The following is a 72,089-nucleotide window of genomic DNA, read 5'->3' on the forward strand; positions in this document are numbered from 1 at the left end:
TAGCACTTATGGTTTGTAAATGGCACACAGAATTATGTTGCACGAAGCACAATTTCACATCATTCTGGGTCCATTTGTGTGAAAACAAGGTCCAATCAGGCTGAAACGTTACAAGAAGGTAGAATCTATTAAGTTGTAAGTGATCCGAACGTTTCATGATGACAGCACTTTCCTAAGGGGGTCAAACCATGTCCCAAAGGTCACCGGATCTGGTGTCAATTTAAAGAAGTAGTCCAGTTACACATTTGTGGGCTTATAACTTGGCTTCTGAATGTCCTAGAGAGGTTAGGTTTGTTTTAGTGTACTCCAATCAACAGCCCCTACAACCACAAAAAGGAATGGAGTCATTAGCACTTATGGTTTGTAAATGGCACCCAGAATTATTTTGCACGAAGCACAATTTCACATCATTCTGGGTTCATTTGTGTGAAAACAAGGTCCAGTCAGGCTGAAACGTTACTGGAAGCTAGAATCTATTGAGTTGTAAGTGATCTGAACGTTTCATGATGATAGCGCTTTCCTAAGAGGGTCAAACCATGTCCCAAAGGTCACCGGATCTGGTGTCAATTTAAAGAAGTAGTCCAGTTACACATTTGTGGGCTTATAACTTGGCTTCTGAATGTCCTAGAGAGATCAGGTTTATTTTAGTGTACTCCAATCAACAGCCCCTACAACCACAAAAAGGAATGGAGTCATTAGCACTTATGGTTCTTAAATGGCACCCAGAATTATGCTGCACTAAGCACAATTTCACATGATTCTGGGTCAATTTGTGTGAAAACAAGGTCCAATCCGGCTGAAACGCTACAAGAAGGTAGAATCTATTGAGTTGTAAGTGATCTGAACGTTTCAAGATGATCGCACATTCCTATAGGGGGTCAAACCATGTCCCAAAGGTCACCGGGCCAAGTGTCACTTTAAAGAAGTAGTCCAGTTACATCTTTGTGTGTGGGCTTATAACTTGGCTTCTGAATGTCCTAGAGAGATCAGGTTTGTTTTAGAGTACTCCAGTTAACAGCCCCCATTACCCCAAAGAGGAATGGAGTCATTAGCACTTATGGTTTGTAAATGGCACCCAGAATTATGTTGCACGAAGCACAATTTCACATCATTCTGGGTTCATTTGTGTGGAAACAAGGTCCAATCAGGCTGAAACGTTACAGGAAGGTAGAATCTATTGAGTTGTAAGTGATCTGAACGTTTCATGATGAAAGCACTTTACTAAGGGGGTCAAACCATGTCCCAAAGGTCACCGGATCTGGTGTCAATTTAAAGAAGTAGTCCAGTTACACATTTGTGGGCTTATAACTTGGCTTCTGAATGTCCTAGAGAGATCAGGTTTGTTTTAGTGTACTCCAATCAACAGCCCCTACAACCACAAAAAGGAATGGAGTCATTAGCAATTAAGGTTTGTAAATGACACCCAGAATTATGTTGCAGGATGAACAATTTCACATCATTCTGGGTCCATTTGTGTGAAAACAAGGTCCAATCAGGCTGAAACGCTACAAGAAGGTAGAATCTATTGAGTTGTAAGTGATCTGAACGTTTCAAGATGATCGCTCATTCCTATAGGGGGTAAAACCATGTCCCAAAGGTCACCGGGCCTGGTGTCACTTTAAAGAAGTAGTCCAGTTACACCTTTGTGGGCTTATAACTTGGCTTCTGAATGTCCTAGAGAGGTTAGGTTTGTTTTAGTGTTCTCCAATCAACAGCCCCTACAACCACAAAAAGGAATGGAGTCATTAGCACTTATGGTTTGTAAATGGCACCCAGAATTATGTTGCACGAAGCACAATTTCACATCATTCTGGGTTCATTTGTGTGAAAACAAGGTCCAATCAGGCTGAAACGTTACAGGAAGGTAGAATCTATTGAGTTGTAAGTGATCTGAATGTTTCATGATGATAGCACTTTCCTAAGGGGGTCAAACCCTGTCCCAAAGGTCACCGGATCTGGTGTCAATTTAAAGTAGTAGTCCAGTTACACATTTGTGGGCTTATAACTTGACTTCTGAATGTCCTAGAGAGATCAGGTTTGTTTTAATGTACTCCAATCAACAGCCCCTACAACCACAAAAAGGAATGGAGTCATTAGCACCTATGGTTTGTAAATGGCACCCAGAATTATGTTGCACGAAGCACAATTTCACATCATTCTGGGTCCATTTGTGTGAAAACAAGGTCCAATCAGGCTGAAACGCTACAAGAAGGTAGAATCTATTGAGTTGTAAGTGATCTGAAGGTTTCAAGATGATCGCACATTCTTATAGGGGGTAAAACCATGTCCCAAAGGTCACCGGGCCTGGTGTCACTTTAAAGAAGTTGTCCAGTTACACCTTTGTGGGCTTATAACTTGGCTTCTGAATGTCCTAGAGAGATCAGGTTTGTTTTAGTGTACTCCAATCAACAGCCCCTACAACCACAAAAAGGAATGGAGTCATTAGCACTTATGGTTTGTAAATGGCACCCAGAATTATGTTGCACGAAGCACAATTTCACATCATTCTGGGTTCATTTGTGTGAAAACAAGGTCCAATCAGGCTGAAACGTTACAGGAAAGTAGAATCTATTGAGTTGTAAGTGATATGAAAGTTTCATGATGATAGCACTTTCCTAAGGGGGTCAAACCATGTCCCAAAGGTCACCGGATCTGGTGTCAATTTAAAGAAGTAGTCCAGTTACACATTTGTGGGCTTATAACTTGGCTTCTGAATGTTCTAGAGAGATCAGGTTTATTTTAGTGTACTCCAATCAACAGCCCCTACAACCACAAAAAGGAATGGAGTCATTAGCACTTATGGTTTTTAAATGGCACCCAGAATTATGTTGCACAAAGCACAATTTCACATCATTCTGGGTCCATTTGTGTGAAAACAAGGTCCAATCAGGCTGAAACGTTACAGGAAGGTAGAATCTATTGAGTTGTAAGTGATCTGAATGTTTCATGATGATAGCACTTTCCTAAGGGGGTCAAACCATGTCCCAAAGGTCACCGGATCTGGTGTCAATTTAAAGTAGTAGTCCAGTTACACATTTGTGGGCTTATAACTTGACTTCTGAATGTCCTAGAGAGATCAGGTTTTTTTTAATGTACTCCAATCAACAGCCCCTACAACCACAAAAAGGAATGGAGTCATTAGCACTTATGGTTTGTAAAGGGCACCCAGAATTATGTTGCACGAAGCACAATTTCACATCATTCTGGGTTCATTTGTGTGAAAACAAGGTCCAATCAGGCTGAAACGCTACAAGAAGGTAGAATCTATTGAGTTGTAAGTGATCTGAAGGTTTCAAGATGATCGCACATTCTTATAGGGGGTAAAAACATGTCCCAAAGGTCACCGGGCCTGGTGTCACTTTAAAGAAGTTGTCCAGTTACACCTTTGTGGGCTTATAACTTGGCTTCTGAATGTCCTAGAGAGATCAGGTTTGTTTTAGTGTACTCCAATCAACAGCCCCTACAACCACAAAAAGGAATGGAGTCATTAGCACTTATGGTTTGTAAATGGCACCCAGAATTATGTTGCACGAAGCACAATTTCACATCATTCTGGGTTCATTTGTGTGAAAACAAGGTTCAATCAGGCTGAAACGTTACAGGAAAGTAGAATCTATTGAGTTGTAAGTGATATGAAAGTTTCATGATGATAGCACTTTCCTAAGGGGGTCAAACCATGTCCCAAAGGTCACCGGATCTGGTGTCAATTTAAAGAAGTAGTCCAGTTACACATTTGTGGGCTTATAACTTGGCTTCTGAATGTCCTAGAGAGATCAGGTTTATTTTAGTGTACTCCAATCAACAGCCCCTACAACCACAAAAAGGAATGGAGTCATTAGCACTTATGGTTTGTAAATGGCACCCAGAATTATGTTGCACGAAGCACAATTTCACATCATTCTGGGTTCATTTGTGTGAAAACAAGGTCCAATCAGGCTGAAACGTTACTGGATGCTAGAATCTATTGAGTTGTAAGTGATCTGAACGTTTCATGATGATAGCGCTTTCCTAAGGGGGTCAAACCATGTCCCAAAGGTCACCGGATCTGGTGTCAATTTAAAGAAGTAGTCCAGTTACACATTTGTGGGCTTATAACTTGGCTTCTGAATGTCCTAGAGAGATCAGGTTTATTTTAGTGTACTCCAATCAACAGACCCTACAACCACAAAAAGGAATGGAGTCATTAGCACTTATGATTTGTAAATGGCACCCAGAATTATGCTGCACTAAGCACAATTTCACATGATTCTGGGTCAATTTGTGTGAAAACAAGGTCCAATCCGGCTGAAACGCTACAAGAAGGTAGAATCTATTGAGTTGTAAGTGATCTGAACGTTTCAAGATGATCGCACATTCCTATAGGGGGTCAAACCATGTCCCAAAGGTCACCGGGCCAAGTGTCACTTTAAAGAAGTAGTCCAGTTACATCTTTGTGTGTGGGCTTATAACTTGGCTTCTGAATGTCCTAGAGAGATCAGGTTTGTTTTAGTGTACTCCAATCAACAGCCCCTAGAACCACAAAAAGGAATGGAGACATTAGCACTTATGGTTTTTAAATGGCACCCAGAATTATGTTGCACGAAGCACAATTTCACATCATTCTGGGTTCATTTGTGTGAAAACAAGGTCCAATCAGGCTGAAACGTTACAGGAAGGTAGAATCTATTGTTGTAAGTCATCTGAACGTTTCATGATGATAGCACTTTCCTAAGGGGGTCAAACCATGTCCCAAAGGTCACCGGATCTGGTGTCTAAAGAAGTAGTCCAGTTACAAATTTGTGGGCTTATAACTTGGCTTCTGAATGTCCTAGAGAGATCAGGTTTGTTTTAGTATACTCCAATCAACAGCCCCTACAACCACAAAAAGGAATGGAGTCATTAGACTTATGGTTTTTAAATGGCACCCAGAATTATGTTGCACGAAGCACAATTTCACATCATTCTGGGTTCATTTGTGTGAAAACAAGGTCCAATCAGGCTGAAACGTTACAGGAAGGTAGAATCTATTGCGTTGTAAGTGATCTGAACGTTTCATGATGATAGCACTTTCCTAAGGGGGTCAAACCATGTCCCAAAGGTCACCGGATCTGGTGGCAATTTAAAGAAGTAGTCCAGTTACACATTTGTGGGCTTATAACTTGGCTTCTGAATGTCCTAGAGCGATCAGGTTTGTTTTAGTGTACTCCAATCAACAGCCCCTACAACCACAAAAAGGAATGGAGTCATTAGCACTTATGGTTTGTAAATGGCACACAGAATTATGTTGCACGAAGCACAATTTCACATCATTCTGGGTCCATTTGTGTGAAAACAAGGTCCAATCAGGCTGAAACGTTACAAGAAGGTAGAATCTATTAAGTTGTAAGTGATCCGAACGTTTCATGATGACAGCACTTTCCTAAGGGGGTCAAACCATGTCCCAAAGGTCACCGGATCTGGTGTCAATTTAAAGAAGTAGTCCAGTTACACATTTGTGGGCTTATAACTTGGCTTCTGAATGTCCTAGAGAGGTTAGGTTTGTTTTAGTGTACTCCAATCAACAGCCCCTACAACCACAAAAAGGAATGGAGTCATTAGCACTTATGGTTTGTAAATGGCACCCAGAATTATTTTGCACGAAGCACAATTTCACATCATTCTGGGTTCATTTGTGTGAAAACAAGGTCCAGTCAGGCTGAAACGTTACTGGAAGCTAGAATCTATTGAGTTGTAAGTGATCTGAACGTTTCATGATGATAGCGCTTTCCTAAGAGGGTCAAACCATGTCCCAAAGGTCACCGGATCTGGTGTCAATTTAAAGAAGTAGTCCAGTTACACATTTGTGGGCTTATAACTTGGCTTCTGAATGTCCTAGAGAGATCAGGTTTATTTTAGTGTACTCCAATCAACAGCCCCTACAACCACAAAAAGGAATGGAGTCATTAGCACTTATGGTTCTTAAATGGCACCCAGAATTATGCTGCACTAAGCACAATTTCACATGATTCTGGGTCAATTTGTGTGAAAACAAGGTCCAATCCGGCTGAAACGCTACAAGAAGGTAGAATCTATTGAGTTGTAAGTGATCTGAACGTTTCAAGATGATCGCACATTCCTATAGGGGGTCAAACCATGTCCCAAAGGTCACCGGGCCAAGTGTCACTTTAAAGAAGTAGTCCAGTTACATCTTTGTGTGTGGGCTTATAACTTGGCTTCTGAATGTCCTAGAGAGATCAGGTTTGTTTTAGAGTACTCCAGTTAACAGCCCCCATTACCCCAAAGAGGAATGGAGTCATTAGCACTTATGGTTTGTAAATGGCACCCAGAATTATGTTGCACGAAGCACAATTTCACATCATTCTGGGTTCATTTGTGTGGAAACAAGGTCCAATCAGGCTGAAACGTTACAGGAAGGTAGAATCTATTGAGTTGTAAGTGATCTGAACGTTTCATGATGAAAGCACTTTACTAAGGGGGTCAAACCATGTCCCAAAGGTCACCGGATCTGGTGTCAATTTAAAGAAGTAGTCCAGTTACACATTTGTGGGCTTATAACTTGGCTTCTGAATGTCCTAGAGAGATCAGGTTTGTTTTAGTGTACTCCAATCAACAGCCCCTACAACCACAAAAAGGAATGGAGTCATTAGCAATTAAGGTTTGTAAATGACACCCAGAATTATGTTGCAGGATGAACAATTTCACATCATTCTGGGTCCATTTGTGTGAAAACAAGGTCCAATCAGGCTGAAACGCTACAAGAAGGTAGAATCTATTGAGTTGTAAGTGATCTGAACGTTTCAAGATGATCGCTCATTCCTGTAGGGGGTAAAACCATGTCCCAAAGGTCACCGGGCCTGGTGTCACTTTAAAGAAGTAGTCCAGTTACACCTTTGTGGGCTTATAACTTGGCTTCTGAATGTCCTAGAGAGGTTAGGTTTGTTTTAGTGTTCTCCAATCAACAGCCCCTACAACCACAAAAAGGAATGGAGTCATTAGCACTTATGGTTTGTAAATGGCACCCAGAATTATGTTGCACGAAGCACAATTTCACATCATTCTGGGTTCATTTGTGTGAAAACAAGGTCCAATCAGGCTGAAACGTTACAGGAAGGTAGAATCTATTGAGTTGTAAGTGATCTGAATGTTTCATGATGATAGCACTTTCCTAAGGGGGTCAAACCCTGTCCCAAAGGTCACCGGATCTGGTGTCAATTTAAAGTAGTAGTCCAGTTACACATTTGTGGGCTTATAACTTGACTTCTGAATGTCCTAGAGAGATCAGGTTTGTTTTAATGTACTCCAATCAACAGCCCCTACAACCACAAAAAGGAATGGAGTCATTAGCACTTATGGTTTGTAAATGGCACCCAGAATTATGTTGCACGAAGCACAATTTCACATCATTCTGGGTCCATTTGTGTGAAAACAAGGTCCAATCAGGCTGAAACGCTACAAGAAGGTAGAATCTATTGAGTTGTAAGTGATCTGAAGGTTTCAAGATGATCGCACATTCTTATAGGGGGTAAAACCATGTCCCAAAGGTCACCGGGCCTGGTGTCACTTTAAAGAAGTTGTCCAGTTACACCTTTGTGGGCTTATAACTTGGCTTCTGAATGTCCTAGAGAGATCAGGTTTGTTTTAGTGTACTCCAATCAACAGCCCCTACAACCACAAAAAGGAATGGAGTCATTAGCACTTATGGTTTGTAAATGGCACCCAGAATTATGTTGCACGAAGCACAATTTCACATCATTCTGGGTTCATTTGTGTGAAAACAAGGTCCAATCAGGCTGAAACGTTACAGGAAAGTAGAATCTATTGAGTTGTAAGTGATATGAAAGTTTCATGATGATAGCACTTTCCTAAGGGGGTCAAACCATGTCCCAAAGGTCACCGGATCTGGTGTCAATTTAAAGAAGTAGTCCAGTTACACATTTGTGGGCTTATAACTTGGCTTCTGAATGTTCTAGAGAGATCAGGTTTATTTTAGTGTACTCCAATCAACAGCCCCTACAACCACAAAAAGGAATGGAGTCATTAGCACTTATGGTTTTTAAATGGCACCCAGAATTATGTTGCACAAAGCACAATTTCACATCATTCTGGGTCCATTTGTGTGAAAACAAGGTCCAATCAGGCTGAAACGTTACAGGAAGGTAGAATCTATTGAGTTGTAAGTGATCTGAATGTTTCATGATGATAGCACTTTCCTAAGGGGGTCAAACCATGTCCCAAAGGTCACCGGATCTGGTGTCAATTTAAAGTAGTAGTCCAGTTACACATTTGTGGGCTTATAACTTGACTTCTGAATGTCCTAGAGAGATCAGGTTTTTTTTAATGTACTCCAATCAACAGCCCCTACAACCACAAAAAGGAATGGAGTCATTAGCACTTATGGTTTGTAAAGGGCACCCAGAATTATGTTGCACGAAGCACAATTTCACATCATTCTGGGTTCATTTGTGTGAAAACAAGGTCCAATCAGGCTGAAACGCTACAAGAAGGTAGAATCTATTGAGTTGTAAGTGATCTGAAGGTTTCAAGATGATCGCACATTCTTATAGGGGGTAAAAACATGTCCCAAAGGTCACCGGGCCTGGTGTCACTTTAAAGAAGTTGTCCAGTTACACCTTTGTGGGCTTATAACTTGGCTTCTGAATGTCCTAGAGAGATCAGGTTTGTTTTAGTGTACTCCAATCAACAGCCCCTACAACCACAAAAAGGAATGGAGTCATTAGCACTTATGGTTTGTAAATGGCACCCAGAATTATGTTGCACGAAGCACAATTTCACATCATTCTGGGTTCATTTGTGTGAAAACAAGGTTCAATCAGGCTGAAACGTTACAGGAAAGTAGAATCTATTGAGTTGTAAGTGATATGAAAGTTTCATGATGATAGCACTTTCCTAAGGGGGTCAAACCATGTCCCAAAGGTCACCGGATCTGGTGTCAATTTAAAGAAGTAGTCCAGTTACACATTTGTGGGCTTATAACTTGGCTTCTGAATGTCCTAGAGAGATCAGGTTTATTTTAGTGTACTCCAATCAACAGCCCCTACAACCACAAAAAGGAATGGAGTCATTAGCACTTATGGTTTTTAAATGGCACCCAGAATTATGTTGCACAAAGCACAATTTCACATCATTCTGGGTCCATTTGTGTGAAAACAAGGTCCAATCAGGCTGAAACGTTACAGGAAGGTAGAATCTATTGAGTTGTAAGTGATCTGAACGTTTCATGATGATAGCACTTTCCTAAGGGGGTCAAACCATCTCCCAAAGGTCACTGGATCTGGTGTCAATTTAAAGAAGTAGTCCAGTTACACATTTGTGGGCTTATAACTTGGCTTCTGAATGTCCTAGAGAGATCAGGTTTGTTTTAATGTACTCCAATCAACAGCCCCTACAACCACAAAAATGAATGGAGTCATTAGCACTTATGGTTTGTAAGTGGCACCCAGAATTATGTTGCACGAAGCACAATTTCACATCATTCTGGGTCAATTTGAGTGAAAACAAGGTCCAATCCGGCTGAAACGCTACAAGAAGGTAGAATCTATTGAGTTGTAAGTGATCTGAACGTTTCAAGATGATCACACATTCCTATAGGGGGTCAAACCATGTCCCAAAGGTCACCGGGCCAAGTGTCACTTTAAAGAAGTAGTCCAGTTACACCTTTGTGGGCTTATAACTTGGCTTCTGAATGTCCTAGAGAGGTTAGGTTTGTTTTAGTGTACTCCAATCAACAGCCCCTACAACCACAAAAAGGAATGGAGTCATTAGCACTTATGGTTTGTAAATGGCACCCAGAATTATGTTGCACGAAGCACAATTTCACATCATTCTGGGTTCATTTGTGTGAAAACAAGGTCCAATCAGGCTGAAACGTTACTGGATGCTAGAATCTATTGAGTTGTAAGTGATCTGAACGTTTCATGATGATAGCGCTTTCCTAAGGGGGTCAAACCATGTCCCAAAGGTCACCGGATCTGGTGTCAATTTAAAGAAGTAGTCCAGTTACACATTTGTGGGCTTATAACTTGGCTTCTGAATGTCCTAGAGAGATCAGGGTTATTTTAGTGTACTCCAATCAACAGCCCCTACAACCACAAAAAGGAATGGAGTCATTAGCACTTATGGTTCTTAAATGGCACCCAGAATTATGCTGCACTAAGCACAATTTCACATGATTCTGGGTCAATTTGTGTGAAAACAAGGTCCAATCCGGCTGAAACGCTACAAGAAGGTAGAATCTATTGAGTTGTAAGTGATCTGAACGTTTCAAGATGATCGCACATTCCTATAGGGGGTCAAACCATGTCCCAAAGGTCACCGGGCCAAGTGTCACTTTAAAGAAGTAGTCCAGTTACATCTTTGTGTGTGGGCTTATAACTTGGCTTCTGAATGTCCTAGAGAGATCAGGTTTGTTTTAGTGTACTCCAATCAACAGCCCCTAGAACCACAAAAAGGAATGGAGACATTAGCACTTATGGTTTTTAAATGGCACCCAGAATTATGTTGCGCGAAGCACAATTTCACATCATTCTGGGTTCATTTGTGTGAAAATAAGGTCCAATCAGGCTGAAACATTACAGGAAGGTAGAATATATTGTTGTGAGTGATCTGAACGTTTCATGATGATAGCACTTTCCTAAGGGGGTCAAACCATGTCCCAAAGGTCACCGGATCTGGTGTCTAAAGAAGTAGTCCAGTTACAAATTTGTGGGCTTATAACTTGGCTTCTGAATGTCCTAGAGAGATCAGGTTTGTTTTAGTATACTCCAATCAACAGCCCCTACAACCACAAAAAGGAATGGAGTCATTAGACTTATGGTTTTTAAATGGCACCCAGAATTATGTTGCACGAAGCACAATTTCACTTCATTCTGGGTTCATTTGTGTGAAAACAAGGTCCAATCAGGCTGAAACGTTACAGGAAGGTAGAATCTATTGCGTTGTAAGTGATCTGAACGTTTCATGATGATTGCACTTTCCTAAGGGGGTCAAACCTTGTCCCAAAGGTCACCGGATCTGGTGTAAATTTAAAGAAGTAGTCCAGTTACACATTTGTGGGCTTATAACTTGGCTTCTGAATGTCCTAGAGCGATCAGGTTTGTTTTAGTGTACTCCAATCAACAGCCCCTACAACCACAAAAAGGAATGGAGTCATTAGCACTTATGGTTTGTAAATGGCACACAGAATTATGTTGCACGAAGCACAATTTCACATCATTCTGGGTCCATTTGTGTGAAAACAAGGTCCAATCAGGCTGAAACGTTACAAGAAGGTAGAATCTATTGAGTTGTAAGTGATCCGAACGTTTCATGATGATAGCACTTTCCTAAGGGGGTCAAACCATGTCCCAAAGGTCACCGGATCTGGTGTCAATTTAAAGAAGTAGTCCAGTTACACATTTGTGGGCTTATAACTTGGCTTCTGAATGTCCTAGAGAGGTTAGGTTTGTTTTAGTGTACTCCAATCAACAGCCCCTACAACCACAAAAAGGAATGGAGTCATTAGCACTTATGGTTTGTAAATGGCACCCAGAATTATTTTGCACGAAGCACAATTTCACATCATTCTGGGTTCATTTGTGTGAAAACAAGGTCCAGTCAGGCTGAAACGTTACTGGAAGCTAGAATCTATTGAGTTGTAAGTGATCTGAACGTTTCATGATGATAGCGCTTTCCTAAGAGGGTCAAACCATGTCCCAAAGGTCACCGGATCTGGTGTCAATTTAAAGAAGTAGTCCAGTTACACATTTGTGGGCTTATAACTTGGCTTCTGAATGTCCTAGAGAGATCAGGTTTATTTTAGTGTACTCCAATCAACAGCCCCTACAACCACAAAAAGGAATGGAGTCATTAGCACTTATGGTTCTTAAATGGCACCCAGAATTATGCTGCACTAAGCACAATTTCACATGATTCTGGGTCAATTTGTGTGAAAACAAGGTCCAATCCGGCTGAAACGCTACAAGAAGGTAGAATCTATTGAGTTGTAAGTGATCTGAACGTTTCAAGATGATCGCGCATTCCTATAGGGGGTCAAACCATGTCCCAAAGGTCACCGGGCCAAGTGTCACTTTAAAGAAGTAGTCCAGTTACATCTTTGTGTGTGGGCTTATAACTTGGCTTCTGAATGTCCTAGAGAGATCAGGTTTGTTTTAGAGTACTCCAGTTAACAGCCCCCATTACCCCAAAGAGGAATGGAGTCATTAGCACTTATGGTTTGTAAATGGCACCCAGAATTATGTTGCACGAAGCACAATTTCACATCATTCTGGGTTCATTTGTGTGGAAACAAGGTCCAATCAGGCTGAAACGTTACAGGAAGGTAGAATCTATTGAGTTGTAAGTGATCTGAACGTTTCATGATGAAAGCACTTTCCTAAGGGGGTCAAACCATGTCCCAAATGTCACCGGATCTGGTGTCAATTTAAAGAAGTAGTCCAGTTACACATTTGTGGGCTTATAACTTGGCTTCTGAATGTCCTAGAGAGATCAGGTTTGTTTTAGTGTACTCCAATCAACAGCCCCTACAACCACAAAAAGGAATGGAGTCATTAGCAATTAAGGTTTGTAAATGACACCCAGAATTATGTTGCAGGAAGAACAATTTCACATCATTCTGGGTCCATTTGTGTGAAAACAAGGTCCAATCAGGCTGAAACGCTACAAGAAGGTAGAATCTATTGAGTTGTAAGTGATCTGAACGTTTCAAGATGATCGCTCATTCCTATAGGGGGTAAAACCATGTCCCAAAGGTCACCGGGCCTGGTGTCACTTTAAAGAAGTAGTCCAGTTACACCTTTGTGGGCTTATAACTTGGCTTCTGAATGTCCTAGAGAGGTTAGGTTTGTTTTAGTGTTCTCCAATCAACAGCCCCTACAACCACAAAAAGGAATGGAGTCATTAGCACTTATGGTTTGTAAATGGCACCCAGAATTATGTTGCACGAAGCACAATTTCACATAATTCTGGGTTCATTTGTGTGAAAACAAGGTCCAATCAGGCTGAAACGTTACAGGAAGGTAGAATCTATTGAGTTGTAAGTGATCTGAATGTTTCATGATGATAGCACTTTCCTAAGGGGGTCAAACCCTGTCCCAAAGGTCACCGGATCTGGTGTCAATTTAAAGTAGTAGTCCAGTTACACATTTGTGGGCTTATAACTTGACTTCTGAATGTCCTAGAGAGATCAGGTTTGTTTTAATGTACTCCAATCAACAGCCCCTACAACCACAAAAAGGAATGGAGTCATTAGCACTTATGGTTTGTAAATGGCACCCAGAATTATGTTGCACGAAGCACAATTTCACATCATTCTGGGTCCATTTGTGTGAAAACAAGGTCCAATCAGGCTGAAACGCTACAAGAAGGTAGAATCTATTGAGTTGTAAGTGATCTGAAGGTTTCAAGATGATCGCACATTCTTATAGGGGGTAAAACCATGTCCCAAAGGTCACCGGGCCTGGTGTCACTTTAAAGAAGTTGTCCAGTTACACCTTTGTGGGCTTATAACTTGGCTTCTGAATGTCCTAGAGAGATCAGGTTTGTTTTAGTGTACTCCAATCAACAGCCCCTACAACCACAAAAAGGAATGGAGTCATTAGCACTTATGGTTTGTAAATGGCACCCAGAATTATGTTGCACGAAGCACAATTTCACATCATTCTGGGTTCATTTGTGTGAAAACAAGGTCCAATCAGGCTGAAACGTTACAGGAAAGTAGAATCTATTGAGTTGTAAGTGATATGAAAGTTTCATGATGATAGCACTTTCCTAAGGGGGTCAAACCATGTCCCAAAGGTCACCGGATCTGGTGTCAATTTAAAGAAGTAGTCCAGTTACACATTTGTGGGCTTATAACTTGGCTTCTGAATGTCCTAGAGAGATCAGGTTTATTTTAGTGTACTCCAATCAACAGCCCCTACAACCACAAAAAGGAATGGAGTCATTAGCACTTATGGTTTTTAAATGGCACCCAGAATTATGTTGCACAAAGCACAATTTCACATCATTCTGGGTCCATTTGTGTGAAAACAAGGTCCAATCAGGCTGAAACGTTACAGGAAGGTAGAATCTATTGAGTTGTAAGTGATCTGAACGTTTCATGATGATAGCACTTTCCTAAGGGGGTCAAACCATCTCCCAAAGGTCACTGGATCTGGTGTCAATTTAAAGAAGTAGTCCAGTTACACATTTGTGGGCTTATAACTTGGCTTCTGAATGTCCTAGAGAGATCAGGTTTGTTTTAGTGTACTCCAATCAACAGCCCCTACAACCACAAAAAGGAATGGAGTCATTAGCACTTAAGGTTTGTAAATGACACCCAGAATTATGTTGCAGGAAGAACAATTTCACATCATTCTGGGTCCATTTGTGTGAAAACAAGGTCCAATCAGGCTGAAACGCTACAAGAAGGTAGAATCTATTGAGTTGTAAGTGATCTGAACGTTTCAAGATGATCGCTTATTCCTATAGGGGGTAAAACCATGTCCCAAAGGTCACCGGGCCTGGTGTCACTTTAAAGAAGTAGTCCAGTTACACCTTTGTGGGCTTATAACTTGGCTTCTGAATGTCCTAGAGAGGTTAGGTTTGTTTTAGTGTTATCCAATCAACAGCCCCTACAACCACAAAAAGGAATGGAGTCATTAGCACTTATGGTTTGTAAATGGCACCCAGAATTATGTTGCACGAAGCACAATTTCACATCATTCTGGGTTCATTTGTGTGAAAACAAGGTCCAATCAGGCTGAAACGTTACAGGAAGGTAGAATCTATTGAGTTGTAAGTGATCTGAATGTTTCATGATGATAGCACTTTCCTAAGGGGGTCAAACCATGTCCCAAAGGTCACCAGATCTGGTGTCAGTTTAAAGTAGTAGTCCAGTTACACATTTGTGGGCTTATAACTTGACTTCTGAATGTCCTAGAGAGATCAGGTTTGTTTTAATGTACTCCAATCAACAGCCCCTACAACCACAAAAAGGAATGGAGTCATTAGCACTTATGGTTTGTAAAGGGCACCCAGAATTATGTTGCACGAAGCACAATTTCACATCATTCTGGGTTCATTTGTGTGAAAACAAGGTCCAATCAGGCTGAAATGCTACAAGAAGGTAGAATCTATTGAGTTGTAAGTGATCTGAAGGTTTCAAGATGATCGCACATTCTTATAGGGGGTAAAACCATGTCCCAAAGGTCACCGGGCCTGGTGTCACTTTAAAGAAGTTGTCCAGTTACACCTTTGTGGGCTTATAACTTGGCTTCTGAATGTCCTAGAGAGATCAGGTTTGTTTTAGTGTACTCCAATCAACAGCCCCTACAACCACAAAAAGGAATGGAGTCATTAGCACTTATGGTTTGTAAATGGCACCCAGAATTATGTTGCACGAAGCACAATTTCACATCATTCTGGGTTCATTTGTGTGAAAACAAGGTTCAATCAGGCTGAAACGTTACAGGAAAGTAGAATCTATTGAGTTGTAAGTGATCTGAACGTTTCAAGATGATCACACATTCCTATAGGGGGTCAAACCATGTCCCAAAGGTCACCGGGCCAAGTGTCACTTTAAAGAAGTAGTCCAGTTACACCTTTGTGGGCTTATAACTTGGCTTCTGAATGTCCTAGAGAGGTTAGGTTTGTTTTAGTGTACTCCAATCAACAGCCCCTACAACCACAAAAAGGAATGGAGTCATTAGCACTTATGGTTTGTAAATGGCACCCAGAATTATGTTGCACGAAGCACAATTTCACATCATTCTGGGTTCATTTGTGTGAAAACAAGGTCCAATCAGGCTGAAACGTTACTGGATGCTAGAATCTATTGAGTTGTAAGTGATCTGAACGTTTCATGATGATAGCACTTTCCTAAGGGGGTCAAACCATGTCCCAAAGGTCACCGGATCTGGTGTCAATTTAAAGAAGTAGTCCAGTTACACATTTGTGGGCTTATAACTTGGCTTCTGAATGTCCTAGAGAGATCAGGTTTATTTTAGTGTACTCCAATCAACAGCCCCTACAACCACAAAAAGGAATGGAGTCATTAGCACTTATGGTTCTTAAATGGCACCCAGAATTATGCTGCACTAAGCACAATTTCACATGATTCTGGGTCAATTTGTGTGAAAACAAGGTCCAATCCGGCTGAAACGCTACAAGAAGGTAGAATCTATTGAGTTGTAAGTGATCTGAACGTTTCAAGATGATTGCACATTCCTATAGGGGGTCAAACCATGTCCCAAAGGTCACCGGGCCAAGTGTCACTTTAAAGAAGTAGTCCAGTTACATCTTTGTGTGTGGGCTTATAACTTGGCTTCTGAATGTCCTAGAGAGATCAGGTTTGTTTTAGTGTACTCCAATCAACAGCCCCTAGAACCACAAAAAGGAATGGAGACATTAGCACTTATGGTTTTTAAATGGCACCCAGAATTATGTTGCACGAAGCACAATTTCACATCATTCTGGGTTCATTTGTGTGAAAATAAGGTCCAATCAGGCTGAAACATTACAGGAAGGTAGAATCTATTGTTGTAAGTGATCTGAACGTTTCATGATGATAGCACTTTCCTAAGGGGGTCAAACCATGTCCCAAAGGTCACCGGATCTGGTGTCTAAAGAAGTAGTCCAGTTACAAATTTGTGGGCTTATAACTTGGCTTCTGAATGTCCTAGAGAGATCAGGTTTGTTTTAGTATACTCCAATCAACAGCCCCTACAACCACAAAAAGGAATGGAGTCATTAGACTTATGATTTTTAAATGGCACCCAGAATTATGTTGCACGAAGCACAATTTCACATCATTCTGGGTTCATTTGTGTGAAAACAAGGTCCAATCAGGCTGAAACGTTACAGGAAGGTAGAATCTATTGCGTTGTAAGTGATCTGAACGTTTCATGATGATAGCACTTTCCTAAGGGGGTCAAACCATGTCCCAAAGGTCACCGGATCTGGTGTCAATTTAAAGAATTAGTCCAGTTACACATTTGTGGGCTTATAACTTGGCTTCTGAATGTCCTAGAGCGATCAGGTTTGTTTTAGTGTACTCCAATCAACAGCCCCTACAACCACAAAAAGGAATGGAGTCATTAGCACTTATGGTTTTTAAATGGCACCTAGAATTATGTTGCACGAAGCACAATTTCACATCATTCTGGGTTCATTTGTGTGAAAACAAGGTCCAATCAGGCTGAAACGTTACAGGAAGGTAGAATCTATTGAGTTGTAAGTGATCTGAACGTTTCATGATGATAGCACTTTCCTAAGGGGGTCAAACCATGTCCCAAAGGTCACCGGATCTGGTGTCAATTTAAAGAAGTAGTCCAGTTACACATTTGTGGGCTTATAACTTGGCTTCTGAATGTCCTAGAGAGATCAGGTTTGTTTTAGTGTACTCCAATCAACAGCCCCTACAACCACAAAAAGGAATGGAGTCATTAGCACTTATGATTTGTAAATGGCACCCAGAATTATGTTGCACGAAGCACAATTTCACATCATTCTGGGTCCATTTGTGTGAAAACAAGGTCCAATCAGGCTGAAACATTACAGGAAGGTAGAATCTATTAAAATGTAAGTGATCTGAAGGTTTCATGATGATAGCACTTCCCTAAGGGGGTCAAACCATGTCCCAAAGGTCACCGGATCTGGTGTCTAAAGAAGTAGTCCAGTTACACATTTGTGGGCTTATAACTTGGCTTCTGAATGTCCTAGAGAGATCAGGTTTGTTTTAGTATACTCCAATCAACAGCCCCTACAACCACAAAAAGGAATGGAGTCATTAGCACTTATGGTTTTTAAATGGCACCCAGAATTATGTTGCACAAAGCACAATTTCACATCATTCTGGGTCCATTTGTGTGAAAACAAGGTCCAATCAGGCTGAAACGTTACAGGAAGGTAGAATCTATTGAGTTGTAAGTGATCTGAACGTTTCATGATGATAGCAATTTCCTAAGGGGGTCAAACCATCTCCCAAAGGTCACTGGATCTGGTGTCAATTTAAAGAAGTAGTCCAGTTACACATTTGTGGGCTTATAACTTGGCTTCTGAATGTCCTAGAGAGATCAGGTTTGTTTTAATGTACTCCAATCAACAGCCCCTACAACCACAAAAATGAATGGAGTCATTAGCACTTATGGTTTGTAAGTGGCACCCAGAATTATGTTGCACGAAGCACAATTTCACATCATTCTGGGTCAATTTGAGTGAAAACAAGGTCCAATCCGGCTGAAACGCTACAAGAAGGTAGAATCTATTGAGTTGTAAGTGATCTGAACGTTTCAAGATGATCACACATTCCTATAGGGGGTCAAACCATGTCCCAAAGGTCACCGGGCCAAGTGTCACTTTAAAGAAGTAGTCCAGTTACACCTTTGTGGGCTTATAACTTGGCTTCTGAATGTCCTAGAGAGGTTAGGTTTGTTTTAGTGTACTCCAATCAACAGCCCCTACAACCACAAAAAGGAATGGAGTCATTAGCACTTATGGTTTGTAAATGGCACCCAGAATTATGTTGCACGAAGCACAATTTCACATCATTCTGGGTTCATTTGTGTGAAAACAAGGTCCAATCAGGCTGAAACGTTACTGGATGCTAGAATCTATTGAGTTGTAAGTGATCTGAACGTTTCATGATGATAGCGCTTTCCTAAGGGGGTCAAACCATGTCCCAAAGGTCACCGGATCTGGTGTCAATTTAAAGAAGTAGTCCAGTTACACATTTGTGGGCTTATAACTTGGCTTCTGAATGTCCTAGAGAGATCAGGTTTATTTTAGTGTACTCCAATCAACAGCCCCTACAACCACAAAAAGGAATGGAGTCATTAGCACTTATGGTTCTTAAATGGCACCCAGAATTATGCTGCACTAAGCACAATTTCACATGATTCTGGGTCAATTTGTGTGAAAACAAGGTCCAATCTGGCTGAAACGCTACAAGAAGGTAGAATCTATTGAGTTGTAAGTGATCTGAACGTTTCAAGATGATCGCACATTCCTATAGGGGGTCAAACCATGTCCCAAAGGTCACCGGGCCAAGTGTCACTTTAAAGAAGTAGTCCAGTTACATCTTTGTGTGTGGGCTTATAACTTGGCTTCTGAATGTCCTAGAGAGATCAGGTTTGTTTTAGAGTACTCCAGTTAACAGCCCCCATTACCCCAAAGAGGAATGGAGTCATTAGCACTTATGGTTTGTAAATGGCACCCAGAATTATGTTGCACGAAGCACAATTTCACATCATTCTGGGTTCATTTGTGTGGAAACAAGGTCCAATCAGGCTGAAACGTTACAGGAAGGTAGAATCTATTGAGTTGTAAGTGATCTGAACGTTTCATGATGAAAGCACTTTCCTAAGGGGGTCAAACCATGTCCCAAAGGTCACCGGATCTGGTGTCAATTTAAAGAAGTAGTCCAGTTACACATTTGTGGGCTTATAACTTGGCTTCTGAATGTCCTAGAGAGATCAGGTTTGTTTTAGTGTACTCCAATCAACAGCCCCTACAACCACAAAAAGGAATGGAGTCATTAGCAATTAAGGTTTGTAAATGACACCCAGAATTATGTTGCAGGAAGAACAATTTCACATCATTCTGGGTCCATTTGTGTGAAAACAAGGTCCAATCAGGCTGAAACGCTACAAGAAGGTAGAATCTATTGAGTTGTAAGTGATCTGAACGTTTCATGATGATAGCACTTTCCTATAGGGGGTCAAACCATGTCCCAAAGGTCACCGGGCCTGGTGTCACTTTAAAGAAGTAGTCCAGTTACACCTTTGTGGGCTTATAACTTGGCTTCTGAATGTCCTAGAGAGATCAGGTTTATTTTAGTGTACTCCAATCAACAGCCCCTAAAACCACAAAAAGGAATGGAGTCATTAGCACTTATGGTTCTTAAATGGCACCCAGAATTATGCTGCACTAAGCACAATTTCACATGATTCTGGGTCAATTTGTGTGAAAACAAGGTCCAATCCGGCTGAAACGCTACAAGAAGGTAGAATCTATTGAGTTGTAAGTGAACTGAACGTTTCAAGATGATCGCACATTCCTATAGGGGGTCAAACCATGTCCCAAAGGTCACCGGGCCAAGTGTCACTTTAAAGAAGTAGTCCAGTTACATCTTTGTGTGTGGGCTTATAACTTGGCTTCTGAATGTCCTAGAGAGATCAGGTTTGTTTTAGTGTACTCCAATCAACAGCCCCTAGAACCACAAAAAGGAATGGAGACATTAGCACTTATGGTTTTTAAATGGCACCCAGAATTATGTTGCACGAAGCACAATTTCACATCATTCTGGGTTCATTTGTGTGAAAATAAGGTCCAATCAGGCTGAAACATTACAGGAAGGTAGAATCTATTGTTGTAAGTGATCTGAACGTTTCATGATGATAGCACTTTCCTAAGGGGGTCAAACCATGTCCCAAAGGTCACCGGATCTGGTGTCTAAAGAAGTAGTCCAGTTACAAATTTGTGGGCTTATAACTTGGCTTCTGAATGTCCTAGAGAGATCAGGTTTGTTTTAGTATACTCCAATCAACAGCCCCTACAACCACAAAAAGGAATGGAGTCATTAGACTTATGGTTTTTAAATGGCACCCAGAATTATGTTGCACGAAGCACAATTTCACATCATTCTGGGTTCATTTGTGTGAAAACAAGGTCCAATCAGGCTGAAACGTTACAGGAAGGTAGAATCTATTGCGTTGTAAGTGATCTGAACGTTTCATGATGATAGCACTTTCCTAAGGGGGTCAAACCATGTCCCAAAGGTCACCGGATCTGGTGTCAATTTAAAGAAGTAGTCCAGTTACACATTTGTGGGCTTATAACTTGGCTTCTGAATGTCCTAGAGCGATCAGGTTTGTTTTAGTGTACTCCAATCAACAGCCCCTACAACCACAAAAAGGAATGGAGTCATTAGCACTTATGGTTTGTAAATGGCACCCAGAATTATGTTGCACGAAGCAAAATTTCACATCATTCTGGGTTCATTTGTGTGAAAACAAGGTCCAATCAGGCAGAAACGTTACAGGAAGGTAGAATCTATTGAGTTGTAAGTGATCTGAACGTTTCATGATGATAGCACTTTCCTATAGGGGGTCAAACCATGTCCCAAAGGTCACCGGGCCTGGTGTCACTTTAAAGAAGTAGTCCAGTTACACCTTTGTGGGCTTATAACTTGGCTTCTGAATGTCCTAGAGAGATCAGGGTTGTTTTAGTGTACTCCAATCAACAGCCCCCACAACCACAAAAAGGAATGGAGTCATTAGCACTTATGGTTCTTAAATGGCACCCAGAATTATGTTGCACGAAGCACAATTTCACATCATTCTGGGTCCATTTGTGTGAAAACAAGGTCCAATCAGGCTGAAACGTTACAGGAAGGTAGAATCTATTAAGTTGTAATTGATCTGAACGTTTCAAGATGATCGCACATTCCTATAGGGGGTAAAACCATGTCCCAAAGGTCACCGGGCCTGGTGTCACTTTAAAGAAGTAGTCCAGTTACATCTTTGTAGGCTTATAACTTGGCTTCTGAATGTCCTAGAGAGATCAGGTTTGTTTTAATGTACTCCAATCAACAGCCCCTACAACCACAAAAAGGAATGGAGTCATTAGCACTTATGGTTTGTAAATGGCACACAGAATTATGTTGCACGAAGCACAATTTCACATCATTCTGGGTCCATTTGTGTGAAAACAAGGTCCAATCAGGCTGAAACGTTACAAGAAGGTAGAATCTATTGAGTTGTAAGTGATCCGAACGTTTCATGATGGTAGCACTTTCCTAAGGGGGTCAAACCATGTCCCAAAGGTCACCGGATCTGGTGTCAATTTAAAGAAGTAGTCCAGTTACACATTTGTGGGCTTATAACTTGGCTTCTGAATGTCCTAGAGAGGTTAGGTTTGTTTTAGTGTACTCCAATCAACAGCCCCTACAACCACAAAAATGAATGGAGTCATTAGCACTTATGGTTTGTAAATGGCACCCAGAATTATTTTGCACGAAGCACAATTTCACATCATTCTGGGTTCATTTGTGTGAAAACAAGGTCCAGTCAGGCTGAAACGTTACTGGAAGCTAGAATCTATTGAGTTGTAAGTGATCTGAACGTTTCATGATGATAGCACTTTCCTAAGGGGGTCAAACCATGTCCCAAAGGTCACCGGATCTGGTGTCAATTTAAAGAAGTAGTCCAGTTACACATTTGTGGGCTTATAACTTGGCTTCTGAATGTCCTAGAGAGATCAGGTTTATTTTAGTGTACTCCAATCAACAGCCCCTACAACCACAAAAAGGAATGGAGTCATTAGCACTTATGGTTCTTAAATGGCACCCAGAATTATGCTGCACTAAGCACAATTTCACATGATTCTGGGTCAATTTGTGTGAAAACAAGGTCCAATCCGGCTGAAACGCTACAAGAAGGTAGAATCTATTGAGTTGTAAGTGATCTGAACGTTTCAAGATGATCGCACATTCCTATAGGGGGTCAAACCATGTCCCAAAGGTCACCGGGCCAAGTGTCACTTTAAAGAAGTAGTCCAGTTACATCTTTGTGTGTGGGCTTTTAACTTGGCTTCTGAATGTCCTAGAGAGATCAGGTTTGTTTTAGTGTACTCCAATCAACAGCCCCTAGAACCACAAAAAGGAATGGAGACATTAGCACTTATGGTTTTTAAATGGCACCCAGAATTATGTTGCACAAAGCACAATTTCACATCATTCTGGGTTCATTTGTGTGAAAACAAGGTCCAATCAGGCTGAAACGTTACAGGAAGGTAGAATCTATTGTTGTAAGTGATCTGAACGTTTCATGATGATAGCACTTTCCTAAGGGGGTCAAACCATGTCCCAAAGGTCACCGGATCTGGTGTCTAAAGAAGTAGTCCAGTTACAAATTTGTGGGCTTATAACTTGGCTTCTGAATGTCCTAGAGAGATCAGGTTTGTTTTAGTATACTCCAGTCAACAGCCCCTACAACCACAAAAAGGAATGGAGTCATTAGACTTATGGTTTTTAAATGGCACCCAGAATTATGTTGCACGAAGCACAATTTCACATCATTCTGGGTTCATTTGTGTGAAAACAAGGTCCAATCAGGCTGAAACGTTACAGGAAGGTAGAATCTATTGCGTTGTAAGTGATCTGAACGTTTCATGATGATAGCACTTTCCTAAGGGGGTCAAACCATGTCCCAAAGGTCACCGGATCTGGTGTCAATTTAAAGAAGTAGTCCAGTTACACATTTGTGGGCTTATAACTTGGCTTCTGAATGTCCTAGAGCGATCAGGTTTGTTTTAGTGTACTCCAATCAACAGCCCCTACAACCACAAAAAGGAATGGAGTCATTAGCACTTATGGTTTTTAAATGGCACCCAGAATTATGTTGCACGAAGCACAATTTCACATCATTCTGGGTTCATTTGTGTGAAAACAAGGTCCAATCAGGCTGAAACGTTACAGGAAGGTAGAATCTATTGAGTTGTAAGTGATCTGAACGTTTCATGATGATAGCACTTTCCTAAGGGGGTCAAACCATGTCCCAAAGGTCACGGGATCTGGTGTCAATTTAAAGAAGTAGTCCAGTTACACATTTGTGGGCTTATAACTTGGCTTCTGAATGTCCTAGAGAGATCAGGTTTGTTTTAGTGTACTCCAATCAACAGCCCCTACAACCACAAAAAGGAATGGAGTCATTAGCACTTATGGTTTGTAAATGGCACCCAGAATTATGTTGCACGAAGCACAATTTCACATCATTCTGGGTCCATTTGTGTGAAAACAAGGTCCAGTCAGGCTGAAACATTACAGGAAGGTAGAATCTATTAAAATGTAAGTGATCTGAAGGTTTCATGATGATAGCACTTCCCTAAGGGGGTCAAACCATGTCCCAAAGGTCACCGGATCTGGTGTCTAAAGAAGTAGTCCAGTTACACATTTGTGGGCTTATAACTTGGCTTCTGAATGTCCTAGAGAGATCAGGTTTGTTTTAGTATACTCCAATCAACAGCCCCTACAACCACAAAAAGGAATGGAGTCATTAGCACTTATGGTTTTTAAATGGCACCCAGAATTATGTTGCACGAAGCACAATTTCACATCATTCTGAGTTCATTTGTGTGAAAACAAGGTCCAATCAGGCTGAAACGTTACAGAAAGGTAGAATCTATTGAGTTGTAAGTGATCTGAACGTTTCATGATGATAGCACTTTCCTAAGGGGGTCAAACCATGTCCCAAATGTCACCGGATCTGGTGTCAATTTAAAGTAGTAGTCCAGTTACACATTTGTGGGCTTATAACTTGGCTTCTGAATGTCCTGGAGAGGTCAGGTTTGTTTTAATGTACTCCAATCAACAGCCCCTACAACCACAAAAAGGAATGGAGTCATTAGCACTTATGGTTTGTAAATGGCACCCAGAATTATGTTGCACGAAGCAAAATTTCACATCATTCTGGGTTCATTTGTGTGAAAACAAGGTCCAATCAGGCTGAAACGTTACAGGAAGGTAGAATCTATTGAGTTGTAAGTGATCTGAACGTTTCATGATGATAGCACTTTCCTATAGGGGGTCAAACCATGTCCCAAAGGTCACCGGGCCTGGTGTCACTTTAAAGAAGTAGTCCAGTTACACCTTTGTGGGCTTATAACTTGGCTTCTGAATGTCCTAGAGAGATCAGGGTTGTTTTAGTGTACTCCAATCAACAGCCCCCACAACCACAAAAAGGAATGGAGTCATTAGCACTTATGGTTCTTAAATGGCACCCAGAATTATGTTATACGAAGCACAATTTCACATCATTCTGGGTCCATTTGTGTGAAAACAAGGTCCAATCAGGCTGAAACGTTACAGGAAGGTAGAATCTATTGAGTTGTAAGTGATCTGAACGTTTCAAGATGATCGCACATTCCTATAGGGGGTAAAACCATGTCCCAAAGGTCACCGGGCCTGGTCACTTTAAAGAAGTAGTCCAGTTACATCTTTGTAGGCTTATAACTTCGCTTCTGAATGTCCTAGAGAGATCAGGTTTGTTTTAATGTACTCCAATCAACAGCCCCTACAACCACAAAAAGGAATGGAGTCATTAGCACTTATGGTTTTTAAATGGCACCCAGAATTATGTTGCACGAAGCACAATTTCACATCATTCTGGGTTCATTTGTGTGAAAACAAGGTCCAATCAGGCTGAAACGTTACAGGAAGGTAGAATCTATTGAGTTGTAAGTGATCTGAACGTTTCATGATGATAGCACTTTCCTAAGGGGGTCAAACCATGTCCCAAAGGTCACGGGATCTGGTGTCAATTTAAAGAAGTAGTCCAGTTACACATTTGTGGGCTTATAACTTGGCTTCTGAATGTCCTAGAGAGATCAGGTTTGTTTTAGTGTACTCCAATCAACAGCCCCTACAACCACAAAAAGGAATGGAGTCATTAGCACTTATGGTTTGTAAATGGCACCCAGAATTATGTTGCACGAAGCACAATTTCACATCATTCTGGGTCCATTTGTGTGAAAACAAGGTCCAGTCAGGCTGAAACATTACAGGAAGGTAGAATCTATTAAAATGTAAGTGATCTGAAGGTTTCATGATGATAGCACTTCCCTAAGGGGGTCAAACCATGTCCCAAAGGTCACCGGATCTGGTGTCTAAAGAAGTAGTCCAGTTACACATTTGTGGGCTTATAACTTGGCTTCTGAATGTCCTAGAGAGATCAGGTTTGTTTTAGTATACTCCAATCAACAGCCCCTACAACCACAAAAAGGAATGGAGTCATTAGCACTTATGGTTTTTAAATGGCACCCAGAATTATGTTGCACGAAGCACAATTTCACATCATTCTGAGTTCATTTGTGTGAAAACAAGGTCCAATCAGGCTGAAACGTTACAGAAAGGTAGAATCTATTGAGTTGTAAGTGATCTGAACGTTTCATGATGATAGCACTTTCCTAAGGGGGTCAAACCATGTCCCAAATGTCACCGGATCTGGTGTCAATTTAAAGTAGTAGTCCAGTTACACATTTGTGGGCTTATAACTTGGCTTCTGAATGTCCTGGAGAGGTCAGGTTTGTTTTAATGTACTCCAATCAACAGCCCCTACAACCACAAAAAGGAATGGAGTCATTAGCACTTATGGTTTGTAAATGGCACCCAGAATTATGTTGCACGAAGCAAAATTTCACATCATTCTGGGTTCATTTGTGTGAAAACAAGGTCCAATCAGGCAGAAACGTTACAGGAAGGTAGAATCTATTGAGTTGTAAGTGATCTGAACGTTTCATGATGATAGCACTTTCCTATAGGGGGTCAAACCATGTCCCAAAGGTCACCGGGCCTGGTGTCACTTTAAAGAAGTAGTCCAGTTACACCTTTGTGGGCTTATAACTTGGCTTCTGAATGTCCTAGAGAGATCAGGGTTGTTTTAGTGTACTCCAATCAACAGCCCCCACAACCACAAAAAGGAATGGAGTCATTAGCACTTATGGTTCTTAAATGGCACCCAGAATTATGTTATACGAAGCACAATTTCACATCATTCTGGGTCCATTTGTGTGAAAACAAGGTCCAATCAGGCTGAAACGTTACAGGAAGGTAGAATCTATTGAGTTGTAAGTGATCTGAACGTTTCAAGATGATCGCACATTCCTATAGGGGGTAAAACCATGTCCCAAAGGTCACCGGGCCTGGTCACTTTAAAGAAGTAGTCCAGTTACATCTTTGTAGGCTTATAACTTCGCTTCTGAATGTCCTAGAGAGATCAGGTTTGTTTTAATGTACTCCAATCAACAGCCCCTACAACCACAAAAAGGAATGGAGTCATTAGCACTTATGGTTTGTAAATGGCACACAGAATTATGTTGCACGAAGCACAATTTCACATCATTCTGGGTTCATTTGTGTGAAAACAAGGTCCAATCAGGCAGAAACGTTACAGGAAGGTAGAATATATTGAGTTGTAAGTGATCTGAACGTTTCATGATGATAGCACTTTCCTAAGGGGGTCAAACCATGTCGCAAAGGTCACCGGATCTGGTGTCACTTTAAAGAATTAGTCCAGTTACACATTTGTGGGCTTATAACTTGGCTTCTGAATGTCCTAGAGCGGTCAGGTTTGTTTTAGTGTACTCCAATCAACAGCCCCTACAACCACAAAAAGGAATGGAGTCATTAGCACTTATGGTTTGTAAATGGCACCCAGAATTATGTTGCACGAAGCACAATTTCACATCATTCTGGGTCCATTTGTGTGAAAACAAGGTCCAATCAGGCTGAAACGTTACAAGAAGGTAGAATCTATTGAGTTGTAAGTGATCTGAACGTTTCATGATGATAGCACTTTCCTAAGGGGGTCAAACCATGTCCCAAAGGTCACCGGATCTGGTGTCAATTTAAAGAAGTAGTCCAGTTACACATTTGTGGGCTTATAACTTGGCTTCTGAATGTCCTAGAGCGATCAGGTTTGTTTTAGTGTACTCCAATCAACAGCCCCTACAACCACAAAAAGGAATGGAGTCATTAGCACTTATGGTTTTTAAATGGCACCCAGAATTATGTTGCACGAAGCACAATTTCACATCATTCTGTGTTCATTTGTGTGAAAACAAGGTCCAATCAGGCTGAAACGTTACAGGAAGGTAGAATGTATTGAGTTGTAAGTGATCTGAACGTTTCATGATGATAGCACTTTCCTAAGGGGGTCAAACCATGTCCCAAAGGTCACCGGATCTGGTGTCAATTTAAAGAAGTAGTCCAGTTACACATTTGTGGGCTTATAACTTGGCTTCTGAATGTCCTAGAGAGATAAGGTTTGTTTTAGTGTACTCCAATCAATAGCCCCTACAACCACAAAAAGGAATGGAGTCATTAGCACTTATGGTTTGTAAATGGCACCCAGAATTATGTTGCACGAAGCACAATTTCACATCATTCTGGGTCCATTTGTGTGAAAACAAGGTCCAGTCAGGCTGAAACATTACAGGAAGGTAGAATCTATTAAAATGTAAGTGATCTGAACGTTTCAAGATGATCGCACATTCCTATAGGGGGTAAAACCATGTCCCAAAGGTCACCGGGCCTGGTGTCACTTTAAAGAAGTAGTCCAGTTACATCTTTGTAGGCTTATAACTTCGCTTCTGAATGTCCTAGAGAGATCAGGTTTGTTTTAATGTACTCCAATCAACAGCCCCTACAACCACAAAAAGGAATGGAGTCATTAGCACTTATGGTTTGTAAATGGCACCCAGAATTATGTTGCACGAAGCACAATTTCACATCATTCTGGGTCCATTTGTGTGAAAACAAGGTCCAATCAGGCTGAAACGTTACAAGAAGGTAGAATCTATTGAGTTGTAAGTGATCTGAACGTTTCATGATGATAGCACTTTCCTAAGGGGGTCAAACCATGTCCCAAAGGTCACCGGATCTGGTGTCAATTTAAAGAAGTAGTCCAGTTACACATTTGTGGGCTTATAACTTGGCTTCTGAATGTCCTAGAGAGATCAGGTTTGTTTTAGTGTACTCCAATCAACAGCCCCTACAACCACAAAAAGGAATGGAGTCATTGGCACTTTTGGTTTGTAAATGGCACCCAGAATTATGTTGCACGAAGCACAATTTCACTTCATTCTGGGTCCATTTGTGTGAAAACAAGGTCCAATCAGGCTGAAACGCTATAAGAAGGTAGAATCTATTGAGTTGTAAGTGATCTGAATGTTTCAAGATGATCGCACATTCCTATAGGGGGTAAAACCATGTCCCAAAGGTCACCGGGCCTGGTGTCACTTTAAAGAAGTAGTCCAGTTACATCTTTGTGGGCTTATAACTTGGCTTCTGAATGTCCTAGAGAGGTTAGGTTTGTTTTAGTGTACTCCAATCAAAAGCCCCTACACCCACAAAACGGAATGGAGTCATTAGCACTTATGGTTTGTAAATGGCACCCAGAATTATGTTGCACGAAGCACAATTTTACATCATTCTGGGTTCATTTGTGTGAAAACAAGGTCCAATCAGGCTAAAACGTTACAAGAAGGTAGAATCTATTGAGTTGTAAGTGATCTGAACGTTTCATGATGATCGCACATTCCTATAGGGGGTCAAACCATGTCCCAAAGGTCACCGGGCCTGGTGTCACTTTAAAGAAGTAGTCCAGTTACACATTTGTGGGCTTATAACTTGGCTTCTGAATGTCCTGGAGAGATCAGGTTTGTTTTAGTGTACTCCAATCAACAGCCCCTACAACCAAAAAAAGGAATGGAGTCATTAGCACTTATGGTTTGTAAATGGCACCCAGAATTATGTTGCATGAAGCACAATTTCACATCATTCTGGGTCCATTTGTGTGAAAACAAGGTCCAATCAGGCTGAAACGTTACAAGAAAGTAGAATCTATTGATTTGTAAGTGATCTGAACGTTTCATGATGATAGCACTTTCCTAAGGGGGTCAAACCATGTACCAAAAGGTCACCGGATCTGGTGTCAATTTAAAGAAGTAGTCCAGTTACACATTTGTGGGCTTATAACTTGGCTTCTGAATGTCCTAGAGAGATCAGGTTTGTTTTAGTGTACTCCAATCAACAGCCCCTACAACCACAAAAAGGAATGGAGTCATTAGCACTTATGGTTTGTAAATGGCACCCAGAATTATGTTGCACGAAGCACAATTTCACTTCATTCTGGGTCCATTTGTGTGAAAACAAGGTCCAATCAGGCTGAAACGTTACAAGAAGGTAGAATCTATTGAGTTGTAAGTGATCTGAACGCTTCATGATGATCTCACATTCCTATAGGGGGTCAAACCATGTCCCAAAGGTCACCGGACCTGGTGTCACTTTAAAGAAGTAGTCCAGTTACACATTTGTGGGCTTATAACTTGGCTTCTGAATATCCTAGAGAGGTCAGGTTTGTTTTAGAGTACTCCAGTTAACAGCCCCCATTACCCCAAAGAGGAATGGAGTCATTAGCATTTATGGTTTTTAAATGGCACCCAGAATTATGTTGCACGAAGCACACTTTCACATCATTCTGGGTTCATTTGTGTGAAAACTAGGTCCAATCAGGCTGAAACGTTACAGGAAGTTAGAATCTATTGAGTTGTAAGTGATCTGAACGTTTCATGATGATAGCACTTTCCTAAGGGGGTCAAACCATGTCCCAAAGGTCACCGGATCTGGTGTCAATTTAAAGAAGTAGTCCAGTTACACATTTGTGGGCTTATAACTTGGCTTCTGAATGTCCTGGAGAGATCAGGTTTGTTTTAGTGTACTCCAATCAACAGCCCCTACAACCAAAAAAAGGAATGGAGTCATTAGCACTTATGGTTTGTAAATGGCACCCAGAATTATGTTGCATGAAGCACAATTTCACATGATTCTGGGTCCATTTGTGTGAAAACAAGGTCCAATCAGGCTGAAACGTTACAAGAAAGTAGAATCTATTGATTTGTAAGTGATCTGAACGTTTCATGATGATAGCACTTTCCTAAGGGGGTCAAACCATGTACCAAAAGGTCACCGGATCTGGTGTCAATTTAAAGAAGTAGTCCAGTTACACATTTGTGGGCTTATAACTTGGCTTCTGAATGTCCTAGAGAGATCAGGTTTGTTTTAGTGTACTCCAATCAACAGCCCCTACAACCACAAAAAGGAATGGAGTCATTAGCACTTATGGTTTGTAAATGGCACCCAGAATTATGTTGCACGAAGCACAATTTCACTTCATTCTGGGTCCATTTGTGTGAAAACAAGGTCCAATCAGGCTGAAACGTTACAAGAAGGTATAATCTATTGAGTTGTAAGTGATCTGAACGCTTCATGATGATCTCACATTCCTATAGGGGGTCAAACCATGTCCCAAAGGTCACCGGACCTGGTGTCACTTTAAAGAAGTAGTCCAGTTACACATTTGTGGGCTTATAACTTGGCTTCTGAATATCCTAGAGAGGTCAGGTTTGTTTTAGAGTACTCCAGTTAACAGCCCCCATTACCCCAAAGAGGAATGGAGTCATTAGCACTTATGGTTTTTAAATGGCACCCAGAATTATGTTGCACGAAGCACACTTTCACATCATTCTGGGTTCATTTGTGTGAAAACAAGGTCCAATCAGGCTGAAACGTTACAGGAAGTTAGAATCTATTGAGTTGTAAGTGATCTGAACCTTTCATGATGATAGCACTTTCCTAAGGGGGTCAAACCATGTCCCAAAGGTCACCGGATCTGGTGTCAATTTAAAGAAGTAGTCCAGTTACACATTTGTGGGCTTATAACGTGGCTTCTGAATGTCCTAGAGAGATCAGGTTTGTTTTAGTATACTCCAATCAACAGCCCCTACAACCACAAAAAGGAATGGAGTCATTAGCACTTATGGTTTTTAAATGGCACCCAGAATTATGTTGCACGAAGCACAATTTCACATGATTCTGGGTCCATTTGTGTGAAAACAAGGTCCAATCAGGCTGAAACGTTACAGGAAGGTAGAATCTATTGCGTTGTAAGTGATCTGAACGTTTCATGATGATAGCACTTTCCTAAGGGGGTCAAACCATGTCCCAAAGGTCACCGGATCTGGTGTCAATTTAAAGAAGTAGTCCAGTTACACATTTGTGGGCTTATAACTTGGCTTCTGAATGTCCTAGAGAGATCAGGTTTATTTTAGTGTACTCCAATCAACAGCCCCTACAACCACAAAAAGGAATGGAGTCATTATCACTTATGGTTTGTAAATGGCACCCAGAATTATGTTGCACGAAGCACTATTTCACATCATTCTGGGTCCATTTGTGTGAAAACAAGGTCCAATCAGGCTGAAACGTTACAGGAAGGTAGAATCTATTGAGTTGTAAGTGATCTGAACGTTTCATGATGATAGCACTTTCCTAAGGGGGTCAAACCATGTCCCAAAGGTCACCGGATCTGGTGTCAATTTAAAGAAGTAGTCCAGTTACACATGTGTGGGCTTATAACTTGGCTTCTGAATGTCCTAGAGAGATCAAGTTTATTTTAGTGTACTCCAATCAACAGCCCCTACAACCACAAAAAGGAATGGAGTCATTAGCACTTATGGTTTGTAAATGGCACCCAGAATTATGTTGCACGAAGCACTATTTCACATCATTCTGGGTCCATTTGTGTGAAAACAAGGTCCAATCAGGCTGAAACGTTACAAGAAGGTAGAATCTATTGAGTTGTAAGTGATCTGAACGTTTCATGATGATAGCACTTTCCTAAGGGGGTCAAACCATGTCCCAAAGGTCACCGGATCTGGTGTCAATTTAAAGAAGTAGTCCAGTTACACCTTTGTGGGCTTATAACTTGGCTTCTGAATGTCCTAGAGAGGTTAGGTTTGTTTTAGTGTACTCCAATCTACCTCCCCTACAACCACAAAAAGGAATGGAGTCATTAGCACTTATGGTTTGTAAATGGCACCCAGAATTGTGTTGCACGAAGCACAATTTCACATCATTCTCGGTTCATTTGTGTGAAAACAAGGTCCAATCAGGCTGAAACGTTACAGGAAGGTAGAATCTATTGAGTTGTAAGAGATCGGAACGTTTAATGATGATAGCACTTTCCTAAGGGGGTCAAACCATGTCCCAAAGGTCACCGGATCTGGTGTCAATTTAAATAAGTAGTCCAGTTACACATTTGTGGGCTTATAACTTGGCTTCTGAATGTCCTAGAGAGATCAGGTTTATTGTAGTGTACTCCAATCAACAGCCCCTACAACCACAAAAAGGAATGGAGTCATTAGCACTTATGGTTTGTAAATGGCACCCAGAATTATGTTGCACGAAGCACTATTTCACATCATTCTGGGTCCATTTGTGTGAAAACAAGGTCCAATCAGGCTGAAACGTTACAGGAAGGTAGAATCTATTGAGTTGTAAGTGATCTGAACGTTTAATGATGATAGCACTTTCCTAAGGGGGTCAAACCATGTCCCAAAGGTCACCGGATCTGGTGTCAATTTAAAGAAGTAGTCCAGTTACACATTTATGGGCTTATAACTTGGCTTCTGAAGGTCCTAGAGCGATCAGGTTTGTTTTAGTGTACTCCAATCAACAGCCCCTACAACCACAAAAAGGAATGGAGTCATTAGCACTTATGGCTTTTAAATGGCACCCAGAATTATGTTGCACGAAGCACAATTTCACATCATTCTGGGTTCATTTGTGTGAAAACAAGGTCCAATCAGGCTGAAACGTTACATGAAGGTAGAATCTATTGAGTTGTTTGTGATCTGAAGGTTTCATGATGATAGCACTTTCCTAAGGGGGTCAAACCATGTCTCAAAGGTCACCGGATCTGGTGTCAATTTAAAGAAGTAGTCCAGTTACACATTTGTGGGCTTATAACTTGGCTTCTGAATGTCCTAGAGTGATCAGGTTTGTTTTAGTGTACTCCAATCAACAGCCCCTAGAACCACAAAAAAGGAATGGAGACATTAGCACTTATGGTTTTTAAATGGCACCCAGAATTATGTTGCACGAAGCACAATTTCACATCATTCTGGGTTCATTTGTGTGAAAACAAGGTCCAATCAGGCTGAATCGTTACAGGAAGGTAGAATCTATTGAGTTGTAAGTGATCTGAACGTTTCATGATGATAGCACTTTCCTAAGGGGGTCAAACCATGTCCCAAAGGTCACCGGATCTGGTTTCTAAAGAAGTAGTCCAGTTACATCTTTGTAGGCTTATAACTTCGCTTCTGAATGTCCTAGAGAGATCAGGTTTGTTTTAATGTACTCCAATCAACAGCCCCTACAACCACAAAAAGGAATGGAGTCATTAGCACTTATGGTTTGTAAATGGCACACAGAATTATGTTGCACGAAGCACAATTTCACATCATTCTGGGTTCATTTGTGTGAAAACAAGGTCCAATCAGGCAGAAACGTTACAGGAAGGTAGAATCTATTGAGTTGTAAGTGATCTGAACGTTTCATGATGATAGCACTTTCCTAAAGGGGTCAAACCATGTCGCAAAGGTCACCGGATCTGGTGTCACTTTAAAGAATTAGTCCAGTTACACATTTGTGGGCTTATAAATTGGCTTCTGAATGTCCTAGAGCGGTCAGGTTTGTTTTAGTGTACTCCAATCAACAGCCCCTACAACCACAAAAAGGAATGGAGTCATTAGCACTTATGGTTTGTAAATGGCACCCAGAATTATGTTGCACGAAGCACAATTTCACATCATTCTGGGTCCATTTGTGTGAAAACAAGGTCCAATCAGGCTGAAACGTTACAAGAAGGTAGAATCTATTGAGTTGTAAGTGATCTGAACGTTTCATGATGATAGCACTTTCCTAAGGGGGTCAAACCATGTCCCAAATGTCACCGGATCTGGTGTCAATTTAAAGTAGTAGTCCAGTTACACATTTGTGGGCTTATAACTTGGCTTCTGAATGTCCTGGAGAGGTCAGGTTTGTTTTAATGTACTCCAATCAACAGCCCCTACAACCACAAAAAGGAATGGAGTCATTAGCACTTATGGTTTGTAAATGGCACCCAGAATTATGTTGCACGAAGCACAATTTCACATCATTCTGGGTCCATTTGTGTGAAAACAAGGTCCAGTCAGGCTGAAACATTACAGGAAGGTAGAATCTATTAAAATGTAAGTGATCTGAAGGTTTCATGATGATAGCACTTCCCTAAGGGGGTCAAACCATGTCCCAAAGGTCACCGGATCTGGTGTCTAAAGAAGTAGTCCAGTTACACATTTGTGGGCTTATAACTTGGCTTCTGAATGTCCTAGAGAGATCAGGTTTGTTTTAGTATACTCCAATCAACAGCCCCTACAACCACAAAAAGGAATGGAGTCATTAGCACTTATGGTTTGTAAATGGCACCCAGAATTATGTTGCACGAAGCAAAATTTCACATCATTCTGGGTTCATTTGTGTGAAAACAAGGTCCAATCAGGCAGAAACGTTACAGGAAGGTAGAATCTATTGAGTTGTAAGTGATCTGAACGTTTCATGATGATAGCACTTTCCTATAGGGGGTCAAACCATGTCCCAAAGGTCACCGGGCCTGGTGTCACTTTAAAGAAGTAGTCCAGTTACACCTTTGTGGGCTTATAACTTGGCTTCTGAATGTCCTAGAAAGATCAGGGTTGTTTTAGTGTACTCCAATCAACAGCCCCCACAACCACAAAAAGGAATGGAGTCATTAGCACTTATGGTTCTTAAATGGCACCCAGAATTATGTTGCACGAAGCACAATTTCACATCATTCTGGGTCCATTTGTGTGAAAACAAGGTCCAATCAGGCTGAAACGTTACAGGAAGGTAGAATCTATTGAGTTGTAAGTGATCTGAACGTTTCAAGATGATCGCACATTCCTATAGGGGGTAAAACCATGTCCCAAAGGTCACCGGGCCTGGTGTCACTTTAAAGAAGTAGTCCAGTTACATCTTTGTAGGCTTATAACTTCGCTTCTGAATGTCCTAGAGAGATCAGGTTTGTTTTAATGTACTCCAATCAACAGCCCCTACAACCACAAAAAGGAATGGAGTCATTAGCACTTATGGTTTGTAAATGGCACACAGAATTATGTTGCACGAAGCACAATTTCACATCATTCTGGGTTCATTTGTGTGAAAACAAGGTCCAATCAGGCAGAAACGTTACAGGAAGGTAGAATCTATTGAGTTGTAAGTGATCTGAACGTTTCATGATGATAGCACTTTCCTAAGGGGGTCAAACCATGTCGCAAAGGTCACCGGATCTGGTGTCACTTTAAAGAATTAGTCCAGTTACACATTTGTGGGCTTATAACTTGGCTTCTGAATGTCCTAGAGCGGTCAGGTTTGTTTTAGTGTACTCCAATCAACAGCCCCTACAACCACAAAAAGGAATGGAGTCATTAGCACTTATGGTTTGTAAATGGCACCCAGAATTATGTTGCACGAAGCACAATTTCACATGATTCTGGGTCCATTTGTGTGAAAACAAGGTCCAATCAGGCTGAAACGTTACAAGAAGGTAGAATCTATTGAGTTGTAAGTGATCTGAACGTTTCATGATGATAGCACTTTCCTAAGGGGGTCAAACCATGTCCCAAAGGTCACCGGATCTGGTGTCAATTAAAAGAAGTAGTCCAGTTACACATTTGTGGGCTTATAACTTGGCTTCTGAATGTCCTAGAGAGATCAGGTTTGTTTTAGTGTACTCCAATCAACAGCCCCTACAACCACAAAAAGGAATGGAGTCATTGGCACTTTTGGTTTGTAAATGGCACCCAGAATTATGTTGCACGAAGCACAATTTCACTTCATTCTGGGTCCATTTGTGTGAAAACAAGGTCCAATCAGGCTGAAACGCTATAAGAAGGTAGAATCTATTGAGTTGTAAGTGATCTGAATGTTTCAAGATGATCGCACATTCCTATAGGGGGTAAAACCATGTCCCAAAGGTCACCGGTCCTGGTGTCACTTTAAAGAAGTAGTCCAGTTACATCTTTGTGGGCTTATAACTTGGCTTCTGAATGTCCTAGAGAGGTTAGGTTTGTTTTAGTGTACTCCAATCAACAGCCCCTACAACCACAAAACGGAATGGAGTCATTAGCACTTATGGTTTGTAAATGGCACCCAGAATTATGTTGCACGAAGCACAATTTTACATCATTCTGGGTTCATTTGTGTGAAAACAAGGTCCAATCAGGCTGAAACGTTACAAGAAGGTAGAATCTATTGAGTTGTAAGTGATCTGAACGTTTCATGATGATCGCACATTCCTATAGGGGGTCAAACCATGTCCCAAAGGTCACCGGGCCTGGTGTCACTTTAAAGAAGTAGTCCAGTTACACATTTGTGGGCTTATAACTTGGCTTCTGAATGTCCTGGAGAGATCAGGTTTGTTTTAGTGTACTCCAATCAACAGCCCCTACAACCAAAAAAAGGAATGGAGTCATTAGCACTTATGGTTTGTAAATGGCACCCAGAATTATGTTGCATGAAGCACAATTTCACATCATTCTGGGTCCATTTGTGTGAAAACAAGGTCCAATCAGGCTGAAACGTTACAAGAAAGTAGAATCTATTGATTTGTAAGTGATCTGAACGTTTCATGATGATAGCACTTTCCTAAGGGGGTCAAACCATGTACCAAAAGGTCACCGGATCTGGTGTCAATTTAAAGAAGTAGTCCAGTTACACATTTGTGGGCTTATAACTTGGCTTCTGAATGTCCTAGAGAGATCAGGTTTGTTTTAGTGTACTCCAATCAACAGCCCCTACAACCACAAAAAGGAATGGAGTCATTAGCACTTATGGTTTGTAAATGGCACCCAGAATTATGTTGCACGAAGCACAATTTCACTTCATTCTGGGTCCATTTGTGTGAAAACAAGGTCCAATCAGGCTGAAACGTTACAAGAAGGTAGAATCTATTGAGTTGTAAGTGATCTGAACGCTTCATGATGATCTCACATTCCTATAGGGGGTCAAACCATGTCCCAAAGGTCACCGGACCTGGTGTCACTTTAAAGAAGTAGTCCAGTTACACATTTGTGGGCTTATAACTTGGCTTCTGAATATCCTAGAGAGGTCAGGTTTGTTTTAGAGTACTCCATTTAACAGCCCCCATTACCCCAAAGAGGAATGGAGTCATTAGCACTTATGGTTTTTAAATGGCACCCAGAATTATGTTGCACGAAGCACACTTTCACATCATTCTGGGTTCATTTGTGTGAAAACAAGGTCCAATCAGGCTGAAACGTTACAGGAAGTTAGAATCTATTGAGTTGTAAGTGATCTGAACGTTTCATGATGATAGCACTTTCCTAAGGGGGTCAAACCATGTCCCAAAGGTCACCGGATCTGGTGTCAATTTAAAGAAGTAGTCCAGTTACACATTTGAAGGCTTATAACTTGGCTTCTGAATGTCCTGGAGAGATCAGGTTTGTTTTAGTGTACTCCAATCAACAGCCCCTACAACCAAAAAAAGGAATGGAGTCATTAGCACTTATGGTTTGTAAATGGCACCCAGAATTATGTTGCATGAAGCACAATTTCACATCATTCTGGGTCCATTTGTGTGAAAACAAGGTCCAATCAGGCTGAAACGTTACAAGAAAGTAGAATCTATTGATTTGTAAGTGATCTGAACGTTTCATGATGATAGCACTTTCCTAAGGGGGTCAAACAATGTACCAAAAGGTCACCGGATCTGGTGTCAATTTAAAGAAGTAGTCCAGTTACACATTTGTGGGCTTATAACTTGGCTTCTGAATGTCCTAGAGAGATCAGGTTTGTTTTAGTGTACTCCAATCAACAGCCCCTACAACCACAAAAAGGAATGGAGTCATTAGCACTTATGGTTTGTAAATGGCACCCAGAATTATGTTGCACGAAGCACAATTTCACTTCATTCTGGGTCCATTTGTGTGAAAACAAGGTCCAATCAGGCTGAAACGTTACAAGAAGGTAGAATCTATTGAGTTGTAAGTGATCTGAACGCTTCATGATGATCTCACATTCCTATAGGGGGTCAAACCATGTCCCAAAGGTCACCGGACCTGGTGTCACTTTAAAGAAGTAGTCCAGTTACACATTTGTGGGCTTATAACTTGGCTTCTGAATATCCTAGAGAGGTCAGGTTTGTTTTAGAGTACTCCAGTTAACAGCCCCGATTACCCCAAAGAGGAATGGAGTCATTAGCACTTATGGTTTTTAAATGGCACCCAGAATTATGTTGCACGAAGCACACTTTCACATCATTCTGGGTTCATTTGTGTGAAAACAAGGTCCAATCAGGCTGAAACGTTACAGGAAGTTAGAATCTATTGAGTTGTAAGTGATCTGAACGTTTCATGATGATAGCACTTTCCTAAGGGGGTCAAACCATGTCCCAAAGGTCACCGGATCTGGTGTCAATTTAAAGAAGTAGTCCAGTTACACATTTGTGGGCTTATAACGTGGCTTCTGAATGTCCTAGAGAGATCAGGTTTGTTTTAGTATACTCCAATCAACAGCCCCTACAACCACAAAAAGGAATGGAGTCATTAGCACTTATGGTTTTTAAATGGCACCCAGAATTATGTTGCACGAAGCACAATTTCACATGATTCTGGGTCCATTTGTGTGAAAACAAGGTCCAATCAGGCTGAAACGTTACAGGAAGATAGAATCTATTGAGTTGTAAGTGATCTGAACGTTTCATGATGATAGCCCTTTCCTAAGGGGGTCAAACCATGTCCCAAAGGTCACCGGATCTGGTGTCAATTTAAAGAAGTAGTCCAGTTACACATTTGTGGGCTTATAACTTGGCTTCTGAATGTCCTAGAGAGATCAGGTTTATTTTAGTGTACTCCAATCAACAGCCCCTACAACCACGAAAAGGAATGAAGTCATTATCACTTATGGTTTGTAAATGGCACCCAGAATTATGTTGCACGAAGCACTATTTCACATCATTCTGGGTCCATTTGTGTGAAAACAAGGTCCAATCAGGCTGAAACGTTACAGGAAGGTAGAATCTATTGAGTTGTAAGTGATCTGAACGTTTCATGATGATAGCACTTTCCTAAGGGGGTCAAACCATGTCCCAAAGGTCACCGGATCTGGTGTCAATTTAAAGAAGTAGTCCAGTTACACATGTGTGGGCTTATAACTTGGCTTCTGAATGTCCTAGAGAGATCAAGTTTATTTTAGTGTACTCCAATCAACAGCCCCTACAACCACAAAAAGGAATGGAGTCATTAGCACTTATGGTTTGTAAATGGCACCCAGAATTATGTTGCACGAAGCACTATTTCACATCATTCTGGGTCCATTTGTGTGAAAACAAGGTCCAATCAGGCTGAAACGTTACAAGAAGGTAGAATCTATTGAGTTGTAAGTGATCTGAACATTTCATGATGATAGCACTTTCCTAAGGGGGTCAAACCATGTCCCAAAGGTCACCGGATCTGGTGTCAATTTAAAGAAGTAGTCCAGTTACACATTTGTGGGCTTATAACTTGGCTTCTGAATGTCCTAGAGAGGTTAGGTTTGTTTTAGTGTACTCCAATCTACAGCCCCTACAACCACAAAAAGGAATGGAGTCATTAGCACTTATGGTTTGTAAATGGCACCCAGAATTATGTTGCACGAAGCACAATTTCACATCATTCTCGGTTCATTTGTGTGAAAACAAGGTCCAATCAGGCTGAAACGTTACAGGAAGGTAGAATCTATTGAGTTGTAAGAGATCTGAACGTTTAATGATGATAGCACTTTCCTAAGGGGGTCAAACCATGTCCCAAAGGTCACCGGATCTGGTGTCAATTTAAATAAGTAGTCCAGTTACACATTTGTGGGCTTATAACTTGGCTTCTGAATGTCCTAGAGAGATCAGGTTTATTGTAGTGTACTCCAATCAACAGCCCCTACAACCACAAAAAGGAATGGAGTCATTAGCACTTATGGTTTGTAAATGGCACCCAGAATTATGTTGCACGAAGCACTATTTCACATCATTCTGGGTCCATTTGTGTGAAAACAAGGTCCAATCAGGCTGAAACGTTACAGGAAGGTAGAATCTATTGAGTTGTAAGTGATCTGAACGTTTAATGATGATAGCACTTTCCTAAGGGGGTCAAACCATGTCCCAAAGGTCACCGGATCTGGTGTCAATTTAAAGAAGTAGTCCAGTTATACATTTATGGGCTTATAACTTGGCTTCTGAAGGTCCTAGAGTGATCAGGTTTGTTTTAGTGTACTCCAATCAACAGCCCCTACAACCACAAAAAGGAATGGAGTCATTAGCACTTATGGCTTTTAAATGGCACCCAGAATTATGTTGCACGAAGCACAATTTCACATCATTCTGGGTTCATTTGTGTGAAAACAAGGTCCAATCAGGCTGAAACGTTACATGAAGGTAGAATCTATTGAGTTGTATGTGATCTGAAGGTTTCATGATGATAGCACTTTCCTAAGGGGGTCAAACCATGTCTCAAAGGTCACCGGATCTGGTGTCAATTTAAAGAAGTAGTCCAGTTACACATTTGTGGGCTTATAACTTGGCTTCTGAATGTCCTAGAGCGATCAGGTTTGTTTTAGTGTACTCCAATCAACAGCCCCTAGAACCACAAAAAAGGAATGGAGACATTAGCACTTATGGTTTTTAAATGGCACCCAGAATTATGTTGCACGAAGCACAATTTCACATCATTCTGGGTTCATTTGTGTGAAAACAAGGTCCAATCAGGCTGAATCGTTACAGGAAGGTAGAATCTATTGAGTTGTAAGTGATCTGAACGTTTCATGATGATAGCACTTTCCTAAGGGGGTCAAACCATGTCCCAAAGGTCACCGGATCTGGTTTCTAAAGAAGTAGTCCAGTTACACATTTGTGGGCTTATAACTTGGCTTCTGAATGTCCTAGAGAGATCAGGTTTGTTTTAGTATACTCCAATCAACAGACCCTACAACCACAAAAAGGAATGGAGTCATTAGCACTTATGGTTTTTAAATGGCACCCAGAATTATGTTGCACGAAGCACAATTTCACATCATTCTGGGTTCATTTGTGTGAAAACAAGGTCCAATCAGGCTGAAACGTTACAGGAAGGTAGAATCTATTGAGTTGTAAGTGATCTGAACGTTTCATGATGATAGCACTTTCCTAAGGGGGTCAAACAATGTCCCAAAGGTCACCGGATCTGGTGTCAATTTAAAGAAGTAGTCCAGTTACACATTTGTGGGCTTATAACTTGGCTTCTGAATGTCCTAGAGCGCTCAGGTTTGCTTTAGTGTGCTCCAATCAACAGCCCCTACAACCACAAACAGGAATGGAGTCATTAGCACTTATGGTTTGTAAATGGCACACAGAATTATGTTGCACGAAGCACAATTTCACATCATTCTGGGTCCATTTGTGTGAAAACAAGGTCCAATCAGGCTGAAACGTTACAGGAAGGTAGAATCTATTGAGTTGTAAGTGATCTGAACGTTTCATGATGATAGCACTTTCCTAAGGGGGTCAAACCATGTCGCAAAGGTCACCGGATCTGGTGTCACTTTAAAGAATTAGTCCAGTTACACATTTGTGGGCTTATAACTTGGCTTCTGAATGTCCTAGAGCGGTCAGGTTTGTTTTAGTGTACTCCAATCAACAGCCCCTACAACCACAAAAAGGAATGGAGTCATTAGCACTTATGGTTTGTAAATGGCACCCAGAATTATGTTGCACGAAGCACAATTTCACATCATTCTGGGTCCATTTGTGTGAAAACAAGGTCCAATCAGGCTGAAACGTTACAAGAAGGTAGAATCTATTGAGTTGTAAGTGATCTGAACGTTTCATGATGATAGCACTTTCCTAAGGGGGTCAAACCATGTCCCAAAGGTCACCGGATCTGGTGTCAATTTAAAGAAGTAGTCCAGTTACACATTTGTGGGCTTATAACTTGACTTCTGAATGTCCTAGAGCGATCAGGTTTGTTTTAGTGTACTCCAATCAACAGCCCCTACAACCACAAAAAGGAATGGAGTCATTAGCACTTATGGTTTTTAAATGGCACCCAGAATTATGTTGCACGAAGCACAATTTCACATCATTCTGGGTTCATTTGTGTGAAAACAAGGTCCAATCAGGCTGAAACGTTACAGGAAGGTAGAATGTATTGAGTTGTAAGGGATCTGAACGTTTCATGATGATAGCACTTTCCTAAGGGGGTCAAACCATGTCCCAAAGGTCACCGGATCTGGTGTCAATTTAAAGAAGTAGTCCAGTTACACATTTGTGGGCTTATAACTTGGCTTCTGAATGTCCTAGAGAGATCAGGTTTGTTTTAGTGTACTCCAATCAACAGCCCCTACAACCACAAAAAGGAATGGAGTCATTAGCACTTATGGTTTGTAAATGGCACCCAGAATTATGTTGCACGAAGCACAATTTCACATCATTCTGGGTCCATTTGTGTGAAAACAAGGTCCAGTCAGGCTGAAACATTACAGGAAGGTAGAATCTATTAAAATGTAAGTGATCTGAAGGTTTCATGATGATAGCACTTCCCTAAGGGGGTCAAACCATGTCCCAAAGGTCACCGGATCTGGTGTCTAAAGAAGTAGTCCAGTTACACATTTGTGGGCTTATAACTTGGCTTCTGAATGTCCTAGAGAGATCAGGTTTGTTTTAGTATACTCCAATCAACAGCCCCTACAACCACAAAAAGGAATGGAGTCATTAGCACTTATGGTTTTTAAATGGCACCCAGAATTATGTTGCACGAAGCACAATTTCACATCATTCTGGGTTCATTTGTGTGAAAACAAGGTCCAATCAGGCTGAAACGTTACAGAAAGGTAGAATCTATTGAGTTGTAAGTGATCTGAACGTTTCATGATGATAGCACTTTCCTAAGGGGGTCAAACCATGTCCCAAATGTCACCGGATCTGGTGTCAATTTAAAGTAGTAGTCCAGTTACACATTTGTGGGCTTATAACTTGGCTTCTGAATGTCCTGGAGAGGTCAGGTTTGTTTTAATGTACTCCAATCAACAGCCCCTACAACCACAAAAAGGAATGGAGTCATTAGCACTTATGGCTTTTAAATGGCACCCAGAATTATGTTGCACGAAGCACAATTTCACATCATTCTGGGTTCATTTGTGTGAAAACAAGGTCCAATCAGGCTGAAACGTTACATGAAGGTAGAATCTATTGAGTTGTATGTGATCTGAAGGTTTCATGATGATAGCACTTTCCTAAGGGGGTCAAACCATGTCTCAAAGGTCACCGGATCTGGTGTCAATTTAAAGAAGTAGTCCAGTTACACATTTGTGGGCTTATAACTTGGCTTCTGAATGTCCTAGAGCGATCAGGTTTGTTTTAGTGTACTCCAATCAACAGCCCCTAGAACCACAAAAAAGGAATGGAGACATTAGCACTTATGGTTTTTAAATGGCACCCAGAATTATGTTGCACGAAGCACAATTTCACATCATTCTGGGTTCATTTGTGTGAAAACAAGGTCCAATCAGGCTGAATCGTTACAGGAAGGTAGAATCTATTGAGTTGTAAGTGATCTGAACGTTTCATGATGATAGCACTTTCCTAAGGGGGTCAAACCATGTCCCAAAGGTCACCGGATCTGGTTTCTAAAGAAGTAGTCCAGTTACACATTTGTGGGCTTATAACTTGGCTTCTGAATGTCCTAGAGAGATCAGGTTTGTTTTAGTATACTCCAATCAACAGCCCCTACAACCACAAAAAGGAATGGAGTCATTAGCACTTATGGTTTTTAAATGGCACCCAGAATTATGTTGCACGAAGCACAATTTCACATCATTCTGGGTTCATTTGTGTGAAAACAAGGTCCAATCAGGCTGAAACGTTACAGGAAGGTAGAATCTATTGAGTTGTAAGTGATCTGAACGTTTCATGATGATAGCACTTTCCTAAGGGGGTCAAACAATGTCCCAAAGGTCACCGGATCTGGTGTCAATTTAAAGAAGTAGTCCAGTTACACATTTGTGGGCTTATAACTTGGCTTCTGAATGTCCTAGAGCGATCAGGTTTGCTTTAGTGTGCTCCAATCAACAGCCCCTACAACCACAAACAGGAATGGAGACATTAGCACTTATGGTTTTTAAATGGCACCCAGAATTATGTTGCACGAAGCACAATTTCACATCATTCTGGGTCCATTTGTGTGAAAACAAGGTCCAATCAGGCTGAAACGTTACAGGAAGGTAGAATCTATTGAGTTGTAAGTGATCTGAACGTTTCAAGATGATCGCACATTCCTATAGGGGGTAAAACCATGTCCCAAAGGTCACCGGGCCTGGTGTCACTTTAAAGAAGTAGTCCAGTTACATCTTTGTAGGCTTATAACTTCGCTTCTGAATGTCCTAGAGAGATCAGGTTTGTTTTAATGTACTCCAATCAACAGCCCCTACAACCACAAAAAGGAATGGAGTCATTAGCACTTATGGTTTGTAAATGGCACACAGAATTATGTTGCACGAAGCACAATTTCACATCATTCTGGGTTCATTTGTGTGAAAACAAGGTCCAATCAGGCAGAAACGTTACAGGAAGGTAGAATCTATTGAGTTGTAAGTGATCTGAACGTTTCATGATGATAGCACTTTCCTAAGGGGGTCAAACAATGTCCCAAAGGTCACCGGATCTGGTGTCAATTAAAAGAAGTAGTCCAGTTACACATTTGTGGGCTTATAACTTGGCTTCTGAATGTCCTAGAGAGATCAGGTTTGTTTTAGTGTACTCCAATCAACAGCCCCTACAACCACAAAAAGGAATGGAGTCATTGGCACTTTTGGTTTGTAAATGGCACCCAGAATTATGTTGCACGAAGCACAATTTCACTTCATTCTGGGTCCATTTGTGTGAAAACAAGGTCCAATCAGGCTGAAACGCTATAAGAAGGTAGAATCTATTGAGTTGTAAGTGATCTGAATGTTTCAAGATGATCGCACATTCCTATAGGGGGTAAAACCATGTCCCAAAGGTCACCGGTCCTGGTGTCACTTTAAAGAAGTAGTCCAGTTACATCTTTGTGGGCTTATAACTTGGCTTCTGAATGTCCTAGAGAGGTTAGGTTTGTTTTAGTGTACTCCAATCAACAGCCCCTACAACCACAAAACGGAATGGAGTCATTAGCACTTATGGTTTGTAAATGGCACCCAGAATTATGTTGCACGAAGCACAATTTTACATCATTCTGGGTTCATTTGTGTGAAAACAAGGTCCAATCAGGCTGAAACGTTACAAGAAGGTAGAATCTATTGAGTTGTAAGTGATCTGAACGTTTCATGATGATCGCACATTCCTATAGGGGGTCAAACCATGTCCCAAAGGTCACCGGGCCTGGTGTCACTTTAAAGAAGTAGTCCAGTTACACATTTGTGGGCTTATAACTTGGCTTCTGAATGTCCTGGAGAGATCAGGTTTGTTTTAGTGTACTCCAATCAACAGCCCCTACAACCAAAAAAAGGAATGGAGTCATTAGCACTTATGGTTTGTAAATGGCACCCAGAATTATGTTGCATGAAGCACAATTTCACATCATTCTGGGTCCATTTGTGTGAAAACAAGGTCCAATCAGGCTGAAACGTTACAGGAAGGTAGAATGTATTGAGTTGTAAGGGATCTGAACGTTTCATGATGATAGCACTTTCCTAAGGGGGTCAAACCATGTCCCAAAGGTCACCGGATCTGGTGTCAATTTAAAGAAGTAGTCCAGTTACACATTTGTGGGCTTATAACTTGGCTTCTGAATGTCCTAGAGAGATCAGGTTTGTTTTAGTGTACTCCAATCAACAGCCCCTACAACCACAAAAAGGAATGGAGTCATTAGCACTTATGGTTTGTAAATGGCACCCAGAATTATGTTGCACGAAGCACAATTTCACATCATTCTGGGTCCATTTGTGTGAAAACAAGGTCCAGTCAGGCTGAAACATTACAGGAAGGTAGAATCTATTAAAATGTAAGTGATCTGAAGGTTTCATGATGATAGCACTTCCCTAAGGGGGTCAAACCATGTCCCAAAGGTCACCGGATCTGGTGTCTAAAGAAGTAGTCCAGTTACACATTTGTGGGCTTATAACTTGGCTTCTGAATGTCCTAGAGAGATCAGGTTTGTTTTAGTATACTCCAATCAACAGCCCCTACAACCACAAAAAGGAATGGAGTCATTAGCACTTATGGTTTTTAAATGGCACCCAGAATTATGTTGCACGAAGCACAATTTCACATCATTCTGGGTTCATTTGTGTGAAAACAAGGTCCAATCAGGCTGAAACGTTACAGAAAGGTAGAATCTATTGAGTTGTAAGTGATCTGAACGTTTCATGATGATAGCACTTTCCTAAGGGGGTCAAACCATGTCCCAAATGTCACCGGATCTGGTGTCAATTTAAAGTAGTAGTCCAGTTACACATTTGTGGGCTTATAACTTGGCTTCTGAATGTCCTGGAGAGGTCAGGTTTGTTTTAATGTACTCCAATCAACAGCCCCTACAACCACAAAAAGGAATGGAGTCATTAGCACTTATGGCTTTTAAATGGCACCCAGAATTATGTTGCACGAAGCACAATTTCACATCATTCTGGGTTCATTTGTGTGAAAACAAGGTCCAATCAGGCTGAAACGTTACATGAAGGTAGAATCTATTGAGTTGTATGTGATCTGAAGGTTTCATGATGATAGCACTTTCCTAAGGGGGTCAAACCATGTCTCAAAGGTCACCGGATCTGGTGTCAATTTAAAGAAGTAGTCCAGTTACACATTTGTGGGCTTATAACTTGGCTTCTGAATGTCCTAGAGCGATCAGGTTTGTTTTAGTGTACTCCAATCAACAGCCCCTAGAACCACAAAAAAGGAATGGAGACATTAGCACTTATGGTTTTTAAATGGCACCCAGAATTATGTTGCACGAAGCACAATTTCACATCATTCTGGGTTCATTTGTGTGAAAACAAGGTCCAATCAGGCTGAATCGTTACAGGAAGGTAGAATCTATTGAGTTGTAAGTGATCTGAACGTTTCATGATGATAGCACTTTCCTAAGGGGGTCAAACCATGTCCCAAAGGTCACCGGATCTGGTGTCAATTTAAAGAAGTAGTCCAGTTACACATTTGTGGGCTTATAACTTGGCTTCTGAATGTCCTAGAGCGATCAGGTTTGCTTTAGTGTGCTCCAATCAACAGCCCCTACAACCACAAACAGGAATGGAGACATTAGCACTTATGGTTTTTAAATGGCACCCAGAATTATGTTGCACGAAGCACAATTTCACATCATTCTGGGTCCATTTGTGTGAAAACAAGGTCGAATCAGGCTGAAACGTTACAGGAAGGTAGAATCTATTGAGTTGTAAGTGATCTGAACGTTTCAAGATGATCGCACATTCCTATAGGGGGTAAAACCATGTCCCAAAGGTCACCGGGCCTGGTGTCACTTTAAAGAAGTAGTCCAGTTACATCTTTGTAGGCTTATAACTTCGCTTCTGAATGTCCTAGAGAGATCAGGTTTGTTTTAATGTACTCCAATCAACAGCCCCTACAACCACAAAAAGGAATGGAGTCATTAGCACTTATGGTTTGTAAATGGCACACAGAATTATGTTGCACGAAGCACAATTTCACATCATTCTGGGTTCATTTGTGTGAAAACAAGGTCCAATCAGGCAGAAACGTTACAGGAAGGTAGAATCTATTGAGTTGTAAGTGATCTGAACGTTTCATGATGATAGCACTTTCCTAAGGGGGTCAAACAATGTCCCAAAGGTCACCGGATCTGGTGTCAATTAAAAGAAGTAGTCCAGTTACACATTTGTGGGCTTATAACTTGGCTTCTGAATGTCCTAGAGAGATCAGGTTTGTTTTAGTGTACTCCAATCAACAGCCCCTACAACCACAAAAAGGAATGGAGTCATTGGCACTTTTGGTTTGTAAATGGCACCCAGAATTATGTTGCACGAAGCACAATTTCACTTCATTCTGGGTCCATTTGTGTGAAAACAAGGTCCAATCAGGCTGAAACGCTATAAGAAGGTAGAATCTATTGAGTTGTAAGTGATCTGAATGTTTCAAGATGATCGCACATTCCTATAGGGGGTAAAACCATGTCCCAAAGGTCACCGGTCCTGGTGTCACTTTAAAGAAGTAGTCCAGTTACATCTTTGTGGGCTTATAACTTGGCTTCTGAATGTCCTAGAGAGGTTAGGTTTGTTTTAGTGTACTCCAATCAACAGCCCCTACAACCACAAAACGGAATGGAGTCATTAGCACTTATGGTTTGTAAATGGCACCCAGAATTATGTTGCACGAAGCACAATTTTACATCATTCTGGGTTCATTTGTGTGAAAACAAGGTCCAATCAGGCTGAAACGTTACAAGAAGGTAGAATCTATTGAGTTGTAAGTGATCTGAACGTTTCATGATGATCGCACATTCCTATAGGGGGTCAAACCATGTCCCAAAGGTCACCGGGCCTGGTGTCACTTTAAAGAAGTAGTCCAGTTACACATTTGTGGGCTTATAACTTGGCTTCTGAATGTCCTGGAGAGATCAGGTTTGTTTTAGTGTACTCCAATCAACAGCCCCTACAACCAAAAAAAGGAATGGAGTCATTAGCACTTATGGTTTGTAAATGGCACCCAGAATTATGTTGCATGAAGCACAATTTCACATCATTCTGGGTCCATTTGTGTGAAAACAAGGTCCAATCAGGCTGAAACGTTACAAGAAAGTAGAATCTATTGATTTGTAAGTGATCTGAACGTTTCATGATGATAGCACTTTCCTAAGGGGGTCAAACCATGTACCAAAAGGTCACCGGATCTGGTGTCAATTTAAAGAAGTAGTCCAGTTACACATTTGTGGGCTTATAACTTGGCTTCTGAATGTCCTAGAGAGATCAGGTTTGTTTTAGTGTACTCCAATCAACAGCCCCTACAACCACAAAAAGGAATGGAGTCATTAGCACTTATGGTTTGTAAATGGCACCCAGAATTATGTTGCACGAAGCACAATTTCACTTCATTCTGGGTCCATTTGTGTGAAAACAAGGTCCAATCAGGCTGAAACGTTACAAGAAGGTAGAATCTATTGAGTTGTAAGTGATCTGAACGCTTCATGATGATCTCACATTCCTATAGGGGGTCAAACCATGTCCCAAAGGTCACCGGACCTGGTGTCACTTTAAAGAAGTAGTCCAGTTACACATTTGTGGGCTTATAACTTGGCTTCTGAATATCCTAGAGAGGTCAGGTTTGTTTTAGAGTACTCCAGTTAACAGCCCCCATTACCCCAAAGAGGAATGGAGTCATTAGCACTTATGGTTTTTAAATGGCACCCAGAATTATGTTGCACGAAGCACACTTTCACATCATTCTGGGTTCATTTGTGTGAAAACAAGGTCCAATCAGGCTGAAACGTTACAGGAAGTTAGAATCTATTGAGTTGTAAGTGATCTGAACGTTTCATGATGATAGCACTTTCCTAAGGGGGTCAAACCATGTCCCAAAGGTCACCGGATCTGGTGTCAATTTAAAGAAGTAGTCCAGTTACACATTTGAAGGCTTATAACTTGGCTTCTGAATGTCCTGGAGAGATCAGGTTTGTTTTAGTGTACTCCAATCAACAGCCCCTACAACCAAAAAAAGGAATGGAGTCATTAGCACTTATGGTTTGTAAATGGCACCCAGAATTATGTTGCATGAAGCACAATTTCACATCATTCTGGGTCCATTTGTGTGAAAACAAGGTCCAATCAGGCTGAAACGTTACAAGAAAGTAGAATCTATTGATTTGTAAGTGATCTGAACGTTTCATGATGATAGCACTTTCCTAAGGGGGTCAAACAATGTACCAAAAGGTCACCGGATCTGGTGTCAATTTAAAGAAGTAGTCCAGTTACACATTTGTGGGCTTATAACTTGGCTTCTGAATGTCCTAGAGAGATCAGGTTTGTTTTAGTGTACTCCAATCAACAGCCCCTACAACCACAAAAAGGAATGGAGTCATTAGCACTTATGGTTTGTAAATGGCACCCAGAATTATGTTGCACGAAGCACAATTTCACTTCATTCTGGGTCCATTTGTGTGAAAACAAGGTCCAATCAGGCTGAAACGTTACAAGAAGGTAGAATCTATTGAGTTGTAAGTGATCTGAACGCTTCATGATGATCTCACATTCCTATAGGGGGTCAAACCATGTCCCAAAGGTCACCGGACCTGGTGTCACTTTAAAGAAGTAGTCCAGTTACACATTTGTGGGCTTATAACTTGGCTTCTGAATATCCTAGAGAGGTCAGGTTTGTTTTAGAGTACTCCAGTTAACAGCCCCGATTACCCCAAAGAGGAATGGAGTCATTAGCACTTATGGTTTTTAAATGGCACCCAGAATTATGTTGCACGAAGCACACTTTCACATCATTCTGGGTTCATTTGTGTGAAAACAAGGTCCAATCAGGCTGAAACGTTACAGGAAGTTAGAATCTATTGAGTTGTAAGTGATCTGAACGTTTCATGATGATAGCACTTTCCTAAGGGGGTCAAACCATGTCCCAAAGGTCACCGGATCTGGTGTCAATTTAAAGAAGTAGTCCAGTTACACATTTGTGGGCTTATAACGTGGCTTCTGAATGTCCTAGAGAGATCAGGTTTGTTTTAGTATACTCCAATCAACAGCCCCTACAACCACAAAAAGGAATGGAGTCATTAGCACTTATGGTTTTTAAATGGCACCCAGAATTATGTTGCACGAAGCACAATTTCACATGATTCTGGGTCAATTTGTGTGAAAACAAGGTCCAATCAGGCTGAAACGTTACAGGAAGATAGAATCTATTGAGTTGTAAGTGATCTGAACGTTTCATGATGATAGCCCTTTCCTAAGGGGGTCAAACCATGTCCCAAAGGTCACCGGATCTGGTGTCAATTTAAAGAAGTAGTCCAGTTACACATTTGTGGGCTTATAACTTGGCTTCTGAATGTCCTAGAGAGATCAGGTTTATTTTAGTGTACTCCAATCAACAGCCCCTACAACCACGAAAAGGAATGAAGTCATTATCACTTATGGTTTGTAAATGGCACCCAGAATTATGTTGCACGAAGCACTATTTCACATCATTCTGGGTCCATTTGTGTGAAAACAAGGTCCAATCAGGCTGAAACGTTACAGGAAGGTAGAATCTATTGAGTTGTAAGTGATCTGAACGTTTCATGATGATAGCACTTTCCTAAGGGGGTCAAACCATGTCCCAAAGGTCACCGGATCTGGTGTCAATTTAAAGAAGTAGTCCAGTTACACATGTGTGGGCTTATAACTTGGCTTCTGAATGTCCTAGAGAGATCAAGTTTATTTTAGTGTACTCCAATCAACAGCCCCTACAACCACAAAAAGGAATGGAGTCATTAGCACTTATGGTTTGTAAATGGCACCCAGAATTATGTTGCACGAAGCACTATTTCACATCATTCTGGGTCCATTTGTGTGAAAACAAGGTCCAATCAGGCTGAAACGTTACAAGAAGGTAGAATCTATTGAGTTGTAAGTGATCTGAACATTTCATGATGATAGCACTTTCCTAAGGGGGTCAAACCATGTCCCAAAGGTCACCGGATCTGGTGTCAATTTAAAGAAGTAGTCCAGTTACACCTTTGTGGGCTTATAACTTGGCTTCTGAATGTCCTAGAGAGGTTAGGTTTGTTTTAGTGTACTCCAATCTACAGCCCCTACAACCACAAAAAGGAATGGAGTCATTAGCACTTATGGTTTGTAAATGGCACCCAGAATTATGTTGCACGAAGCACAATTTCACATCATTCTCGGTTCATTTGTGTGAAAACAAGGTCCAATCAGGCTGAAACGTTACAGGAAGGTAGAATCTATTGAGTTGTAAGAGATCTGAACGTTTAATGATGATAGCACTTTCCTAAGGGGGTCAAACCATGTCCCAAAGGTCACCGGATCTGGTGTCAATTTAAATAAGTAGTCCAGTTACACATTTGTGGGCTTATAACTTGGCTTCTGAATGTCCTAGAGAGATCAGGTTTATTGTAGTGTACTCCAATCAACAGCCCCTACAACCACAAAAAGGAATGGAGTCATTAGCACTTATGGTTTGTAAATGGCACCCAGAATTATGTTGCACGAAGCACTATTTCACATCATTCTGGGTCCATTTGTGTGAAAACAAGGTCCAATCAGGCTGAAACGTTACAGGAAGGTAGAATCTATTGAGTTGTAAGTGATCTGAACGTTTAATGATGATAGCACTTTCCTAAGGGGGTCAAACCATGTCCCAAAGGTCACCGGATCTGGTGTCAATTTAAAGAAGTAGTCCAGTTATACATTTATGGGCTTATAACTTGGCTTCTGAAGGTCCTAGAGTGATCAGGTTTGTTTTAGTGTACTCCAATCAACAGCCCCTACAACCACAAAAAGGAATGGAGTCATTAGCACTTATGGCTTTTAAATGGCACCCAGAATTATGTTGCACGAAGCACAATTTCACATCATTCTGGGTTCATTTGTGTGAAAACAAGGTCCAATCAGGCTGAAACGTTACATGAAGGTAGAATCTATTGAGTTGTATGTGATCTGAAGGTTTCATGATGATAGCACTTTCCTAAGGGGGTCAAACCATGTCTCAAAGGTCACCGGATCTGGTGTCAATTTAAAGAAGTAGTCCAGTTACACATTTGTGGGCTTATAACTTGGCTTCTGAATGTCCTAGAGCGATCAGGTTTGTTTTAGTGTACTCCAATCAACAGCCCCTAGAACCACAAAAAAGGAATGGAGACATTAGCACTTATGGTTTTTAAATGGAACCCAGAATTATGTTGCACGAAGCACAATTTCACATCATTCTGGGTTCATTTGTGTGAAAACAAGGTCCAATCAGGCTGAATCGTTACAGGAAGGTAGAATCTATTGAGTTGTAAGTGATCTGAACGTTTCATGATGATAGCACTTTCCTAAGGGGGTCAAACCATGTCCCAAAGGTCACCGGATCTGGTTTCTAAAGAAGTAGTCCAGTTACACATTTGTGGGCTTATAACTTGGCTTCTGAATGTCCTAGAGAGATCAGGTTTGTTTTAGTATACTCCAATCAACAGACCCTACAACCACAAAAAGGAATGGAGTCATTAGCACTTATGGTTTTTAAATGGCACCCAGAATTATGTTGCACGAAGCACAATTTCACATCATTCTGGGTTCATTTGTGTGAAAACAAGGTCCAATCAGGCTGAAACGTTACAGGAAGGTAGAATCTATTGAGTTGTAAGTGATCTGAACGTTTCATGATGATAGCACTTTCCTAAGGGGGTCAAACAATGTCCCAAAGGTCACCGGATCTGGTGTCAATTTAAAGAAGTAGTCCAGTTACACATTTGTGGGCTTATAACTTGGCTTCTGAATGTCCTAGAGCGATCAGGTTTGCTTTAGTGTGCTCCAATCAACAGCCCCTACAACCACAAACAGGAATGGAGTCATTAGCACTTATGGTTTGTAAATGGCACACAGAATTATGTTGCACGAAGCACAATTTCACATCATTCTGGGTCCATTTGTGTGAAAACAAGGTCCAATCAGGCTGAAACGTTACAGGAAGGTAGAATCTATTGAGTTGTAAGTGATCTGAACGTTTCATGATGATAGCACTTTCCTAAGGGGGTCAAACCATGTCGCAAAGGTCACCGGATCTGGTGTCACTTTAAAGAATTAGTCCAGTTACACATTTGTGGGCTTATAACTTGGCTTCTGAATGTCCTAGAGCGGTCAGGTTTGTTTTAGTGTACTCCAATCAACAGCCCCTACAACCACAAAAAGGAATGGAGTCATTAGCACTTATGGTTTGTAAATGGCACCCAGAATTATGTTGCACGAAGCACAATTTCACATCATTCTGGGTCCATTTGTGTGAAAACAAGGTCCAATCAGGCTGAAACGTTACAAGAAGGTAGAATCTATTGAGTTGTAAGTGATCTGAACGTTTCATGATGATAGCACTTTCCTAAGGGGGTCAAACCATGTCCCAAAGGTCACCGGATCTGGTGTCAATTTAAAGAAGTAGTCCAGTTACACATTTGTGGGCTTATAACTTGACTTCTGAATGTCCTAGAGCGATCAGGTTTGTTTTAGTGTACTCCAATCAACAGCCCCTACAACCACAAAAAGGAATGGAGTCATTAGCACTTATGGTTTTTAAATGGCACCCAGAATTATGTTGCACGAAGCACAATTTCACATCATTCTGGGTTCATTTGTGTGAAAACAAGGTCCAATCAGGCTGAAACGTTACAGGAAGGTAGAATGTATTGAGTTGTAAGGGATCTGAACGTTTCATGATGATAGCACTTTCCTAAGGGGGTCAAACCATGTCCCAAAGGTCACCGGATCTGGTGTCAATTTAAAGAAGTAGTCCAGTTACACATTTGTGGGCTTATAACTTGGCTTCTGAATGTCCTAGAGAGATCAGGTTTGTTTTAGTGTACTCCAATCAACAGCCCCTACAACCACAAAAAGGAATGGAGTCATTAGCACTTATGGTTTGTAAATGGCACCCAGAATTATGTTGCACGAAGCACAATTTCACATCATTCTGGGTCCATTTGTGTGAAAACAAGGTCCAGTCAGGCTGAAACATTACAGGAAGGTAGAATCTATTAAAATGTAAGTGATCTGAAGGTTTCATGATGATAGCACTTCCCTAAGGGGGTCAAACCATGTCCCAAAGGTCACCGGATCTGGTGTCTAAAGAAGTAGTCCAGTTACACATTTGTGGGCTTTTAACTTGGCTTCTGAATGTCCTAGAGAGATCAGGTTTGTTTTAGTATACTCCAATCAACAGCCCCTACAACCACAAAAAGGAATGGAGTCATTAGCACTTATGGTTTTTAAATGGCACCCAGAATTATGTTGCACGAAGCACAATTTCACATCATTCTGGGTTCATTTGTGTGAAAACAAGGTCCAATCAGGCTGAAACGTTACAGAAAGGTAGAATCTATTGAGTTGTAAGTGATCTGAACGTTTCATGATGATAGCACTTTCCTAAGGGGGTCAAACCATGTCCCAAATGTCACCGGATCTGGTGTCAATTTAAAGTAGTAGTCCAGTTACACATTTGTGGGCTTATAACTTGGCTTCTGAATGTCCTGGAGAGGTCAGGTTTGTTTTAATGTACTCCAATCAACAGCCCCTACAACCACAAAAAGGAATGGAGTCATTAGCACTTATGGCTTTTAAATGGCACCCAGAATTATGTTGCACGAAGCACAATTTCACATCATTCTGGGTTCATTTGTGTGAAAACAAGGTCCAATCAGGCTGAAACGTTACATGAAGGTAGAATCTATTGAGTTGTATGTGATCTGAAGGTTTCATGATGATAGCACTTTCCTAAGGGGGTCAAACCATGTCTCAAAGGTCACCGGATCTGGTGTCAATTTAAAGAAGTAGTCCAGTTACACATTTGTGGGCTTATAACTTGGCTTCTGAATGTCCTAGAGCGATCAGGTTTGTTTTAGTGTATTCCAATCAACAGCCCCTAGAACCACAAAAAAGGAATGGAGACATTAGCACTTATGGTTTTTAAATGGCACCCAGAATTATGTTGCACGAAGCACAATTTCACATCATTCTGGGTTCATTTGTGTGAAAACAAGGTCCAATCAGGCTGAATCGTTACAGGAAGGTAGAATCTATTGAGTTGTAAGTGATCTGAACGTTTCATGATGATAGCACTTTCCTAAGGGGGTCAAACCATGTCCCAAAGGTCACCGGATCTGGTTTCTAAAGAAGTAGTCCAGTTACACATTTGTGGGCTTATAACTTGGCTTCTGAATGTCCTAGAGAGATCAGGTTTGTTTTAGTATACTCCAATCAACAGCCCCTACAACCACAAAAAGGAATGGAGTCATTAGCACTTATGGTTTTTAAATGGCACCCAGAATTATGTTGCACGAAGCACAATTTCACATCATTCTGGGTTCATTTGTGTGAAAACAAGGTCCAATCAGGCTGAAACGTTACAGGAAGGTAGAATCTATTGAGTTGTAAGTGATCTGAACGTTTCATGATGATAGCACTTTCCTAAGGGGGTCAAACAATGTCCCAAAGGTCACCGGATCTGGTGTCAATTTAAAGAAGTAGTCCAGTTACACATTTGTGGGCTTATAACTTGGCTTCTGAATGTCCTAGAGCGATCAGGTTTGCTTTAGTGTGCTCCAATCAACAGCCCCTACAACCACAAACAGGAATGGAGACATTAGCACTTATGGTTTTTAAATGGCACCCAGAATTATGTTGCACGAAGCACAATTTCACATCATTCTGGGTCCATTTGTGTGAAAACAAGGTCCAATCAGGCTGAAACGTTACAGGAAGGTAGAATCTATTGAGTTGTAAGTGATCTGAACGTTTCAAGATGATCGCACATTCCTATAGGGGGTAAAACCATGTCCCAAAGGTCACCGGGCCTGGTGTCACTTTAAAGAAGTAGTCCAGTTACATCTTTGTAGGCTTATAACTTCGCTTCTGAATGTCCTAGAGAGATCAGGTTTGTTTTAATGTACTCCAATCAACAGCCCCTACAACCACAAAAAGGAATGGAGTCATTAGCACTTATGGTTTGTAAATGGCACACAGAATTATGTTGCACGAAGCACAATTTCACATCATTCTGGGTTCATTTGTGTGAAAACAAGGTCCAATCAGGCAGAAACGTTACAGGAAGGTAGAATCTATTGAGTTGTAAGTGATCTGAACGTTTCATGATGATAGCACTTTCCTAAGGGGGTCAAACCATGTCGCAAAGGTCACCGGATCTGGTGTCACTTTAAAGAATTAGTCCAGTTACACATTTGTGGGCTTATAACTTGGCTTCTGAATGTCCTGGAGAGGTCAGGTTTGTTTTAATGTACTCCAATCAACAGCCCCTACAACCACAAAAAGGAATGGAGTCATTAGCACTTATGGTTTGTAAATGGCACCCAGAATTATGTTGCACGAAGCAAAATTTCACATCATTCTGGGTTCATTTGTGTGAAAACAAGGTCCAATCAGGCAGAAACGTTACAGGAAGGTAGAATCTATTGAGTTGTAAGGGATCTGAACGTTTCATGATGATAGCACTTTCCTATAGGGGGTCAAACCATGTCCCAAAGGTCACCGGGCCTGGTGTCACTTTAAAGAAGTAGTCCAGTTACACCTTTGTGGGCTTATAACTTGGCTTCTGAATGTCCTAGAGAGATCAGGGTTGTTTTAGTGTACTCCAATCAACAGCCCCCACAACCACAAAAAGGAACTGAGTCATTAGCACTTATGGTTCTTAAATGGCACCCAGAATTATGTTGCACGAAGCACAATTTCACATCATTCTGGGTCCATTTGTGTGAAAACAAGGTCCAATCAGGCTGAAACGTTACAGGAAGGTAGAATCTATTGAGTTGTAAGTGATCTGAACGTTTCAAGATGATCGCACATTCCTATAGGGGGTAAAACCATGTCCCAAAGGTCACCGGGCCTGGTGTCACTTTAAAGAAGTAGTCCAGTTACATCTTTGTAGGCTTATAACTTCGCTTCTGAATGTCCAAGAGAGATCAGGTTTGTTTTAATGTACTCCAATCAACAGCCCCTACAACCACAAAAAGGAATGGAGTCATTAGCACTTATGGTTTGTAAATGGCACACAGAATTATGTTGCACGAAGCACAATTTCACATCATTCTGGGTTCATTTGTGTGAAAACAAGGTCCAATCAGGCATAAACGTTACAGGAAGGTAGAATCTATTGAGTTGTAAGTGATCTGAACGTTTCATGATGATAGCACTTTCCTAAGGGGGTCAAACCATGTCGCAAAGGTCACCGGATCTGGTGTCACTTTAAAGAATTAGTCCAGTTACACATTTGTGGGCTTATAACTTGGCTTCTGAATGTCCTAGAGCGGTCAGGTTTGTTTTAGTGTACTCCAATCAACAGCCCCTACAACCACAAAAAGGAATGGAGTCATTAGCACTTATGGTTTGTAAATGGCACCCAGAATTATGTTGCACGAAGCACAATTTCACATCATTCTGGGTCCATTTGTGTGAAAACAAGGTCCAATCAGGCTGAAACGTTACAAGAAGGTAGAATCTATTGAGTTGTAAGTGATCTGAACGTTTCATAATGATAGCAGTTTCCTAAGGGGGTCAAACCATGTCCCAAAGGTCACCGGATCTGGTGTCAATTTAAAGAAGTAGTCCAGTTACACATTTGTGGGCTTATAACTTGGCTTCTGAATGTCCTAGAGAGATCAGGTTTGTTTTAGTATACTCCAATCAACAGCCCCTACAACCACAAAAAGGAATGGAGTCATTAGCACTTATGGTTTTTAAATGGCACCCAGAATTATGTTGCACGAAGCACAATTTCACATCATTCTGGGTTCATTTGTGTGAAAACAAGGTCCAATCAGGCTGAAACGTTACAGAAAGGTAGAATCTATTGAGTTGTAAGTGATCTGAACGTTTCATGATGAAAGCACTTGCCTAAGGGGGTCAAACCATGTCCCAAATGTCACCGGATCTGGTGTCAATTTAAAGTAGTAGTCCAGTTACACATTTGTGGGCTTATAACTTGGCTTCTGAATGTCCTGGAGAGGTCAGGTTTGTTTTAATGTACTCCAATCAACAGCCCCTACAACCACAAAAAGGAATGGAGTCATTAGCACTTATGGTTTGTAAATGGCACCCAGAATTATGTTGCACGAAGCAAAATTTCACATCATTCTGGGTTCATTTGTGTGAAAACAAGGTCCAATCAGGCAGAAACGTTACTGGAAGGTAGAATCTATTGAGTTGTAAGTGATCTGAACGTTTCATGATGATAGCACTTTCCTATAGGGGGTCAAACCATGTCCCAAAGGTCACCGGGCCTGGTGTCACTTTAAAGAAGTAGTCCAGTTACACCTTTGTGGGCTTATAACTTGGCTTCTGAATGTCCTAGAGAGATCAGGGTTGTTTTAGTGTACTCCAATCAACAGCCCCCACAACCACAAAAAGGAATGGAGTCATTAGCACTTATGGTTCTTAAATGGCACCCAGAATTATGTTGCACGAAGCACAATTTCACATCATTCTGGGTCCATTTGTGTGAAAACAAGGTCCAATCAGGCTGAAACGTTACAGGAAGGTAGAATCTATTGAGTTGTAAGTGATCTGAACGTTTCAAGATGATCGCACATTCCTATAGGGGGTAAAACCATGTCCCAAAGGTCACCGGGCCTGGTGTCACTTTAAAGAAGTAGTCCAGTTACATCTTTGTAGGCTTATAACTTCGCTTCTGAATGTCCTAGAGAGATCAGGTTTGTTTTAATGTACTCCAATCAACAGCCCCTACAACCACAAAAAGGAATGGTGTCATTAGCACTTATGGTTTGTAAATGGCACACAGAATTATGTTGCACGAAGCACAATTTCACATCATTCTGGGTTCATTTGTGTGAAAACAAGGTCCAATCAGGCAGAAACGTTACAGGAAGGTAGAATCTATTAAGTTGTAAGTGATCTGAACGTTTCATGATGATAGCACTTTCCTAAGGGGTTCAAACCATGTCGCAAAGGTCACCGGATCTGGTGTCACTTTAAAGAATTAGTCCAGTTACACATTTGTGGGCTTATAACTTGGCTTCTGAATGTCCTAGAGCGGTCAGGTTTGTTTTAGTGTACTCCAATCAACAGCCCCTACAACCACAAAAAGGAATGGAGTCATTAGCACTTATGGTTTGTAAATGGCACCCAGAATTATGTTGCACGAAGCACAATTTCACATCATTCTGGGTCCATTTGTGTGAAAACAAGGTCCAATCAGGCTGAAACGTTACAAGAAGGTAGAATCTATTGAGTTGTAAGTGATCTGAACGTTTCATGATGATAGCACTTTCCTAAGGGGGTCAAACCCTGTCCCAAAGGTCACCGGATCTGGTGTCAATTTAAAGAAGTAGTCCAGTTACACATTTGTGGGCTTATAACTTGGCTTCTGAATGTCCTAGAGAGATCAGGTTTGTTTTAGTGTTCTCCAATCAACAGCCCCTACAACCACAAAAAGGAATGGAGTCATTGGCACTTTTGGTTTGTAAATGGCACCCAGAATTATGTTGCACGAAGCACAATTTCACTTCATTCTGGGTCCATTTGTGTGAAAACAAGGTCCAATCAGGCTGAAACGCTATAAGAAGGTAGAATCTATTGAGTTGTAAGTGATCTGAATGTTTCAAGATGATCGCACATTCCTATAGGGGGTAAAACCATGTCCCAAAGGTCACCGGGCCTGGTGTCACTTTAAAGAAGTAGTCCAGTTACATCTTTGTGGGCTTATAACTTTGCTTCTGAATGTCCTAGAGAGGTCAGGTTTGTTTTAGTGTACTCCAATCAACAGCCCCTACAACCACAAAACGGAATGGAGTCATTAGCACTTATGGTTTGTAAATGGCACCCAGAATTATGTTGCACGAAGCACAATTTTACATCATTCTGGGTTCATTTGTGTGAAAACAAGGTCCAATCAGGCTGAAACGTTACAGGAAGGTAGAATCTACTGAGTTGTAAGTGATCTGAACGTTTCATGATGATAGCACTTTCCTAAGGGGGTCAAACCATGTACCAAAAGGTCACCGGATCTGGTGTCAATTTAAAGAAGTAGTCCAGTTACACATTTGTGGGCTTATAACTTGGCTTCTGAATGTCCTAGAGAGATCAGGTTTGTTTTAGTGTACTCCAATCAACAGCCCCTACAACCACAAAAAGGAATGGAGTCATTAGCACTTATGGTTTGTAAATGGCACCCAGAATTATGTTGCACGAAGCACAATTTCACTTCATTCTGGGTCCATTTGTGTGAAAACAAGGTCCAATCAGGCTGAAACGTTACAAGAAGGTAGAATCTATTGAGTTGTAAGTGATCTGAACGCTTCATGATGATCTCACATTCCTATAGGGGGTCAAACCATGTCCCAAAGGTCACCGGACCTGGTGTCACTTTAAAGAAGTAGTCCAGTTACACATTTGTGGGCTTATAACTTGGCTTCTGAATATCCTAGAGAGGTCAGGTTTGTTTTAGAGTACTCCAGTTAACAGCCCCCATTACCCCAAAGAGGAATGGAGTCATTAGCACTTATGGTTTTTAAATGGCACCCAGAATTATGTTGCACGAAGCACACTTTCACATCATTCTGGGTCCATTTGTGTGAAAACAAGGTCCAATCAGGCTGAAACGTTACAAGAAGGTAGAATCTATTGAGTTGTAAGTGATCTGAACGCTTCATGATGATCTCACATTCCTATAGGGGGTCAAACCATGTCCCAAAGGTCACCGGACCTGGTGTCACTTTAAAGAAGTAGTCCAGTTACACATTTGTGGGCTTATAACTTGGCTTCTGAATATCCTAGAGAGGTCAGGTTTGTTTTAGAGTACTCCAGTTAACAGCCCCCATTACCCCAAAGAGGAATGGAGTCATTAGCACTTATGGTTTTTAAATGGCACCCAGAATTATGTTGCACGAAGCACACTTTCACATCATTCTGGGTTCCTTTGTGTGAAAACAAGGTCCAATCAGGCTGAAACGTTACAGGAAGTTAGAATCTATTGAATTGTAAGTGATCTGAACGTTTCATGATGATAGCACTTTCCTAAGGGGGTCAAACCATGTCCCAAAGGTCACCGGATCTGGTGTCAATTTAAAGAAGTAGTCCAGTTACACATTTGTGGGCTTATAACGTGGCTTCTGAATGTCCTAGAGAGATCAGGTTTGTTTTAGTATACTCCAATCAACAGCCCCTACAACCACAAAAAGGAATGGAGTCATTAGCACTTATGGTTTTTAAATGGCACCCAGAATTATGTTGCACGAAGCACAATTTCACATTATTCTGGGTCCGTTTGTGTGAAAACAAGGTCCAATCAGGCTGAAACGTTACAGGAAGGTAGAATCTATTGAGTTGTAAGTGATCTGAACGTTTCATGATGATAGCACTTTCCTAAGGGGGTCAAACCATGTCCCAAAGGTCACCGGATCTGGTGTCAATTTAAAGACGTAGTCCAGTTACACATTTGTGGGCTTATAACTTGGCTTCTGAATGTCCTAGAGAGGTTAGGTTTGTTTTACTGTACTCCAATCTACAGCCCCTACAACCACAAAAAGGAATGGAGTCATTAGCACTTATGGTTTGTAAATGGCACCCAGAATTATGTTGCACGAAGCACAATTTCACATCATTCTGGGTTCATTTGTGTGAAAACAAGGTCCAATCAGGCTGAAACGTTACAGGAAGGTAGAATCTATTGAGTTGTAAGTGATCTGAACGTTTAATGATGATAGCACTTTCCTAAGGGGGTCAAACCATGTCCCAAAGGTCACCGGATCTGGTGTCAATTTAAATAAGTAGTCCAGTTACACATTTGTGGGCATATAACTTGGCTTCTGAATGTCCTAGAGAGATCAGGTTTATTGTAGTGTACTCCAATCAACAGCCCCTACAACCACAAAAAGGAATGGAGTCATTAGCACTTATGGTTTGTAAATGGCACCCAGAATTATGTTGCACGAAGCACTATTTCACATCATTCTGGGTCCATTTGTGTGAAAACAAATGTCCAATCAGGCTGAAACGTTACAGGAAGGTAGAATCTATTGAGTTGTAAGTGATCTGAACGTTTAATGATGATAGCACTTTCCTAAGGGGGTCAAACCATGTCCCAAAGGTCACCGGATCTGGTGTCAATTTAAAGAAGTAGTCCAGTTACACATTTATGGGCTTATAACTTGGCTTCTGAAGGTCCTAGAGCGATCAGGTTTGTTTTAGTGTACTCCAATCAACAGCCCCTACAACCACAAAAAGGAATGGAGTCATTAGCACTTATGGCTTTTAAAAGGCACCCAGAATTATGTTGCACGAAGCACAATTTCACATCATTCTGGGTTCATTTGTGTGAAAACAAGGTCCAATCAGGCTGAAACCTTACATGAAGGTAGAATCTATTGAGTTGTATGTGATCTGAAGGTTTCATGATGATAGCACGTTCCTAAGGGGGTCAAACCATGTCTCAAAGGTCACCGGATCTGGTGTCAATTTAAAGAAGTAGTCCAGTTACACATTTGTGGGCTTATAACTTGGCTTCTGAATGTCCTAGAGCGATCAGGTTTGTTTTAGTGTACTCCAATCAACAGCCCCTAGAACCACAAAAAGGAATGGAGACATTAGCACTTATGGTTTTTAAATGGCACCCAGAATTATGTTGCACGAAGCACAATTTCACATCATTCTGGGTTCATTTGTGTGAAAACAAGGTCCAATCAGGCTGAATCGTTACAGGAAGGTAGAATCTATTGAGTTGTAAGTGATCTGAACGTTTCATGATGATAGCACTTTCCTAAGGGGGTCAAACCATGTCCCAAAGGTCACCGGATCTGGTTTCTAAAGAAGTAGTCCAGTTACACATTTGTGGGCTTATAACTTGGCTTCTGAATGTCCTAGAGAGATCAGGTTTTTTTTAGTATACTCCAATCAACAGCCCCTACAACCACAAAAAGGAATGGAGTCATTAGCACTTATGGTTTTTAAATGGCACCCAGAATTATGTTGCACGAAGCACAATTTCACATCATTCTGGGTTCATTTGTGTGAAAACAAGGTCCAATCAGGCTGAAACGTTACAGGAAGGTAGAATCTATTGAGTTGTAAGTGATCTGAACGTTTCATGATGATAGCACTTTCCTAAGGGGGTCAAACAATGTCCCAAAGGTCACCGGATCTGGTGTCAATTTAAAGAAGAAGTCCAGTTACACATTTGTGGGCTTATAACTTGGCTTCTGAATGTCCTAGAGAGATCAGGTTTGTTTTAGTGTACTCCAATCAACAGCCCCTACAACCACAAAAAGGAATGGAGTCATTGGCACTTTTGGTTTGTAAATGGCACCCAGAATTATGTTGCACGAAGCACAATTTCACTTCATTCTGGGTCCATTTGTGTGAAAACAAGGTCCAATCAGGCTGAAACGTTACAAGAAGGTAGAATCTATTGAGTTGTAAGTGATCTGAATGTTTCATGATGATAGCACTTTCCTAAGGGGGTCAAACCATGTCCCAAAGGTCACCGGATCTGGTGTCAATTTAAAGAAGTAGTCCAGTTACACATTTGTGGGCTTATAACTTGGCTTCTGAATGTCCTAGAGAGATCAGGTTTGTTTTAGTGTACTCCAATCAACAGCCCCTACAACCACAAAAAGGAATGGAGTCATTGGCACTTTTGGTTTGTAAATGGCACCCAGAATTATGTTGCACGAAGCACAATTTCACTTCATTCTGGGTCCATTTGTGTGAAAACAAGGTCCAATCAGGCTGAAACGCTATAAGAAGGTAGAATCTATTGAGTTGTAAGTGATCTGAATGTTTCAAGATGATCGCACATTCCTATAGGGGGTAAAACCATGTCCCAAAGGTCACCGGGCCTGGTGTCACTTTAAAGAAGTAGTCCAGTTACATCTTTGTGGGCTTATAACTTGGCTTCTGAATGTCCTAGAGAGGTTAGGTTTGTTTTAGTGTACTCCAATCAACAGCCCCTACAACCACAAAACGGAATGGAGTCATTAGCACTTATGGTTTGTAAATGGCACCCAGAATTATGTTGCACGAAGCACAATTTTACATCATTCTGGGTTCATTTGTATGAAAACAAGGTCCAATCAGGCTGAAACGTTACAAGAAGGTAGAATCTATTGAGTTGTAAGTGATCTGAACGTTTCATGATCATCACACATTCCTATAGGGGGTCAAACCATGTCCCAAAGGTCACCGGGCCTGGTGTCACTTTAAAGAAGTAGTCCAGTTACACATTTGTGGGCTTATAACTTGGCTTCTGAATGTCCTGGAGAGATCAGGTTTGTTTTAGTGTACTCCAATCAACAGCCCCTACAACCAAAAAAAGGAATGGAGTCATTAGCACTTATGGTTTGTAAATGGCACCCAGAATTATGTTGCATGAAGCACAATTTCACATCATTCTGGGTCCATTTGTGTGAAAACAAGGTCCAATCAGGCTGAAACGTTACAAGAAAGTAGAATCTATTGATTTGTAAGTGATCTGAACGTTTCATGATGATAGCACTTTCCTAAGGGGGTCAAACCATGTACCAAAAGGTCACCGGATCTGGTGTCAATTTAAAGAAGTAGTCCAGTTACACATTTGTGGGCTTATAACTTGGCTTCTGAATGTCCTAGAGAGATCAGGTTTGTTTTAGTGTACTCCAATCAACAGCCCCTACAACCACAAAAAGGAATGGAGTCATTAGCACTTATGGTTTGTAAATGGCACCCAGAATTATGTTGCACGAAGCACACTTTCACATCATTCTGGGTTCATTTGTGTGCAAACAAGGTCCAATCAGGCTGAAACGTTACAGGAAGTTAGAATCTATTGAGTTGTAAGTGATCTGAACGTTTCATGATGATAGCACTTTCCTAAGGGGGTCAAACCATGTCCCAAAGGTCACCGGATCTGGTGTCAATTTAAAGAAGTAGTCCAGTTACACATTTGTGGGCTTATAACTTGGCTTCTGAATGTCCTGGAGAGATCAGGTTTGTTTTAGTGTACTCCAATCAACAGCCCCTACAACCAAAAAAAGGAATGGAGTCATTAGCACTTATGGTTTGTAAATGGCACCCAGAATTATGTTGCATGAAGCACAATTTCACATCATTCTGGGTCCATTTGTGTGAAAACAAGGTCCAATCAGGCTGAAACGTTACAAGAAAGTAGAATCTATTGATTTGTAAGTGATCTGAACATTTCATGATGATAGCACTTTCCTAAGGGGGTCAAACCATGTACCAAAAGGTCACCGGATCTGGTGTCAATTTAAAGAAGTAGTCCAGTTACACATTTGTGGGCTTATAACTTGGCTTCTGAATGTCCTAGAGAGATCATGTTTGTTTTAGTGTACTCCAATCAACAGCCCCTACAACCACAAAAAGGAATGGAGTCATTAGCACTTATGGTTTGTAAATGGCACCCAGAATTATGTTGCACGAAGCACAATTTCACTTCATTCTGGGTCCATTTGTGTGAAAACAAGGTCCAATCAGGCTGAAACGTTACAAGAAGGTAGAATCTATTGAGTTGTAAGTGATCTGAACGCTTCATGATGATCTCACATTCCTATAGGGGGTCAAACCATGTCCCAAAGGTCACCGGACCTGGTGTCACTTTAAAGAAGTAGTCCAGTTACACATTTGTGGGCTTATAACTTGGCTTCTGAATATCCTAGAGAGGTCAGGTTTGTTTTAGAGTACTCCAGTTAACAGCCCCCATTACCCCAAAGAGGAATGGAGTCATTAGCACTTATGGTTTTTAAATGGCACCCAGAATTATGTTGCACGAAGCACACTTTCACATCATTCTGGGTTCATTTGTGTGAAAACAAGGTCCAATCAGGCTGAAACGTTACAGGAAGTTAGAATCTATTGAGTTGTAAGTGATCTGAACGTTTCATGATGATAGCACTTTCCTAAGGGGGTCAAACCATGTCCCAAAGGTCACCGGATCTGGTGTCAATTTAAAGAAGTAGTCCAGTTACACATTTGTGGGCTTATAACTTGGCTTCTGAATGTCCTAGAGAGATCAGGTTTATTGTAGTGTACTCCAATCAACAGCCCCTACAACCACAAAAAGGAATGGAGTCATTAGCACTTATGGTTTGTAAATGGCACCCAGAATTATGTTGCACAAAGCACTATTTCACATCATTCTGGGTCCATTTGTGTGAAAACAAGGTCCAATCAGGCTGAAACGTTACAGGAAGGTAGAATCTATTGAGTTGTAAGTGATCTGAACGTTTAATGATGATAGCACTTTCCTAAGGGGGTCAAACCATGTCCCAAAGGTCACCGGATGTGGTGTCAATTTAAAGAAGTAGTCCAGTTACACATTTGTGGGCTTATAACTTGGCTTCTGAATGTCCTAGAGAGATCAGGTTTATTGTAGTGTACTCCAATCAACAGCCCCTACAACCACAAAAAGGAATGGAGTCATTAGCACTTATGGCTTTTAAATGGCACCCAGAATTATGTTGCACGAAGCACAATTTCACATCATTCTGGGTTCATTTGTGTGAAAACAAGGTCCAATCAGGCTGAAACGTTACATGAAGGTAGAATCTATTGAGTTGTATGTGATCTGAAGGTTTCATGATGATAGCACTTTCCTAAGGGGGTCAAACCATGTCTCAAAGGTCACCGGATCTGGTGTCAATTTAAAGAAGTAGTCCAGTTACACATTTGTGGGCTTATAACTTGGCTTCTGAATGTCCTAGAGCGATCAGGTTTGTTTTAGTGTACTCCAATCAACAGCCCCTAGAACCACAAAAAGGAATGGAGACATTAGCACTTATGGTTTTTAAATGGCACCCAGAATTATGTTGCACGAAGCACAATTTCACATCATTCTGGGTTCATTTGTGTGAAAACAAGGTCCAATCAGGCTGAATTGTTACAGGAAGGTAGAATCTATTGAGTTGTAAGTGATCTGAACGTTTCATGATGATAGCACTTTCCTAAGGGGGTCAAACCATGTCCCAAAGGTCACCGGATCTGGTTTCTAAAGAAGTAGTCCAGTTACACATTTGTGGGCTTATAACTTGGCTTCTGAATGTCCTAGAGAGATCAGGTTTGTTTTAGTATACTCCAATCAACAGCCCCTACAACCACAAAAAGGAATGGAGTCATTAGCACTTATGGTTTTTAAATGGCACCCAGAATTATGTTGCACGAAGCACAATTTCACATCATTCTGGGTTCATTTGTGTGAAAACAAGGTCCAATCAGGCTGAAACGTTACAGGAAGGTAGAATCTATTGAGTTGTAAGTGATCTGAACGTTTCATGATGATAGCACTTTCCTAAGGGGGTCAAACAATGTCCCAAAGGTCACCGGATCTGGTGTCAATTTAAAGAAGTAGTCCAGTTACACATTTGTGGGCGTATAACTTGGCTTCTGAATGTCCTAGAGTGATCAGGTTTGCTTTAGTGTGCTCCAATCAACAGCCCCTACAACCACAAACAGGAATGGAGACATTAGCACTTATGGTTTTTAAATGGCACCCAGAATTATGTTGCACGAAGCACAATTTCACATCATTCTGGGTTCATTTGTGTGAAAACAAGGTCCAATCAGGCTGAAACAATACAGGAAGGTAGAATCTATTGAGTTGTAAGTGATCTGAACGTTTCATGTTGATCGCACTTTCCTAAGGGGGTCAAACCATGTCCCAAAGGTCACCGGATCTGGTGTCACTTTAAAGAAGTAGTCCAGTTACACATTTGTGGGCTTATAACTTGGCTTCTGAATGTCCTAGAGAGGTCAGGGTTGTTTTAGTGTACTCCAATCAACATCCCCTACAACCACAAAAAGGAATGGAGTCATTAGCACTTATGGTTTGTAAATGGCACCCAGAATTATGTTGCACGAAGCACAATTTCACATCATTCTGGGACCATTTGTGTGAAAACAAGGTCCAATCAGGCTGAAACGCTACAAGAAGGTAGAATCTATTGAGTTGTAAGTGATCTGAACGTTTCAAGATGATCGCACATTCCTATAGGGGTAAAACCATGTCCAAAAGGTCACCGGATCAGGTGTCACTTTAAAGAAGTAGTCCAGTTACACCTTTGTGGGCTTATAACTTGGCTTCTGAATGTCCTAGAGAGGTTAGGTTTGTTTTAGTGTACTCCAATCAACAGCCCCTACAACCACAAAAAGGAATGGAGTCATTAGCACTTATGGTTTTTAAATGGCACCCAGAATTATGTTGCACGAAGCACAATTTCACATGATTCTGGGTCCATTTGTGCGAAAACAAGGTCCAATCAGGCTGAAACGTTACAGGAAGGTAGAATCTATTGAGTTGTAAGTGATCTGAACGTTTCATGATGATAGCACTTTTCTAAGGGGGTCAAACCATGTCCCAAAGGTCACCGGATCTGGTGTCACTTTAAAGAAGTAGTCCAGTTACACATTTGTGGGCTTATAACTTGGCTTCTGAATGTCCTAGAGAGGTCAGGTTTTTTTTAGTGTACTCCAATCAACAGCCCCTACAACCACAAAAAGGAATGGAGTCATTAACACTTATGGTTTGTAAATGGCACCCAGAATTATGTTGCACGAAGCACAATTTCACATCATTCTGGGTCCATTTGTGTTAAAACAAGGTCCAATCAGCCTGAAACATTACAGGAAGGTAGAATCTATTAAGTTGTAAGTGATCTGAACGTTTCATGATGATAGCACTTCCCTAAGGGGGTCAAACCATGTCCCAAAGGTCACCGGATCTGGTGTCTAAAGAAGTAGTCCAGTTACAAATTTGTGGACTTATAACTTGGCTTCTGAATGTCCTAGAGAGATCAGGTTTGTTTTAGTATACTCCAATCAACAGCCCCTACAACCACAAAAAGGAATGGAGTCATTAGACTTATGGTTTTTAAATGGCACCCAGAATTATGTTGCACGAAGCACAATTTCACATCATTCTGGGTTCATTTGTGTGAAAACAAGGTCCAATCAGGCTGAAACGTTACAGGAAGGTAGAATCTATTGCGTTGTAAGTGATCTGAACGTTTCATGATGATAGCACTTTCCTAAGGGGGTCAAACCATGTCCCAAAGGTCACCGGATCTGGTGTCAATTTAAAGTAGTAGTCCAGTTACACATTTGTGGGCTTAAACCTTGGCTTCTGAATGTCCTAGAGCGATCAGGTTTGTTTTAGTGTACTCCAATCAACAGCCCCTACAACCACAAAAAGGAATGGAGACATTAGCACTTATGGTTTTTAAATGGCACCCAGAATTATGTTGCACGAAGCACAATTTCACATCATTCTGGGTTCATTTGTGTAAAAACAAGGTCCAATCAGGCTGAAACAATACAGGAAGGTAGAATCTATTGAGTTGTAAGTGATCTGAACGTTTCAAGATGATCGCACATGCCTATAGGGGGTCAAACCATGTCCCAAATGTCACCGGGCCTGGTGTCACTTTAAAGAAGTAGTCCAGTTACACCTTTGTGGGCTTATAACTTGGCTTCTGAATGTCCTAGAGAGGTTAGGTGTTTTTAGTGTACTCTAATAAAAAGCCCCTTCAACCACAAAAAGGAATGGAGTCATTAGCACTTATGGTTTGTAAATGGCACCCAGAATTACGTTGCACGAAGCACAATTTCACATCATTCTGGGTTCATTTGTATGAAAACAAGGTCCAATCAGGCTGAAATGTTACAGGAAGGTAGAATCTATTGAGTTGTAAGTGATCTGAACATTTCATGATGATAGCACTTTCTTAAGGGGGTCAAACCATGTCCCAAAGGTCACCGGATCTGGTGTCAATTTAAAGAAGTAGTCCAGTTACACATTTGTGGGCTTATAACTTGGCTTCTGAATGTCCTAGAGCGATCAGGTTTGTTTTAGTGTACTCCAATCAACAGCCCCTACAACCACAAAAAGGAATGGAGTCATTAGCACTTATGGTTTTTAAATGGCACCCAGAATTATGTTGCACGAAGCACAATTTCACATCATTCTGGGTTCATTTGTGTGAAAACAAGGTCCAATCAGGCTGAAACGTTACAGGAAGGTAGAATCTATTGAGTTGTAAGTGATCTGAACGTTTCATGATGATAGCACTTTCCTAAGGGGGTCAAACCATGTCCCAAAGGTCACCGGATCTGGTGTCAATTTAAAGAAGTAGTCCAGTTACACATTTGTGGGCTTATAACTTGGCTTCTGAATATCCTAGAGAGGTCAGGTTTGTTTTAGAGTACTCCAGTTAACAGCCCCCATTACCCCAAAGAGGAATGGAGTCATTAGCACTTATGGTTTTTAAATGGCACCCAGAATTATGTTGCACGAAGCACACTTTCACATCATTCTGGGTTCATTTGTGTGAAAACAAGGTCCAATCAGGCTGAAACGTTACAGGAAGTTAGAATCTATTGAGTTGTAAGTGATCTGAACGTTTCATGATGATAGCACTTTCCTAAGGGGGTCAAACCATGTCCCAAAGGTCACCGGATCTGGTGTCAATTTAAAGAAGTAGTCCAGTTACACATTTGTGGGCTTATAACTTGGCTTCTGAATGTCCTAGAGAGATCAGGTTTATTGTAGTGTACTCCAATCAACAGCCCCTACAACCACAAAAAGGAATGGAGTCATTAGCACTTATGGTTTGTAAATGGCACCCAGAATTATGTTGCACAAAGCACTATTTCACATCATTCTGGGTCCATTTGTGTGAAAACAAGGTCCAATCAGGCTGAAACGTTACAGGAAGGTAGAATCTATTGAGTTGTAAGTGATCTGAACGTTTAATGATGATAGCACTTTCCTAAGGGGGTCAAACCATGTCCCAAAGGTCACCGGATGTGGTGTCAATTTAAAGAAGTAGTCCAGTTACACATTTGTGGGCTTATAACTTGGCTTCTGAATGTCCTAGAGAGATCAGGTTTATTGTAGTGTACTCCAATCAACAGCCCCTACAACCACAAAAAGGAATGGAGTCATTAGCACTTATGGCTTTTAAATGGCACCCAGAATTATGTTGCA

Source organism: Nothobranchius furzeri, chromosome 13 (genome assembly GCF_043380555.1).
Source record: "Nothobranchius furzeri strain GRZ-AD chromosome 13, NfurGRZ-RIMD1, whole genome shotgun sequence".
NCBI classification, from domain to species: domain Eukaryota; kingdom Metazoa; phylum Chordata; class Actinopteri; order Cyprinodontiformes; family Nothobranchiidae; genus Nothobranchius; species Nothobranchius furzeri.